The 72,089-nt window shown below is 46.0% G+C and overlaps 2 pseudogenes; both read left to right on the forward strand.

The window, feature by feature from the left end:
* The first annotated feature begins 3,968 nt into the window (after positions 1-3,968).
* On the forward strand, positions 3,969-13,895 carry LOC144482129 (SWI/SNF-related matrix-associated actin-dependent regulator of chromatin subfamily A member 5-like; annotated as a pseudogene).
* A 28,798-nt stretch (positions 13,896-42,693) lies between these two features.
* LOC144482128 (SWI/SNF-related matrix-associated actin-dependent regulator of chromatin subfamily A member 5-like) lies at positions 42,694-52,620 on the forward strand (annotated as a pseudogene).
* The last annotated feature ends 19,469 nt before the right edge of the window (positions 52,621-72,089 follow it).

The raw sequence follows: 72,089 nt of genomic DNA on the forward strand, positions 1-72,089 counted from the left end.
TCCAAGTCATTTATAAAAATGACAAACAGCAGTGGCCCCAAAACAGATCCTTGCGGTACACCACTAGTAACTGAACTCCAGGATGAATATTTCCCATCAATCACCACCCTCTGTCTTCTGACAGCTAGCCAATTCCTGATCCAAACCGGTAAATCACCCTCAATCCCATGCCTCCGTATCTTCTGCAATGGCTTACCGTGGGGAACCTTATCAAATGCTTTACTGAAATCCATTATCATCACATCAACTGCTTTACCCTCATCCACCTCTTTGGTCACCTTCTCAAAGAACTCAATAAAGTTTGTGTAATCTAACAATTAACCCAGTTCCCCTGGATTACTGCTCTGTAACATGTCACTTCGTACTCCGACAATTAATCCAGTTCCCCTGGATTACTGCTCTGTAACATATCACTGTGTAATCTAACAATTAATCCAGTTCCCCTGGATTCCTGCTCTGTCACATTTCACTGTGTAATCTAACAATTAATCCAGTTCCCCTGGATTACTGCTCTGTAACATATCACTGTGTAATCCGACAATTAATCCAGTTCCCCTGGATTACTGCTCTGTAACATATCACTGTGTAATCTAACAATTAATCCAGTTCCCCTGGATTCCTGCTCTGTAACATATCACTGTGTAATCCAACAATTAATCCAGTTCCCCTGGATTACTGCTCTGTAACGTATCACTGTGTAATCTAACAATTAATCCAGTTCCCCTGGATTCCTGCTCTGTAACATATCACTGTGTAATCCAACAATTAATCCAGTTCCCCTGGATTCCTGCTCTGTAACATGTCACTGTGTAATCTAACAATTAATCCAGTTCCCCTGGATTACTGCTCTGTAACATATCACTGTGTAATCCAACAATTAATCCAGTTCCCCTGGATTCCTGCTCTGTAACATATCACTGTGTAATCTAACAACTAATCCAGTTCCCCTGGATTCCTGCTCTGTAACATATCACTGTGTAATCTAACAATTAATCCTGTTCCCCTGGATTTCTGTCTCCTCTCACATCCTGCTGCTATCCTCACTGTTTACCAAGTTTCAACTCCCAGCCTGTGATCCTCCACATCCTTATTGTTCATCTCATTACAACAATCTGTCCATGTCCTCTCAGTTACCCCCCTCACTGTCTCCATCTCCTGGTGTCTCTGTCTAACTGCACCCAGTTACCCCCTCACTGTCTCCATCTCCTGGTGTCTCTGTCTAACTGCACCCAGTTACTCCCCTCACTTTCTCCATCTCCTGGTGTCCCTGTCTAACTGCACCCAGTTACCCCCTCACTGTCTCCATCTCCTGGTGTCCCTGTCTAACTGCACCCAGTTACCCCCTCACTGTCTCCATCTCCTGGTGTCTCTGTCAAACTGCACTCAGTTAGAATACTCACTGTCTCCATCTCCTGGTGTCCCTGTCTAACTGCACCCAGTTACCCCCTCACTGTCTCCATCTCCTGGTGTCCCTGTCTAACTGCACCCAGTTACTCCCCTCACTGTCTCCATCTCCTGGTGTCTCTGTCTAACTGCACTCAGTTACCCCCCTCACTGTCTCCATCTCCTGGTGTCTCTGTCTAACTGCACTCAGTTAGAATACTCACTGTCTCCATCTCCTGGTGTCTCTGTCTAACTGCACTCAGTTAGAATACTCACTGTCTCCATCTCCTGGTGTCTCTGTCTAACTGCACTCAGTTACCCCCTCACTGTCTCCATCTCCTGGTGTCCCTGTCTGACTGCACTCAGTTAGAATACTCACTGTCTCCATCTCCTGGTGTCTCTGTCTAACTGCACTCAGTTACCCCCTCACTGTCTCCATCTCCTGGTGTCCCTGTCTGACTGCACTCAGTTAGAATACTCACTGTCTCCATCTCCTGGTGTCTCTGTCTAACTGCACCCAGTTACCCCCCTCACTGTCTCCATCTCCTGGTGTCTCTGTCTAACTGCACCCAGTTACTCCCCTCACGTTCTCCATCTCCTGGTGTCCCTGTCTAACTGCACCCAGTTACCCCCTCACTGTCTCCATCTCCTGGTGTCCCTGTCTAACTGCACCCAGTTACCCCCTCACTGTCTCCATCTCCTGGTGTCTCTGTCAAACTGCACTCAGTTAGAATACTCACTGTCTCCATCTCCTGGTGTCCCTGTCTAACTGCACCCAGTTACCCCCTCACTGTCTCCATCTCCTGGTGTCCCTGTCTAACTGCACCCAGTTACTCCCCTCACTGTCTCCATCTCCTGGTGTCTCTGTCTAACTGCACTCAGTTACCCCCCTCACTGTCTCCATCTCCTGGTGTCTCTGTCTAACTGCACTCAGTTAGAATACTCACTGTCTCCATCTCCTGGTGTCTCTGTCTAACTGCACTCAGTTACCCCCTCACTGTCTCCATCTCCTGGTGTCCCTGTCTGACTGCACTCAGTTAGAATACTCACTGTCTCCATCTCCTGGTGTCTCTGTCTAACTGCACTCAGTTACCCCCCTCACTGTCTCCATCTCCTGGTGTCTCTGTCTAACTGCACTCAGTTACCCCCCTCACTGTCTCCATCTCCTGGTGTCTCTGTCTAACTGCACCCAGTTACCCCCTCACTGTCTCCATCTCCTGGTGTCCCTGTCTAACTGCACCCAGTTACCTCCTCACTGTCTCCATCTCCTGGTGTCTCTGTCTAACTGCACCCAGCTACCCCCTCACTGTCTCCATCTCCTGGTGTCCCTGTCTAACTGCACTCAGTTACCCCCCTCACTGTCTCCATCTCCTGGTGTCTCTGTCTGACTGCACTCAGTTTGAATACTCACTGTCTCCATTGGAGAAATGACAGACACGAATAAACACCTAAAAGATCAGCGAACTTTTAAATGCAGTCTGAATCTACAGTTGTGCCAGTCGTATGATTCGAAGTTGTACCCAGTTTGTACAGTCATGTTTTTAAATCTGCTAAATTTGCAGCTCTCTGAAATAGTGAGAGAATTTAAAACAACAAATGGATTATTGCTCACGGGTTCACCACTTCAGAACAACCTGCACGAACTCTGGGCTCTGCTCAACTTCCTCCTCCTGGATGTCTTCAATTCGTCTGCAGTAAGTAAGGAGAAAAGCAGCTTGACAGTGACTGTACCGTTTGTCTAAGGTTCAATTACAGTGTTTCAACCTATTTCTTTTTGGAAGGCATGAGAGAATGCTGCAAAGTTGTGTCTTTTTCATTTTTGAAGCGAGTATCAGGGGAAGCTGTCCAACTTGCTGGAGGGTGTTGTGTGACACCATTGTTCCTTGCATTGGGAGCAGCCAGGGAGCTAAATGGCCGCAGTCTGTGTATTAATTTGTCCACCTGCCCACATTTTCTGAGCACTATATTCACCATATGTGTGCCGATGCAGTGTCCAATTGGTGATGTCTGCTCCTCGAACCCTTCAAACTGCTATTGACCATTCCTGATGTTCAGTGTCACATCTGCCTTACACTGCGAAGCGGATTTAACATGCTTGATGTTTCCTTCAGCAAAACTGTCACCTTGTGTCACAATTCTAAACTTACATTAAAAGCATGCTGGGGTGAGAGCTTACTTTATCCAGATCTATCTCAATCCACAAATTAGCTGTCAGAAGTATTTTAGTATTTATTTATTTTTGTTAAAGTAAGAAAAGCTATGTTTCTAACTGAATGCCTAACTGCCCATTCTTCCTGTGTGGGTGTCCTGTAGCTTGTTACAGAGATGGGAGTAGGTGGTCCAAGGGAAAAAATGATTTTTTTCCATGTTGAATTCCTCACCTGCCGACCAGCTGAAACTGATTTGCAATTGTTATGAGCAGCTGTGCATCTGTTTTATGAAATCATTTGTGAGCGATCTAATTTGGATGCTACCTTTTTAAATTGCCATTCCTGTTCTTCTCGTGATAAACAATGTAATCATTGAAACCATTGGATGAGGCGTTGATGGAAGTAACACAATATGCTAAAACGTTTGGGGTTGGCATGACGAGAGCCACTTGTTGTTCTTTGCAGGACTTTGATTCTTGGTTTGACACAAACAACTGCTTCGGGGACCAGAAGCTGGTTGAGCGATTGGACATGGGAAGCTTCTTATCTTATCTGTATTCTGATACCGGGATGTCATTAAAATGCAAAGTTATTTCGGGCCCATCGCCTTCAGAAATATTATTCACAAAGTTGTATATTTGTGTGATGAAGTGATGTGCCTTGAGAGTGTTTGGGGCTAATTTGAAGAAACAGCAAGGTTTCTTTTCTTCATTTACTGGGTGTGGATGTCGTTGACTAGACCAGCATTTATTGGCCATCCCAAGTTGCCCTACAGAAGGTGCTGGTGAGCTGCCTTCTTGAACCACTGCAGTCCCTGAAGTTCCAGGTACATCCACAGTGCTGTTAGGGAAGGAGTTCCAGGTTTTTGGATCCAATGACGGTGAACAAGCAGCGATATGTTTCCAAAGTCAGGATGAGGAGTGACTTGGAGGGAAACGTCCAGGTGGTGGTGTCCCCAGGTACCTGCTGCTCTTGTCCTTCTAGCTGACAGTGGCTGAGAGTTTGGAAGGTGCAGCCGAAGGAACCCTGGTGAATTCCTGCAGTGCATCTTGTAGATGGTACACACGGCTGTCACTGTTCATCGGTGGTGGAGGGAGTTTGTGGAAGGGGCAGCAATCAAGTGGGCTGCTTTGTCCTGGATGGTGTTGAACTTCATGACTGTTGTTGGAGCTGCACTCATCCAGGCAAATGGAGAGTATCCATCACACCCCTGACTTATGCTTTGTATCTGGTGGAGAAGCTTCGGGGAGTAAGGAGGCGAGTTACTCACCGCAGGATTCCTGGCCTTTGACTTGCCCTGGTAGATTTAGAACTGTTAATTCATTGATTAAAAATGTGATGGCAAAAACTGAGGGTCTATATTCTACTAACTGTTTATCCCGCGCAGTGTTAAATTTTGAGTTACTGCGTGTGAATTACAAATTAATTTGACTTTTATGAAGTGATTAAGAACATAAGAAATAGGAGCAGGAGTAGGCCATCGAGCCCCTCGAGCCTGCCCCACCATTCAATAAGATCATGGCTGATCTGAAGTGGATCAGTTCCACTTACCCACCTGATCCCCATAACCCCTAATTCCCTTACCGATCAGGAATCCATCTATCCGTGATTTAAACATATTCAACGAGGTAGGCTCCACCACTTCAGTGGGCAGAGAATTCCAGAGATTCACCACCCTCTGAGAGAAGAAGTTCCTCCTCAACTCTGTCCGAAACTGACCCCCCTTTATTTTGAGGCTGTGCCCTCTCGTTCGAGTTTCCTTTCGAAGTGGAAAGAATCTCTCCACCTCTACCCTATCCAGCCCCTTCATTATCTTATAGGTCTCTGTAACATCCCCCCTCAGCCTTCTAAATTCCAACGAGTACAAACCCAATCTGCTCAGTCTCACCTCATAATCAACACCCCTCATCTTTGGTATCAACCTGCTGAACCTTCTCTGCACTCCCTCCAAGGCCAATATATCCTTCCGCAAATAAGGGGACCAATACTGCACACAGTATTCCAGCTGCGGCCTCACCAATGCCCTGTACAGATGCAGCAAGAGATCTCTGCGTTTATATTCTATCCCCCTGCGGTATAGGCCAACATCCCAATTGCCTTCTTGATCACCTGTTGCACCTGCAGACTGGGCTTTTGCGTCTCATGCACAAGGACCCCCAGGTCCCTTTGCACAGTAGCAAGTTGTAATTTTTTTCCATTTAGATAATAATCCAATTTGCTATTATTTCCTCCAAAGTGAATAACCTCGCATTTGTCAACGTTATACTCCATCTGCCAGATCCTCGCCCACTAACTCAGCCTGTCCAAATCTCTCTGCAGACCTTCCATGCCCTCCACACGATACGCTTTTGCATTTATCTTTGTGTCGTCAGCAAACTTTGTTACCCTACACTCAGTCCCCTCCTCCAGATCGTCTATATAAATGGTAAATAGTTGAGGCCCCAGTACCGATCCCTGCGGCACGCCACTAGTTACCATCCGCCAACCAGAAAAGTACCCATTTATTCTGACGCTCTGCTTCCTGTCGGATATCCAATCCCCAATCCACGTGAACACCCTACCCACAACTCCGTGTGACCCAATCTTCTTCAGCAACCTTTTGTGAGGCACCTTATCAAACGCCTTTTGGAAATCCAAAAACACCGCATCCACCGGTTCCCCTCCATCAACCGCACCAGTCACATCTTCATAAAAATCCAACAAGTTCGTCAAGCACGACTTTCCCCTCATGAATCCATGCTGCGTCTGCTGAATCGAACCATTCTTACCCAGATGGCCTGCTATTTCTTCTTTAATGATGGATTCCGGCATTTTCTCGTTCCACCACATCTTGCAGACATGACTTACCTGCGATCCACTGGAATTAAGTGGTGGCTCTATTCGTGTAACGAGAATGGTTTCTGCCCAGTCCAGCTGCATCCCACTTAGAATGGATTAGAAATGTTAAAGGGCACAAAGCTAAATGAACATTTACCAGGTGTTCTTGCATTCAGTAAATAGTGCCTGAAGTAAACATGGCATTTAAGGTGCTGGAATAGGCAACTTAGAAATTGATGAGACGAATAGATAATTATTGCCTTTCACTCGATGTAGGCAACTACCACAGGTGTTTTTAATTAGGGTGGACATTTTACCCAGATCTGAATAATTTGAATCACTTCAGATATTACATAATATGGTGAAGGGGGAGAGATTTCTTCCGCTTCATTTACTCTCAATTATTTATTCTGTGGCCATATATTGAACTCCTCAGTTGACCTTGGTAACAAGGCCCATTCAGCATCCCCACGGGCTGTTCCAATTGCTGATCCCGATCTTGATAAGAACATTTCAATTGATGCTGGATCTCTAGTAGAACTGCTTCCTGATCAGGAAGACTTGCTCAATTAAAGTGTTTTTATCACATTTTGGGAGGTGCAGGGTAAGGGAAATAGAATAATTTTTATTTGCTGAAATGTCTATCCACTATTTGAGAAGCTGAAACGGGTTGGGGGAGAGGAGGAATGGTAGGTTACAATTACTCTGATTTATCTCCTCTTCTGTTCACACTACAAGCTCCATTTCCTAACCATTCACTCTAAACCTCTGTCTGGTTCCTGTCTGTCTGAGGCTGAACTAAACTATTTGCAATTGTGATATCCTAATTGAGCCTGAACTACATTTCCAACCCCATATTCTTAATATTACCAATACCACCACCATAATATCGCCCGCCCTTGTTCAAACCCTTAATTAGCACGAGGTTTTCCTAAACAGCCTCCCACCTTGCACCACGTGGAAGATTCAATTCATCAGAACTGCTGCTGACATGAACCAAGTTCTGTCCACTGCTCCATTTGTGCATCGCTGATGGTCAACCTTCAGCTGTTTAGCCCAAAGCACTGGAATTATTTCCCTAAATCTCTCTGCCTCTCCAGCTCATCCTTATTTAAGACACTGCTTTAAAAACTCCTTGGTCACCTCTCAATGGGTTTTTTGGTAGCTCGGTGTCAAATTTGTGTGATAATTGCCCCTGTGATGATCCTGTAGACATCTTATTATCATAGAATCCCGACAGTGCAGAAGGAGGCCATTTGGCCCATCAAGTTTGCACCAACCCCACATATTTACCCCGCCAATCGCACTGACACCAACGGTTTATTTAGCCTAGCCAATCAACCGAACCCGCACATCTTTGGAATGTGGGAGGAAACCGGAGCAGACACGGGGAGAATGCGCAAACTCCACACAGAGAGTGACCCGAGGCCAGAATCGAACCTGGGTCCCTGGCGCTGTGAGACAGGAGTGCCAAACACTGTGCCACCATGCCACCTATGTTAAAGGCGTTGTAGAAATGTACATTGTTGAGGAATGAGGAAAGTGAATTTAAGGTTACTATCCGCTTAATCCCACTTAGTTACCCCACCAACCTACACATCTTGGGACACTTAAGGGGAAATGTAGCATGGCCAATCCACCTAACCTGCACATCAGACTGAGAGGGTAAACTGGAGCACCCAAAGGAAACCCACGCAGACACGGAGAGAACATGTAAACTCCCCAAAAACAGTCACCCAAGGCCAGAATTGAAGCCGGGTCCCTGGTCTGTGAAGCAGTAGTGCTAACCACAGCCACCATACCGCCCTGATCTAGTATTGTGCAATGAGGTAGGGTTAATTGGTAATCTCATAGTAAAAGATCCACAGGCAAATATTCATATCACAATTGAATTCCATATGATGGTCTGCAAGTGACATATTTCCACAATCATCAACAAGAATCTTGTCCCTATCTAATTGGTTTTAGGTTTGAGAGGAGAGCCTGCTGAGGTTGATCGTGAACATTGAAAATTTTGATTTCTTTCTTTAAATGTTCATCAATGAAATTGGGAAATAAACGCTCTGCAAGAAACATCCATCTGTGGCTTATTGAGAGCATTAACGATTGTGTTAGATTAAGAGAAGAGGCTTATCATATGACAAGGAATAGTAACAAGCTTGAGCATTGGGAGTGTTTTTGAAACCAGTAAAATGCCACAGAAGATTGATTAAAAATGGAATATGAGGGTAAACTATAAGAGCTTTTACAAGTATATACAAAAGAAGATCACCAAGTTACAGGAAGGATTTAAATAAGGTTCAAAGAGTGCAGAGAAGGTTCACAAGGATGTTACCGGGACTTGAGAACCTGAGTTACAGAGCGAGATTGAATAGGTTGGGACTTTATTCCCTGGAGCGTAGAAGATTGAGGGGAGATTTGAGAGAGGTGTATAAGATTTTGATGGGTATAGATAGAGTGAATGCAAGCAGGCTTTTTCCACTGAGGCTCGGGGAGAAAAAAACCAGAGGGCATGGGTTAAGGGTGAAAGGAGAAAAGATTAAAGGGAATATTAGGGGGGGCTTCTTCACGCAGAGAGTGGTGGGAGTGTGGATTGAGCAGCCGGATGAAGTGGGAAACATTTACCATTTAAGAAAAACTTGGACGGGCTGATGGATGAGAGGGGTGTGGAGGGATATGGTCCAAGTGCAGGTCAGTGGGACTAGGCAAAAAATGGTTCGGCACAGACAAGAAGGGCCAAAAGGCCTGTTTCTGAGCTGTAATTTTCTATGGTTCTATGGTTACTGTATTTTCTCATGAAGGGTTGGATTCCAAGGTCTGATCTGTTCTGTTGCAGAATAAAGCTGTTGACAATCTAATCTGAAGTTGCAGGTGTTTTCATCAAGTGAACATTCAGCCCACACCTGTAGATGTGCTTCAACCCATGGCTTGTTCAGCTGTTTTTGTTGAACCTGTGCTTCAGTCCACAGAACTGTTCAGGGCAGCTTTTGTAACATTGCATTATTTTGCTTGACCTTCTTGGGCATCATCAGTGTGTAAAAAGCATGTATTCTCACCTGAATTAGGTATTGAGACCCTTCCTCCTCCCACATATTAAAGCTGAGGTAGAAAAGAGCCTGCCGCCAAAAAAGGAAGTCAAAATGTATGTGGGCCTGAGCAAAATGCAACGGGAATGGTGAGTGCACAACTTGTGAATCTTAATGTGTTGCATTGTGAAGTACGGCATCATCTTGCAACAACTCATTGAAATTGTCCTGCACTTCAATCAACAATTAGAGCATTTGTAGAACGAAGGGAATAGATTCACCAGTGTAAGCGAGTGTGATTTTACCCAATGCATCAATAATAGGCTGACTCCCTACTATTGACCATCTTGCTTCCGTCTGATCTGTAAGATTTTTGTGTTTGGAATTCTAACTTCCCTCAATCATTTCCATTATTTTTTCCCGAAACAGAAGATCATCATTGAATTCAGATTGGACGATTGCCATTCAAGTGTGATTATTACAGTGCTTTCAAACTACTTTGCTCTCAGCTTTGGGCTTTCTTCTTTCAAACCCCAATGCAGCCCATTATTGATACCCACCTGATCAGGTACTAGTGAGGTGTCCCCTCCAAACTTATTAACCATGTCTATCATGGTTGGTCAAGGAGAACGCTGCAAAGCCCTTCAAAATAAGACTGCACCCGATGTAACACAATGTCATTGCCTCACGATGATGCCAGGATCGCTGCCACAAATATAAAACAGTCACTAATCAAACAGGAATTTAGGAGAAGATTCAAAAAAGAAAGTGGCAGAGTGGTTAGTGTGGAACTCACTACCACATGGAGAGGCATGACATTGATGCATTTTAGGGAAGTTTGTTAAACATAGAATGGAAAAAGAAATCGAAGGTGTGAGGAGACTCTTATCATGAACACTGATCTGGAATTGTTGATCGAAGTGGCCTGTTTCTGCGTTACAAATACTTAATCCCAGAGTACTTCATATTGCTCGCATCCAAGTTAGATGAAAAGGAATATTCCCATCCCTTCAAACCCTGGCCACCTGGAATGAATTGTACTTTATATCAATGAACAAAATGTCGAGTGTGTATTAGTCGTAAGATATGGGTTTCTATATCTGTGAGGCTTAGATGGAGCACCCTGTTCCCTGGTAGGTGAGAGGGGTTGGAATGTGGATCCTAGACTTTGTCCGAGGCACCTATAGAACAAAGCATTCATTTTAGGTTGTAATTGCTTTCTGTTGAGCTCCATTAAAAAAATGAATTTATCTCCAAGTTGGTGTGATGAGTTTTAATTCTGGCCTTGCTGACAGGTACACCAGGATATTAATGAAGGATATTGACATCCTGAACTCCTCAGGAAAATGGACAAATTGCGTCTATTGAATAGACTGATGGAACTGCGCAAGTGCTGCAACCACCCCTATCTGTTTGACGGAGCTGAACCTGGCCCACCTTACACCACTGACACTCACCTGGTAGTTAACAGTGGCAAAATGGTGGTACTGGACAAACTGCTGCCGAAAGTGAAGGAGCAAGGTCAGCCGCAGGCCTGGTCAAGGCTTTTGTTTCCCTTTCTGTCTTTCAATCTTTCTATAGGAAGGAGACATGGAGTGATTTGATAGTTTCGTGGATACTTGAGTAGCTCGGACGGGGTGGGGGTGGCCAACATAAGGCATAAGGCCCAAATTAACGATTGTCAGACCGTAAAGGGAAATTAATTGAAAATATTCCAAAATGTGTTATAAATTAATATGTAATAAACTCTGGAATCAGCAATGGTTTTAGTTATAGTAGGACAGGCAAAGAAGCTTACTGAGATCTCCTTGAGGAGATAACCAAACTAAAACACAATGCAAATTAGGTTTTAGAATATGTTCAACAAATCTGTGATTAGAGAGTAAATATAGTAATAAAGTTCACGCTTTGTGAAATAGATGACATTGTCTCAATGGATTAAGAATTAGCTTAATGTTAATGTTCCTACTTTGGGAGGATGTAGGTTTGGATTCAGATTCGATTGGAAATTCAAAGAGCATGCCAGTCACTCGAACTCGAATCCATGACCAAATTAGTTGAGACTCTGGAGACCAGGAGGAATTGAACAAAAACTACTGTGTAGTCCAATCCATATAGAAGGAAATCGGGTGGAGTGGAAAATCAAACATCCTGGTATATAGATTGGCTGTAAACAACCGCCTGCATGGTTATTTGTGCATTTCCGAGTGCGATGTCAGACTTTGTCATGCTCTGGAGCACTCCTGTACCTGTGCTGTAGAGTGATCAAAAATAGAACAGGATTTTTAGTAAATGAAAGGGGTTTGTGATGTTTAGCCTTCGTAAGCATGCAAGGATTTCCACGACAATGTCTGCAAAAGAATTTGAAAATGATCACTGATGACACCATGGCAGCATTTGACCTGTGCAGCAAGGTACAGCAGATTGCATGCTGTGATGTTATAGGTTACAAATCAGCACAGGTTTTAATGAGTTAAAAACTGCTGAAAATACGCAACTAATCTGGTAGCATCAGCGAAGGGTCAACTATGACTCTTCAGAACTCCCCTCTCCACAGATGCTGCCTGACCTGCTGAGTATTTCCAGAACTTTGCTTCCATCTATTTAGCTTTTATTTCACAAGTTTTAGTGACTGTTTAAAACAATGGTGTGTCTTGATCTGAAATCGCATTCTGTTTTAGTCATTCTGGCCTGCCACACGCCATCCACTGGGGCTGGGGGCTCCCAAAAACTGGCCGATTTACCATCAAATATTCTTCATGAGGAGAGTTGGATCACAGGCCTCTGCAATGCTTGATGGGCCCCATCCTCCTTCCGGGGGAATAGTTACAGGAGCCAAATATTCTGAAAATTGGGGGCTAACGTGTTGGGAGAAGGTGAAAGGGATAATTACATGGTTTGGGATTGCAGCTATTTTTTGATTAGGGTTTAAGTTTTGCTGCCCAAACTGCAGCACCGTCTGGAATCCACCTGGAATATAAACCCTTCGAAATCATTCCCATCAATCATGGCAGCTGGGTCACATGGACAGTTCACATTGTATGAATTATAAAATTGGAGTTGGTTATGTGTTCATTTATGCCTCCTGTACTATAACGAGTTTACGAGATTACTCTGCATCCTGCATGTTACCACTGAAATTTGTTTTCCATTATCCACATCAGTAGATGTAGGTTTTTGAAGCATCTGTGTATCTGCGCTGTGTTCTTGGCTACCGATCAACCGATTACCCTGATGAATGTTCTTCTTTTCCACAGGTTCTCGGTGTTGATCTTCAGCCAAATGACCAGGGTACTGGATATAGAACATAGAACATAGAACAGTACAGCACATAACAGTCCCTTCGGCCCACGATGTTGTGCCGAGCTTTATCTGAAACCAAGATCAAGCTATCCCACTCCCTATCATCCTGGTGTGCTCCATGTGCCTATCCAATAACCGCTTAAATGTTTCTAAAGTGTCTGACTCCACTATCACTGCAGGCAGTCCATTCCACACCCCAACCACTCTCTGCGTAAAGAACCTACCTCTGATATCCGTCCTGTATCTCCCACCACGAACCCTATAGTTATGCCCCCTTGTAATAGCTCCATCCACCCGAGGAAATAGTCTTTGAACGTTCACTCTATCTATCCCCTTCATCATTTTATACACCTCTATTAAGTCTCCCCTCAGCCTCCTCCGCTCCAGAGAGAACAGCCCTAGCTCCCTCAACCTTTCCTCATATGACCTACCCTCCAAACCAGGCAGCATCCTGGTAAATCTCTTCTGCACTCTTTCCAGCGCTTCCACATCCTTCTTATAGTGAGGTGACCAGAACTGCATACAATATTCCAAATGTGGTCTCACCAAGGTCCTGTACAGTTGCAGCATAACCCCACGGCTCTTAAACTCCAACCCCCTGTTAATAAAAGCTAACACACTATAGGCCTTCTTCACAGCTCTATCCACTTGACTGGCAACCTTTAGAGATCTGTGGATATGGACCCCAAGATCTCTCTGTTCCTACACGGTCTTCAGAACCCTACCTTTGACCCTGTAATCCACATTTAAATTTGTCCTACCAAAATGAATCACCTCACATTTATCAGGGATATCTTGGAAGATTATTGTATGTGGAGAAACTACGAGGATTGTAGACTGGATGGACAGACGCCGCATGAGGAGAGACAAGTATGTTTTTTGCCCTGTGCTTTCAAAACTGAGTTTGTTTGAGGAAAGTTCTCACCTCTTAAATTGATCTGAGGCTCTATTATCTAAGTAAGAATTCTAGACTTAAGGTTACAAAACTGACTCAAGGTTTTCAAACAAAAAATATGAATATTCAATTTGAATCCAGCATCTATTTGTATTTTTAAAAATGAAACTTTCCAACAATTAGTAAAAAGATTGGTCCCAATCGTTTGTTCAATTCTGGCTTTTCTTTTCTCTCTCATCCCTCCAGGATTCTATTTCTGCTTTCAATAGTCCTGGGAGTGTCGTGGTTCCCCAGGACGACAATTCGTTCACATCGGTTTAAAACAGAGAGTCTGAGCAGCGATCTTCCAAGCAATAGACTTTATTTCTCAGCACAAGCGAAAAAGTCGGGATCTCCGGATCAATCCAAAGAGCCCTTGGGCTTACAATCTTTTATGTACATTTCAGCCTCATATCTCAAGATCCTCATCTCCCTTTTACAGCCTGTCCTTGGTTGTTATCTTACCCTACAGCCCGACCTTTCTTTGGCCACCATTAGTTTTAGTTGACCCTTTATCTGTTTTCTTTGCAATTGGTCATTCCCTGTTATATCTCTTTGTCTCTTAAACCATGGTGGTTATAACTCTTGCTCTTATCTGAACTTTTCTGTTTGTCCAATAATCGTGGTTTTGCAGGCTAAGGCCGAATGTGTTTAGAAGAAAAGACATCCTCTCTGCTGATTTATGGTCCACTAATGTGTTTAGAAGAAAAGACATTCTCTCTGCTGATTTATGGTCCACTATTAAGTTGAACCACCGAGCAGTCTTCCTTGTTTTCTTAAGTGACTATTGTTTGCTTTCCTTAATTAGTGATTGCTATATTACTTCTCTAGTTCCTCTAGTTCCTCCACTTTGATCATATCGACTCCACTTGATTATATTAGTTCGGGTCACACGAGGTTACTTTAGGTTATATACCCATCTCACTACTCACCTAAATCTGCTATATCATTTTACTAAAACCTGTGAATCTGAATTTCATACCTAGCTCATACAATATCTAATACAATTTCCCTTACAATCCCCCCTTTGAGGCTTCCCTAGCCTCATCCCAATTATCAAGCTCAAATAATCCCCTTGCTCAATCCCATTTGTATTTTATTTTAATCACTTTTCCCAGGCGATGTGGAGGAGCCGACTATTTTGGTCAGGGATCAGTTTCCCTATTCTAACTTTATCATAATTTGTCTATCCCGGTTCTGATTTTTGGGTTGCTCCTCCAGCTTGCCTGCCCCTGACAGTAATCAGCCAAAAACCTTCCCACTCTTGTCTAGGGAAGGGAAAAAGACTGATTCCTGTGTACAGACTAAATTCTCCTGGTTTCCCGCGGACTTCAGCAAGGTGCTATTGTTGTCACAAGGCGATCTTCCACTATTGTAGTTATTTTACAGAGTGACGAGTTTCAACTTCGACCAAGGTCATTGTGAATCCACTCAGCGGGGGCGGCTCAAGATTTTCCCATTCCTCTGTTTTTTCTCTCGAGCGTGAGCTGCTTCGCACCCGCGTCACCATCTGCCGCGCTGCCATTCTGGTAAGGAAGGATCTCAGGGCGGGTAAAAAACAACAAAATATCAATCCCAGAATGATTATTGTTGCGATTGCTACAGCTCCAGCTTTGGCAAACCACGCCCCCCATCTTCCTAATATTCTGTCCAGCCAACTCCATACCTCATGCCCAAACCCAGCATTTTCTTTCACTTCTTTCTTAAGATTTTTTAACTTATTCATGGCTTGTGTAAATGACCCCTCTGGATTAGTGTTATTAGGGATAAATGTGCAGCACTGATCCCCAAACATAACACACACCCCTCCTTTCTCTGCCAGGAGCCAATCTAACGATTTTGCCACGCCATTTTGCTGGTCGCATCCAACTGCTCTCCTAAGGCCTCCAGGGCATCATTCGTATAATTAATAAACCTCTGCTGATTATAATAGATGTAATTGATCCACTCAGTATTCTTGCTGGGTGTGATCCAAACAAAGAGGGATTCAAACCCTGCAGCTATTTCGTTCCTAGCTTTGAACTCATTCGGGATGCCGCGGGGCTGTCCGATTGCGTCCAATTTTATCGTAGGGTCAGGGGTATATGCCCTCTTAACTTTTTGTGATTTAATTTCTCTTTCCACCGGTAGTATCACAATGCTCTGGGCAAGCATAACTCGGGCACATAGTCCCTTCCAATTCTGTGGTAATTTTGCCAATAGCCCTTTCTCCGGGCCACAAAGCCACCAGAGATCGGCCAGTTGATTTTCTTGATAGTCTAACGCATAAGGAGGGGGTGCCCATCCCCCTCCTGAGATGATCAGATTAAGAGCATCTGTTATATTCCAAATCCTTTCACACTCTCCTGTGTAATTTCCCACACTACTTCCTGTGCTACTTTCCCTCCAATAGCAATCTTGGATTTGTAAGTTGGGCTCTACACTCCATTCCTTTGGGACCGCGTCCACTGCCGTTTTTAGCCACTTTGGACATCTGTGGGTCAAGTTGTAGATGCCCTTTTTTACCCCAGCAAACAGGATGCAGTGGTATTGACACAACGGCGGCTCACCTTTACAAAGGTTATCACATGCGGATCCGGAACAGTTTATCTTCTCATACGAGTAGTTCCGATTCCCTATCATATGATACCGCATATATGTGGTATATGGACGGCAATTTTCCTTTCTCCAGCTTTGTTTCCTGGTTCCACAGTCTCCTGATCCCCATGGTATATCAGTTACTTGGGTGTTAGGTTTCTCTGATGCACATACTACACACTCTTTCCCATCACTGTTTCTCTGACCTGTATACTCAGCCCATTTCCACCATTTGTTTTTCTGCGCTTTCTCCCAAATAGTATTTGTGCTCACTAATCGTTCACGTTTTGTTCGTCTTAATACTCTATCTTCCTGATTCTGCACCCTTATGTCTTCTGTATCCCATTCTCCTTTTCTATGGGTCACGGAAGTCCCTAAGGGAAATAGTTTCCAAGTCCCAGGTGGGGAATGGGGCCCCTTCCCTGTCCTCACCTCCCTCGGCACCTTAACTAATAGGCTCAGGCTGGGCATTTGTATCATCAGCCAGCTCATGTACAGAACCACTTTCATCATCCTCTGTTCTTTTTGTTCTTCCTTGGCTCTGTGCCTCCTCCCCACGATTCTCCCCTTGTATTTCTATCTCTTCCTCCCTATCACTTCTATCCACTCTGTGTACTTCTTCAATTTCCCTTCTCTCCCCCACCCCTGGTACCGTTCTGGTACAATGGTTCAAGTGATACCACAGTGTGCTGCCTTCTACTTGCAACGCCGTGGGAGACACTTTGGTGACTTCAAACGGTCCTTCTCGTCTCGGTTCGTTCCGACGTCTCCGGAACTTTCTGATGTATACTCGATCTCCAGGCTTGATCTGATGTTCTGTTACCGGATTCTCCTCCTCCTTGGCTTTCTCCTGTTCAAATATAGTTCTATGTATAACAGTTAATTGTTGGATATATTCTTTTGTGCTTTGATCTAAACATTCTAGCGTAGGACCTCCTGATCCCCTGATCATAGGTACCGGCATTACTCTTCCTGTCATCATTTCATGTGGGCTCAAATGTGTGATTCTGTTTTCCTGACTCCTGTATTGCATTAGAGCCAATGGCAGAGCATCTATCCAGTTTTTCCCTGTTTCATTGCAAATTTTGCTTATTTTAGCCTTAAGGGTCCCGTTTGCTCTCTCCACCATTCCTTGGGATTGAGGGTGATATACGCATCCAAACTTCTGCTTTATTCGGAGTGCCGAGAGTGTCTCTCTCAGTGCCCTTCCTATAAAAGCAGATCCATTGTCTGAACTTAATTGCGTGGGTATGCCAAATCTTGGGATAATTTCTTTTGACAGGAAGTTAATCACCGTTCCAGATCCTTGATCTTTGGATGGCGTTGCTTCTATCCATCTGCTGAATCTATCAATAATCACTAGCATGTATCTTTTCCCTCTTACCACCTTTCCCATATCCACATAGTCCATGCATAGATGTTTAAATGGTCCTTCAGGAATGGGTATATGCCCTATTGGGGCAGTAATGCCCTTCCTGATGTTATTCTGAGCACACACCTCACACTGACTTAGTATGTAGTCAATCGAGTTTTGCAGCTATGGTGACCAGAATCCTTCCTTCTTGATCTTTCTAGCCACTTCTCCTCTTGCACAGTGGTCCACTCCATGCGCTTCGCTAATTAGTACGGTTAGTAATGATGTGGGTGCTATGACTAATCCCTCCCCATTTCTCCATATCCTGTCCTGCTGTCCCTGTAGTGCTCCTCTATCTTTCCACATTGCCTTTTCAGCTACAGAGGTTTCCTCCTGTAACTGTGCTACATCTTCTAATGTGATCTGAGGTTCGATATCCCCCGTACCTGGCCCTGGGTGCGGCCTTGCTATTTCTACTGGGGCTATCGTAGCCTCAATGCATCCTGACGCTTCTTTAGCTGCCTTGTCGGCTTTGGTGTTTCCCTGTGTGATGCTGTCTGCTCCCTTTTTATGCGCCTGACACTTAATTATGGCTAATTCCCTTGGACCCATCATGGCCCTTATTAAAGCCCTGATTTGACCTTCCTGTTGTATTGGTCCTCCTCCGCTTTTCATAAATCCCCTTTGCTTCCATATTGGCCCGAACAGATGGCAGACCCCGTGGGCATAGGCCGAATCAGTATAAATTTCCAATGCTTCCCCGTTTGCTAGCTCACATGCTCTGGTCAATGCTTTAAGTTCTGCCAGTTGGGCTGAACAGGGCTGTTCACATTTCTCTGCTTCTATGACTGCAAGTGTTTCCCCTTTCTGTTCAACTATGGCATAGCCTGCGTGGTTTCCTAAGTGATCCCTGTAACATGAGCCATCTACATACAGTATCCTTTTCCCTTCTGTCACTAGTCCCTCTGCTCTTAAGTCTTTTCTCAGTTTCATAAATGTTTTTGCTTCTCTTAAGCATTCATGTTCTTCTCCTTCATGAGGTAATGGCATGTCATCAGCTGGATTTACTCTGTTGCACTTTATTATCGTGATATCTGGAAATGTGGTTAGCATTCGATAATGATGGATCCTAGCAGGTGTCAGCACAAATTTTCCTTGCTCAATCAATTCAGCTACCTTATGGTATACATGTATGTTTATCGGATATCCCATTGTGACCGTAGCTGCCTTTTCGTACGCCCACCAAGCTGCTGCCAGGCCTTGATAGCACGGAGGGTATCCCATCGCTACGTCGTCTAGTTTGGTACTGTAATATGCTACAGCCTGCCTTCGTCTACCCTTGCAATTTTCCTGCATTAACATTGCTGTAGCAAATCCGGCTTCTCTGTTACTCACAAATAAGTCAAAGGGCTTGTCATAGGTCGGTAAGGCCAATGCTGGTGCCTGTGCCATTTCTCTTTTCACGTTTTCAAATGCGTCTGAAGCATCTTTATCCCATTTTAGTTTGGCTTTTAATTCGTCACACCCTGCCTCCTTCATTATCTTTCGTAGTGCCTGCGTTTTTTCGGCATAGCTTTCCACCCATTCTGAACTGAATCCTGTCATTCCCAAAAATGTCATCATTTGTCCCACCGTCCGTGGTTTCGGAACTTTTAGTACTGCTTCTATTTGCTGTGAAGCTATCTCCTTCTGTCCTGCTGATATTTCTCTCTCCAAGTATTCTACCTTTTTCTGGCACAGCTGCAGCTTTTTCCTGGAAACTTTATGGCCCCCTTCTGCTAGTCTTTCCAATAGTTTTAAACTATCCTTCCTGCACTGTTCTTGTGTTCCTGTGCATAATAATAAATCATCCACATATTGTATCAGTGTTCCTTCCAACTGTATTCCTTCTAAATCTGCTCTCAACACCTGATTGAATACATGTGGGGAATGTTTAAATCCTTGGGGCATCCTATTGTATGTGTATTGTTTCCCCTCGTACGTAAATGCAAAGAGATACTGACTTTCTTGAGCTAGTGGCACACTAAAAAATGCCGAACATAGGTCTACTACAGTAAACCATCTACTTTCAGGTGGTATATTTGTCATCAAGGTATAAGGGTTTGGAACCTCTGCTGGCATATCTTCCACTACTTCATTAATTGCCCTTAGGTCATGCACCAATCTCCATTTTTCTCCGTCCGCCTTTTTCACTGGTAGTAGCGGTGTATTACACCTGCTCCGGGTTTCTTTTAATACCCCTGCTTCTATCAATCCCTTAATTGTCCCTCTAATTCCTTCAATTGCTTCTGTCTTGATTGGGTATTGCGGCCTATACGGCCCCTGACGTCCTATCTTTAATCTGACTTCAACTGGATTAGCGTTTTTGACCCTCCCTACATCCGTGTCCTGTCTGGACCACAACTCCTGCGGGAGGGAGTTCAAATCCTGCTCTAACCTCTCTCTCCACTCCAGTTCCTGTTTCTCGATTTGCACTCCTATTGTTATCTGCTTCGGTTTCCCAAGCATTTTAACATCCAAAATTATTTTCGTCATTTGTCCATTGCTGGACGTCCAAATATCTACATTGTCTGTCTGGACAAATTCTAAATCTTGTGCTCTCAACACCATTGGTCCTAGGTCTTTTGATCTGTATCCCGGATTCACTTTCAATGTGACATGTGGCTCCGCCCCAGATACAGAGAACCATTTGTTAACCCATTCATTCCTAACAATGGTGAGGGCTACTCCCTCTAGTCCGATTAAAATACTTCCTGACTTTATTTCCTGTTCTCGTCCTGCCTCCCTTTCCCATTTCTCCTGTATCTCAGGTTCCTGCCCTTCATCAAATATCATTGTACTGTGTAATTCTGTTCTTGGCCATTTGGCTTGTGGAACCCAAGTGTTTATAAGCTTTCCCCAAACTTCCCATATCTGTTTTTTAACTTGTTCCTCTATATCTCCCAACCAATATACATTAACCCCTTCCTTTCCTGGTATTTCAAGTGGATACATTCCCATCAAATCAATTCCTTGTTCAGTGCATTCTAATTTCAGTCGTAAACCTAGGATTGCATCCCTTCCCAATAGATTTAAAGGAGTTTTATCACATACTAAAATAAGTACATGGGTTGTCTTATTTCCAATGGTAACAGGCACCGGCGTCGTCATTCGAGCTAATGTTACTTTCCCCGAGAACCCCACAGTTTTTACAAACTGGTTTGACAATGGTAAGTGATCCGCATATTTCGTTTGCATGCACGTACATGTGGCGCCGGTGTCTATCATCATGGGGACCTCGATCCCTCCTACTCTAACGTTAACTATAGGTTCCTGCTCTGCAGTTTCTGTTATCTGTACGTACTGTCCTACCATTTCGGGGTTCTCTGGGCCTCCCTATGGGGAATTCTGATGGTTTACCGGCCCTTGAAACATCGGGATGCTGTTTGGCGATCCTTGGATCAGTTGTTGGCCTGTCTGCTGCTGGTTTTCTCCCTGTCTGGGGAAATTCCGCGGGCAATTCCTTTTTATGTGCCCTGCCTCCCCGCACCCCCAACACACACCTGAAGGGCCAGGCAGTGGTCCCTGTCTCGGAGTCTGATGATTAACCTGTCCCTGTCCTCTCTGATTCTGATAGGGTGGCCTACCACCTCCCTGTCCTTTCCCATTTCTATTCCAGTCAGTCTGACTTTGCAGGGCGTATGGGTTTTGATAATTTAGGCCATAGGCTCCTGGGTTCATGGACAGTGGGAAGGCAGAAATGTTATAGGTTATGACGGGCTGGCCTCCATCTCCGCTCACCCCTTTGATTAGTGCAGGTATTTCCTCTGGCTTTTGCTCCACCATCATTGGTGCTATTTTTCTGGGTGCGAGATCCTCTTTTGCCTTCAGTTTATCCTTGCTTTTGATCTCCTCCAACTGTGCCTGAAGGAGTTTACGTTGTACCTCCTTCAGCTGTTTGGCTGCATTCTTTTCATCTTTGCGATGTCTCTCTACTGCATGGGCAACATAATCCACAAACTCTCGGTAATTTTTTGAGTCCAAGCCCACCACTTCCTCCAGCCTTGTCTTAGCTGGGGCTGGCAAGCCCTCTAGGATTGCAGCCCGGAACATGGAGTTGGTCAGTGGGTCTATTAGAATGTCCCTCTCCGTGTCTCTTCTCCACCTTTTTAATTGATTCTCCACATACACCGCTGCATTCTCCTCCTCACCCAGTGGCTCTCCCTTTAGGGTTTTTACATCCATTCGATTGGGGTACATATCCCGCAGTGCCTGCCAGATGACTTGGCGGTACTGGTCCATTAGTATCCCATCCACCGCTGGGTCATAAGCTGCGGTCGGGATGCCAGCACGTCTCATTACTTCCGCCATTTGGTCCATTCCTAGCACCTTTGTCAGGAGAGCTTTGATGTCGCCCAGTGCCATCCTTTTTCCCACCATTTTTGCCTCCAACTGTCCAATCCACCTTCCAGCTCCATCCAAAATATTGGGTAATTCATTAATTAAATTAGGCAAATCCTGACCTGACCAAGGGATATACTGCGGTCTGCCACCCTTCAGAATCACCGGGAATACCCTTTTCCCTCTCCTATCCACATCTGGAAACTTTACAGGTGGGTGCCTTTCCCGCCTTGATTTTCTTTGCACCCCTAACATTGATTGGCTCTCTTCGTCTTCACTACTTTCTTCTGTTTCTCCTTCCGTCTCTCTCGCCATTCTACTTTCCTCTGGGTGCTTCCACCTCCATCCTTCGTCATCTGTTCTATGTCATATTCTCCCTCAAAATTCATTGTGCCTGATATAACTGGGTACAGTCCCGTGGAGCTCTGTTTCTCTAAGTATGGGGGTGGGGCTACGTTTGGATCTTCCAATTTTGCTTTTTCCTCAAGTTGTACTGGCATCTGCATTCTACCTCCCCTCCATACCCCTCTTCTCTCTTTCCCTTCTTGTTGGAATAGGGCTAATATCTCTAACTCCTTTTCTCGCTTTTCCCTTCTTTTGCTCGATTTATCCTTAATCTTATAGTTCTTTATCATTCCCTTCTGGTCCTCACACCTCTCTATGGACCATGTGCCTTCCTCCGGCCACTGTGTATTGGTCTTATTTGTTCTTTTGGCCCATTTTTTAGAGACGTGTTCTATATCTCCCCTAAGGGCTGGGAACTTATCCCCTAATATCTCCACTGGTGTTTTAACTTGGTGCGCCATTACTCGTCTTTTTGGATCACTGTCGCAATTTTTGTCACTTAGTCCGTCAGAGTTAGGTATTACAGTGATTATTACTTGCTGTATTGTTTTTCCGTGCTCAGTCCCCTTTTTACCTTTCCTTTGGATTTCTTTTGCCACTATCTGTAATTCTAACCGGGGTCCTGATATCCACTTCCCCGTAGTCCCCTGTCCCGGCACTATCTTCCTCTCCCGGGCCAGAGGGTAGTAGGTTTTCACTTGCTCGTCTATGTGTATAAGAATCCTGTATCGGTCAGATCCCTTTATTAATTTCTCTAGGGTTTCCAATTTTATTTCGTCTATCCAATTCCTATCGACTACTCTTTCCCAATTTACATACGGCCACTCATTCTTTATCTCCTCTAAGTTAATTATGTGTGTAATCTTTTTCCAATCCAGTGTTGCTTCCGTTTTTGTTATTATTCAAAGATTAGTTATTTTCAATCTTGTCACCAGGCAGTTTTGTCAGGGTAATTTTTCAAGTTGTTAGTTATTACCCTACCTATATTCTTATTTCTGTCCTTCACGCTGTTTTCTCAGACCAGTTTGTTCAAATTGGTCTTTTACTTCCTCTATTCTAGCTGCTACTCCCCTTTCCTGTGGTTAAAATCCACTCCTGTGCTTTTGGCTACTGTATTAGGTCCTGGAGCGATCTCTCACTGATCTCTCTCCCTCTCGGTTGACGTCCCTTACCCGAGGTCCTGGGTAGGTTTGGACTGGCAGATTTTCCCACACTTACTCTCTTCTGGGCAAGTCGTGGCCTGAAAAACCCGCTCCAAACCGCTTGACTTATCCTAATTGCATTACTTTAGCGTTCGGCCTTTTTCCCGTCTCACTTTTTACCCATTCACAGACAATACAGTATTCGCAGCGCGCTTTTGCATGCAAAAATTCTGCTCTTCGGATCAGACTCAGTCTCTCAAAATTTTTACACAATTTGGTTTTACCTGTGCAGGATATCTTTTTGGGTTGGGGAGATCCAGGACCAGCAGAGAGCCGGGCGCACCGGGCCTCGAGAAAACCCCTTTCTGACAACAAGGATTTACATGCATGCAAGTCTGCTTACCTTGTTGACAGAAGGCCGGCTGCGGACTTCTCGGTTCCGGTCGGACCACCGTCTCCGCCACTCCTTCCAGATGCTTTTCTGGGCGATCTCTCACCAACCCTGCTAAGCAGCGCCAATTTTGTCGTGGTTCCCCAGGACGACAATTCGTTCACATTGGTTTAAAACAGAGAGTCTGAGCAGCGATCTTCCAAGCAATAGACTTTATTTCTCAGCACAAGCGATAAAGCCGGGAACGTCCGGAACACTCCAAAGAGCCCTTGGGCTTACAATCTTTTATGTACATTTCAGCCTCCGATCTCAAGATCCTTATCTCCCTTTTACTGCCTGTCCTTGGTTGTTATCTTACCCTATAGCCCGATCTTTCTTTGGCCACCATTATTTTTAGTTGACCCTTTATCTGTTTTCTTTGCAATCGGTTGTTCCCTGTTATATCTCTTCGTTTCTTAAACCATGGTGGTTATAACTCTTGCTCTTATCTGAACTTTTCTGTTTGTACAATAATCGTGGTTTTGCAGGCTAAGGCCGAAAGTGTTTAGAAGAAAAGACATCCCCTCTGCTAATTTATGGTCCACTAATGTGTTTAGAAGAAAAGACATTCTCTCTGCTGACTTATGGTCCACTAATGTGTTTAGAAGAAAAGACATTCTCTCTGCTGGTTTATGGTCCACTATTAAGTTGAACCACCGAGCAGTCTTCCTTGTTTTCTTAAGTGACTATTGTCTGCTTTTGCTAATCAGTGGCTGCCATTTACTTCCCTGTTTCCTCTGCCTTGAGCATGTCATCTATACTTGATCACATTAGGTCACACGAAGTTACTTTAGGTTACATTGGTTACATACCCATCTCACTACTCACCTAAATCTGCTTTATCATTTCACTAAGACCTAAATCTACTTTATCATTTTACTAAAACCTGTGAATCTGAATTCCATACTAAACTCATACAATATCCAGTACAATTTCCCTTACAAAAGGAATAGGAGGAGGCCATTCAGCCCCTTCTCCAGCCTGTTACACAGGAACAGGAGGAGGCCCCATTCAGCCCCTTCTCCAGCCTGTTACACAGGAACAGGAGGAGGCCCCATTCAGCCCCTTCTCCAGCCTGTTACACAGGAACAGGAGGAGGCCATTCAGCCCCTTCTCCAGCGTGTTACACAGGAACAGGAGGAGGCCCCATTCAGCGCCTTCTCCAGCCGGTTACACAGGAACAGGAGGAGGCCATTCAGCCCCTTCTCCAGCCTGTTACACAGGAAAAGGAGGAGGCCATTCAGCCCCTTCTCCAGCCTGTTACACAGGAAAAGGAGGCCCCATTCAATTTAGCATGGACAATCCACCCTAACCCGCAAATCTTTGGACACTAAGGGACAATTTAGCATGGCCAATCCACCCTAACCTGCACATCTTTGGACACTAAGGGACAATTTAGCATGGCCAATCCACCCTAACCTGCACATCTTTGGCCACTAAGGGACAACATAGCATGGCCAATCCACCCTAACCTGCACATCTTTGGACACTGAGGGACAATTTAGCATGGCCAATCCACCCTAACCTGCACATCTTTGGACACTAAGGGACAATTTAGCACGGCCAATCCACCCTAACCTGCACATCTTTGGACACTAAGGGACAATTTAGCATGGCTAATCCACCTAACCGACACATCTTTGGACACTAAGGGACAATTTTGCACGGCCAATCCACCCTAACCCGCACATCTTTGGACACTAAGGGACAATTTAACATGGCCAATCCACCCTAACCTGCACATCTTTGGACACTAAGGGGCATTGTAGCATGGCCAATCCACCCTAACCTGCACATCTTTGGACAGTAAGGGACAATTTAGCATGGCCAATCCACCCTAACCCGCACATCTTTGGACACTAAGGGACAATTTAGCACGGCCAATCCAGCCTAACCTGCACATCTTTGGACAGTAAGGGACAATTTAGCATGGCCAATCCACCCTAACCCGCACATCTTTGGACACTAAGGGACAATTTAGCACGGCCAATCCACCCTAACCCGCACATCTTTGGACACTAAGGGACAATTTAGCATGGCCAATCCACCCTAACCCGCACATCTTTGGACACTAAGGGTCAATTTAGCATGGCCAATCCAACCTAACCCGCACATCTTTGGACACTAAGGGACAATTTAGCATGGCCAATCCACCCTTACCCGCACATCTTTTTTTTAAATATACTTTTCCAATTCAATCAAATCAAATCCAATTCAGAGTCTCAACAAGTTGAGACATTTCAGATCCAGGCTGACAAGACAGGGCGGGAGACCAAAACCACCCTGTCCTGGGCCTGATCTACATGAGCCAAGCTGATTGGAGAAGGGGGACGATTCTCCTCCAAGACCTGAGCTCATTTGCATCTTAGCCAAAAGGCCGAGATGCCGCTTTTAAAAATTGCTTCATATGAAACATATGAAGCTTCAGTGGAAGCTAATGACCTCAACCAAGTGCAGGCGATCCATACGACACTTGATCTTAGCCAAAAGACCGAGAAGCGCAAATCTTTGGACACTAAGGGACAATTTAGCACGGCCAATCCACCCTAACCGACACATCTTTGGACACTAAGGGACAATCTAGCACGGCCAATCCACCCTAACCTACGCATCTTTGGACACTAAGGGACAATCTAGCACGGCCAATCCACCCTAACCTACACATCTTTGGACACTAAGGGACAATTTAGCATGGCCAATCCAACAAATCTGCACATCTTTGGACACTAAGGGACAATCTAGCACGGCCAATCCACCCTAACCTACACATCTTTGGACACTAAGGGACAATTTAGCATGGCCAATCCTGGATTAACATCAGAACAGATACAGTCAGGAACACAGATTGCTGGGGGAGAGGGGTTACTGAGTGACAGTGTGAGGGATCTGGATTAACATCAGTACAGATACAGTCAGTAACACAGGGTGCTGGGGGAGAGGGGTTCCTGAGTGACAGTGTGAGGGAGCTGGATTAACATCAGTACAGATACAGTCAGTAACACAGTGTGCTGGGGGAGAGGGTGACTGAGTGACAGTGATGGGGAGCTGGATTAACATCAGTACAGATACAGTCAGTAACACAGGGTGCTGGGGGAGAGGGGTTACTGAGTGACAGTGTGAGGGAGCTGGATTAACATCAGTACAGATACAGTCAGTAACACAGGGTGCTGGGGGAGAGGGGTTACTGAGTGACAGTGTGAGGGAGCTGGATTAACATCAGTACAGATACAGTCAGTAACACAGGGTGCTGGGGGAGAGGGGTTACTGAGTGACAGCGTGAGGGGGCTGGATTAACATCATGAGATACACAGTCTGTAACACAGGTGCTGGGGGGAGAGGGGTTACTGAGTTACAGTGCGTGGGAGATGGATTAACATCAGTAGAGATATAGTCAGTAACACAGGGTGCTGGGGGAGAGGGTTTACTGAGTGACAGTGTGAGCGAGCTGGATTAACATCAGTAGAGCAACTTTCAGTAACACAGGGTGTTGGGGGAGAGGGGTTACTGAGTGACAGTGTGAGGGGGCTGGATTAACATCATGAGATACACAGTCTGTAACACAGGTGCTGGGGGGAGAGGGGTTACTGAGTTACAGTGCGTGGGAGATGGATTAACATCAGTAGAGATATAGTCAGTAACACAGGGTGCTGGGGGAGAGGGTTTACTGAGTGACAGTGTGAGGGAGCTGGATTAACATCAGGAGAGATACAGTCAGTAACACAGAGTGCTGGAGGGAGAGGGGTTACTGAGTGACAGTGTGAGGGAGCAGGATTAACATCAGTACAGATAGTCAGTAACACAGGGTGCTGGGGGACAGGGGTTACTGAGTGACAGTCTCAGGGAGCTGGATTAACATCAGTACAGGTACAGTCAGTAACACAGGGTGCTGGGGAAGAGGGGTCACTTGGTGACAGTGTGAGGGAGCTGGATTAACATCATTAGAGACACAGTCAGTAACACAGATGCTGGGGGGAGAGGGGTGACTGAGTGACAGTGTGAGGGAGCTGGATTAACATCAGTACAGATACAGTCAGTAACACAGGGTGCTGGGGGGAGAGGGGTTCCTGAGTGACAGTGTGAGGGAGCTGGATTAACATCAGTGGAGATACATTCAGTAACACAGGGTGCTGGGGGAGAGGGGTTACTGAGTGACAGTGTGAGGTAGCTGGATTAACATCAGTGCAGATACAGTCAGTAACACAGGGTGCTGGGGGGAGAGTAGTTTCTGTGTGACAGTGTGAGGGAGCTGGATTAACAGCTGTGGAGATACAGTCAGGGACACAGGGTGCTGGGGGAGAGGGGTTACTGAGTGACAGTGCGTGGGAGCTGGAGTAACATTCGTAGCGACACAGTCAGTCACACAGGGTGCTGGGGGGAGCGGGGATACTGAGTGATAATTTGAGGGAGCTGGATTAACATCAGGACAGATACAGTCAGTAACACTGGGTGCTGGGGGAGAGGGGTTACTGAGTCACAGTGTGAGGGATTTGGATTAACATCAGTACAGATACATTCAGGAACACAGGGGTTGGAGTCGGGGGGCGACTGAGTGACAGTGTGAGGGAGCTGTATTAACATCCGTACAGATACAGTCAGTGACACAGGGTGCTGGGGAAGAGGGGTTACTGAGTGACAGTGTGAGGGAGCTGGATTAACATCAGTACAGATAGTCAGGAACACAGGGTGCTGAGGGGAGAGGGGTTACTGAGTGACAATTTGAGGGAGCTGGACTAACATTAGTAGAGCTCCTGTCAGTGACATAGGGTGCTGAGGGAGAGGGGTTACTGAGTGACAGTGTGAGGGAGCTGGATTAACAACTGTGGAGATACAGTCAGTAACGCAGGGTGCTGGGGGAGAGGGGTTACTGAGTGACAGTGTGAGGGAGCTGGATTAACATCAGTACAGAAACAGTCAGTAACACAGGGTGCTGGGGGAGAGGGGTTCCTGAGCGACAGTGTGAGGGAGCTGGATTAACATCAGTACAGATAAAGTCAGTAACACAGGGTGGCTGGGGAAGAGGGGTTACTGAGTGACAGTGTGAGAGAGCTGTATTAACATCAGTACAGACACAGTCAGTAACACGGGGCTGGAGTAGGGGGGCGACTGAGTGACAGTGTGAGAGAGCTGGATTAACATCAGTTGAACAAAGAACAAAAAAGCACAGGAACAGGCCCTTCGGCCCTCCAAGCCCGTGCCGCTCCCTGGTCCAAACTAGACCATTCTTTTGTATCCCTCCATTCCCACTCCGTTCATGTGGCTATCTAGATAAGTCCGAAACGTTCCCAGTGTGTCCGCCTCCACCACCTTGCCCGGCAGAGCATTCCAGGTCCCCAGCACCCTCTGTGTAAAATATGTCCTTCTGATATCTGTGTTAAACCTCCCCCCCTTCACCTTGAACCTATGACCCCTCGTGAACAACACCTCCAACCTGGGGAAAAGCTTTCCACCGTTCACCCTATCTGTGCCTTTCATAATTTTATACACCTCTATTAATTCTCCCCTCATCCTCTGTCTTTCCAGGGAGAACAACCCCAGTTTACCCAATCTCTCCTCATAACTAAGCCCCTCCATACCAGGCAACATCGTGGTAAACCTCCTCTGAACTCTCTCCAAAGCCTCCACGTCCTTCTGGTAGTGTGGCGACCAGAACTGGACGCAATATTCCAAATGCGGCCGCACCAACGTTCTATACATCTGCAACATCAGACCCCAACTTTTATACTCGATGCCCCGTCCTATAAAGGGAAGCATTCCATATGCCTTCTTCACCACCTTCTCCCCCTGTGACGTCACCTTGAAGGATCTGTGGACTTGCACACCCAGAGATACAGTCAGTAACACAGGGTGCTGGGGGAGAGGGTTACTGAGTGACAGTGTGAGGGAGCTGGATTAACATCAGTGCAGATACAGTCAGTAACACAGGGTGCTGGGGGAGAGGGGTCACTAAGTGACAGTGTGAGGGAAATGGATTAACATCAGTCGAGATGCAATCAGTGACACAGGGTGCTGGGGGAGAGGGGTTTCTGAGTGACAGTGTGAGGGAGCTGGATTAACATCAGGACAGAGACAGTCAGTAACACAGGGTGCTGGGGGGAGAGAGGGGTTACTCAAAGACAGTGCGAGGGAGCTGGATTAACATCAGTCGAGATACAGTCAGTAACACAGGGTGCTGGGGGAGAGGGGTTACTGAGTGACAGTGTGAGGGAGCTGGATTCACATCAGTAGAGATACAGTCAGGAACACAGGGTGCTGGGGGGAGAGGGGTGACTGAGTGACAGTGTGAGGGAGCTGTACTAACATCAGGAGAGATACAGTCAGTAACACAGGGTGCTGGGGGAGAGTGGTTACTGAGTGACAGTGTGAGGGAGCTGTACTACCATCAGTAGAGATACATTCAGTAACACAGGATGCTGGGGGAGAGGGGTTACTGAGTGACAGTGTGAGGGAGCTGGATGAACATCAGTACAGACACAGTCAGGAACACAGGGTGCTGGGGGGAGAGGGGATACAGAGTGCCAGTGTGAGGGAACTGGATTAACATCAGTAGAGCAACTTTCAGTAACACAGGGTGTTGGGGGAGAGGGGTTACTGAGTGACAGTGTGAGGGAGCTGGATTAACATCAGTAGAGCAACTTTCAGTAACACAGGGTGTTGGGGGAGAGGGGTTACTGAGTGACAGCGTGAGGGGGCTGGATTAACATCATGAGATACGCAGTCTGTAACACAGGTGCTGGGGGGAGAGGGGTTACTGAGTTACAGTGCGTGGGAGATGGATTAACATCAGTAGAGATATAGTCAGTAACACAGGGTGCTGGGGGAGAGGGTTTACTGAGTGACAGTGTGAGCGAGCTGGATTAACATCAGTAGAGCAACTTTCAGTAACACAGGGTGTTGGGGGAGAGGGGTTACTGAGTGACAGTGTGAGGGGGCTGGATTAACATCATGAGATACACAGTCTGTAACACAGGTGCTGGGGGGAGAGGGGTTACTGAGTTACAGTGCGTGGGAGATGGATTAACATCAGTAGAGATATAGTCAGTAACACAGGGTGCTGGGGGAGAGGGTTTACTGAGTGACAGTGTGAGGGAGCTGGATTAACATCAGGAGAGATACAGTCAGTAACACAGAGTGCTGGAGGGAGAGGGGTTACTGAGTGACAGTGTGAGGGAGCAGGATTAACATCAGTACAGATAGTCAGTAACACAGGGTGCTGGGGGACAGGGGTTACTGAGTGACAGTCTCAGGGAGCTGGATTAACATCAGTACAGGTACAGTCAGTAACACAGGGTGCTGGGGAAGAGGGGTCACTTGGTGACAGTGTGAGGGAGCTGGATTAACATCATTAGAGACACAGTCAGTAACACAGATGCTGGGGGGAGAGGGGTGACTGAGTGACAGTGTGAGGGAGCTGGATTAACATCAGTACAGATACAGTCAGTAACACAGGGTGCTGGGGGGAGAGGGGTTCCTGAGTGACAGTGTGAGGGAGCTGGATTAACATCAGTGGAGATACATTCAGTAACACAGGGTGCTGGGGGGAGAGTGGTTTCTGTGTGACAGTGTGAGGGAGCTGGATTAACAGCTGTGGAGATACAGTCAGGGACACAGGGTGCTGGGGGAGACGGGTTACTGAGTGACAGTGCGTGGGAGCTGGACTAACATTCGTAGCGACACAGTCAGTCACACAGGGTGCTGGGGGGAGCGGGGATACTGAGTGATAATTTGAGGGAGCTGGATTAACATCAGGACAGATACAGTCAGTAACACTGGGTGCTGGGGGAGAGGGGTTACTGAGTCACAGTGTGAGTGTTTTGGATTAACATCAGTACAGATACAGTCAGGAGCACAGGGGTTGGAGTCGGGGGGCGACTGAGTGACAGTGTGAGGGAGCTGGATTAACATCAGTTGAACAAAGAACAAAAAAGCACAGGAACAGGCCCTTCGGCCCTCCAAGCCCGTGCTGCTCCCTGGTCCAAACTAGACCATTCTTTTGTATCCCTCCATTCCCACTCCGTTCATGTGGCTATCTAGATAAGTCCTAAACGTTCCCAGTGTGTGTCCGCCTCCACCACCTTGCCTGGCAGCGCATTCCAGGCCCCCAGCACCCTCTGTGTAAAATATGTCCTTCTGATATCTGTGTTAAACCTCCCTCCTTCACCTTGAACCTATGACCCCTCGTGAACATCACCGCCGACCTGGGGAAAAGCTACCCACCGTTCACCCTATCTGTGCCTTTCATAATTTCAGACACCTCTATTAAGTCTCGCCTCATCCTCTGTCTTTCCAGGGAGAACAACCCCAGTTTACCCAATCTCTCCTCATAACTCAGACCCCCCATACCAGGCAACGTCCTGGTAAACCTCCTCTGTACTCTCTCCAAAGCCTCCACGTCCTTCTGGTAGTGTGGCGACCAGAACTGGACGCAATATTCCAAATGCGGCCGAACCAACGTTCTATACATCTGCAACATCAGACCCCAACTTTTATACTCCATGCCGCGTCCTATAAAGGGAAGCATGCCATATGCCTTCTTCACCAGCTTCTCCCCCTGTGGACGTCACCTTGAAGGATCTGTGGACTTGCACACCCAGAGATTCAGTCAGTAACACAGGGTGCTGGGGGAGAGGGGGTACTGAGTGACAGTGTGAGGGAGCTGGATTAACATCAGTGCAGATACAGTCAGTAACAGAGGGTGCTGGGGGAGAGTGGTCAATGAGTGACAGTGTGAGGGAGTTGGATTAACATCAGTCGAGATGCAATCAGTGACACAGGGTGCTGGGGGAGAGGGGTTACTCAGTGACAGTGTGAGGGAGCTGGATTAACATCAGTACAGATACAGTCAGTAACACAGAGTGCTGGGGGGAGAGAGGGGCGACTCAGTGACAGTGCGAGGGAGCTGGATTAACATCAGTCGAGATACAGTCAGTAACACAGGGTGCTGGGGGAGAGGGGTTACTGAGTGACAGTGTGAGGGAGCTGGATTCACATCAGTAGAGATACAGTCAGGAACACAGGGTGCTGGGGGGAGAGGGGTTACTGAGTGACAGTGTGAGGGAGCAGTATTAACATCAGTACAGATACAGTCAGTGACACAGGGTGCTGGGGAAGTGGGGTTACTGAGTGACAGTGTGAGGGAGCTGGATTAACATCAGTACAGATAGTCAGGAACACAGGGTGCTGGGGGGAGAGGGGTTATTGAGTGACAATTTGAGGGAGCTGGACTAACATTAGTAGAGCTCCTGTCAGTGACATAAGGTGCTGGGGAAGAGGGGTTACTGAGTGACAGTGTGAGGGAGCTGGATTAACATCAGTACAGATACAGTCAGTAACACAGTGTGCTGGGGGAGAGGGGTTACTGAGTGACAGTGTGAGGGAGCTGGATTAACAACTGTGGAGATACAGTCAGTAACGCAGGGTGCTGGGGGAGAGGGGTTACTGAATGACAGTGTGAGGGAGCTGGATTAACATCAGTACAGAAACAGTCAGTAACACAGGGTGCTGGGGGAGAGGGGTTACTGAGTGACAGTGTGAGGGAGCTGGATTAACATCAGTACAGAAACAGTCAGTAACACAGGGTGCTGGGGGAGAGGGGTTACTGAGTGACAGTGTGAGAGAGCTGGATTAACATCAGTTCAGATACAGTCAGTAACACAGGGTGCTGGGGGAGAGGGGTTACTGAGTGACAGTGTGAGAGAGCTGGACTAACATTAGTAGAGCTCCTGTCAGTGACATAGGGTGCTGAGGGAGAGGGGTTACTGAGTGACAGTGTGAGGGAGCTTGATTAACAACTGTGGAGATACAGTCAGGTAAACAGGGTGCTGGGGGAGATTGGTTACTGAGTGACAGTGTGAGGGAGCTGGATTAACATCAGTCCACATAAAGTCAGTAACGCAGGTTGCTGGGGGAGAGGGGTTACTGAGTGACATTGTGAGGGAGCTGGATTAACATCAGTACAGAAACAGTCAGTAACACAGGGTGCTGGGGGAGAGGGGTTACTGAGTGACAGTGTGAGGGAGCTGGATTAACATCAGTGCAGATACAGTAAGTAACAGAGGGTGCTGGGGGAGAGGGGTCACTGAGTGACAGTGTGAGGGAGTTGGATTAACATCAGTTCAGATACAGTCAGTAACACAGGGTGCTGGGGGAGAGGGGTTACTGAGTGACAGTGTGAGGGAGCTGGATTCACATCAGTAGAGATACAGTCAGGAACACAGGGTGCTGGGGGGAGAGGGGTTACTGAGTGACAGTGTGAGGGAGCAGTATTAACATCCGTACAGATACAGTCAGTGACACAGGGTGCTGGGGAAGAGGGGTTACTGAGTGACAGTGTGTGGGAGCTGGATTAACATCAGTACAGATTGTCAGGAACACAGGGTGCTGAGGGGAGAGGGGTTACTGAGTGACAATTTGAGGGAGCTGGACTCACATTAGTAGAGCTCCTGTCAGTGACATAGGGTGCTGAGGGAGAGGGGTTACTGAGTGACAGTGTGAGAGAGCTGGATTAACATCAGTTCAGATACAGTCAGTAACACAGGGTGCTGGGGGAGAGCGGTTACTGAGTGACAGTGTGAGGGAGCTGGATTAACATCAGTACAGATACAGTCAGTAACACAGGGTGCTGGGGGAGAGGGGTTACTGAGTGACAGTGTGAGAGAGCTGGGTTAACATCAGTACAGATACATAGAACATAGAACAGTACAGCACAGAACCGGCCCTTCGGCCCACGATGTTGTGCCGAGCTTTATCTGAAACCAAGATCAAGCTATCCCACTCCCTATCATCCTGGTGTGCTCCATGTGCCTATCCAATAACCGCTTAAATGTTCCTAAAGTGTCTGACCCCACTATCACTGCAGGCAGTCCATTCCACAACCCAACCACTCTCTGCGTAAAGAACCTACCTCTGATATCCGTCCTGTCTCTCCCACCACGAACACTATAGTTATGCCCCCTTGTAATAGCTCCATCCACCCGAGGAAATAATATTTGAACGTTCACTCTATCTATCCCCTTCATCATTTGATAAACCTCTATTAAGTCTCCCCTCAGCCTCCTCTGCTCCAGAGAGAACAGCCCTAGCTCCCTCAACCTTTCCTCATAAGACCACCCCTCCAAACCAGGCAGCATCCTGGTAAATCTCCTTTGCACTCTTTCCAGCGCTTCCACATCCTTCTTATAGTGAGGTGACCAGAACTGCACACAATATTCCAAATGTGGTCTCACCAAGGTCCTGTACAGTTGCAGCATAACCCCACGGGTCTTAAACTCCAACCCCTGTTAATAAAAGCTAACACAGTATAGGCCGTCTTCACAGCTCTATCCACTTGAGTGGCAACCTTTAGAGATCTGTGGATATAGACCCCAAGATCTCTCTGTTCCTCCACAGTCTTCAGAACCCTGCCTTTGAACATGGAATCCACATTTAAACTCGTCCTACCAAAATGAATCACCTCACATTTATCAGGGTTAAACTCCATTTGCCATTATTCAGCCCAGCTTTGCATCCTATCTATGTCTCTTTGCAGCCTACAACAGCCCTCCACCTCATCCACTACTCCACCAATCTTGGTGTCATCAGCAAATTTACTGATCCACCCTTCAGCCCCCTCCTCCAAGTCATTAATAAAAATCACAAAGAGCAGAGGACCAAGCACTGATCCCTGCGGCACTCCGCTAGCAACCTGCCTCCAATCCGAAAATGTTCCATCCACCACCACCCTCTGTCTTCGATCAGACAGCCAGTTACCTATCCAATCGCCCAACTTTCCCTCTATCCCACACCTCCTCACTTTCATCATAAGCCGACCATGGGGGACCTTATCAAATGCCTTACTAAAATCCATGTATTTGACATCAACTGCCCTACCTTCATCAACACACTTAGTTACCTCCTCAAAAAATTCTATCAAATTTGTGAGGCACGACTTGCCCTTCACGAATCCGTGCTGACCATCCCGGATTAATCCACATATTTCTAAATGGTCGTAAATCCCATCTCCAAGGACCTTTTCCAGCAATTTACCAACCACCGAAGTCAGACTAACCGGTCTATAATTACCAGGGTCATTTCTATTCCCTTTCTTAAACAGAGGAACAACATTCGCCATTCTCCAGTCCTCTGGCACCATCCCCGTGGACAGCGAGGTCCCAAAGATCAAAGCCAAAGGCTCTGCAATCTCATCCCTTGCCTCCCAAAGAATCCTAGGATACATTTCATCAGGCCCAGGGGACTTATCGACCTTCAGTTTATTCAAAACTGCCAGGACATCCTCCCTCCGAACATCTATTTCCTCCAGCCTATTAGCCTGTAACACCTTATCTTCCTCAAAAACATGGCCCCTCTCCTTGGTGAACACTGAAGAAAAGTATTCATTCATCACCTCGCCTATCTCGACTGACTCCATACACAAGTTCCCACGACTGTCCTTGACCGGCCCTAACCTCACCCTGGTCATTATTTTATTCCTCACATAAGAGTAAAAAGCCTTGGGGTTTTCCTTGATCCGACCCACCAAGGACTTCTCATGTCCCCTCCTAGCTCTCCTCAGCCCCTTTTTCAGCTCATTCCTCGCTAACGTGTAACCCTCAATCGAGCCATCTGAACCTTGTTTCCTCATCCCGACATAAGCTTCCCTCTTCCTTTTCACAAGACATTCCACCTCTTGCGTGAACCATGGTTCCCTCACTCGACTATTTCCTCCCTGCCTGACAGAGACATACCTATCAAGGACAGCCAGTATTTGTTCCTTGAAAAAGTTCCACTTTTCATTAGTTCCTTTCTCTGACAGTTTCTGTTCCCAACAGGGTGCTGGGGAGAGGGGGGTTACTGAGTGACAGTCTCAGGGAGCTGGATTAACATCAGTACAGATGCAGTCAGTAACACAGGGTGCTGGGGGAGGGAGGGGTTACTGAGTGACAGTGAGAGGGAGCTGGATTAACATCAGTCGAGATACAGTCCACAGCACGGGGTGCTGGGGGAGAGGTGTTACAGCGTGACAGTGGGAGAGAGTTGAATTGACATCAGTAGAGATGCAGTCAGTAACACAGTGTGCTGGGGAAGATGCATTATTGAGTGACTGTGTGAGAGAGCAGGATTAACATCAGTGCAGATACAGTCAGTAACACAGGGTGCTGGGGAAGATGCATTATTGAGTGACTGTGTGAGAGAGCTGAGTTTAATCCCTCACCCCGTCGCCCCAATTCTCACTCCGTCGCTGAGTTTCTCCATTCCTCACAACTCTTCATACTCAGTCATCACCAAACTTCCTCCTTCACCCCGTCTCCCCATCCTTCACTCCACACCTCACTATCACTCCCTCTCTCACCCCGTCTGTCCCTCCCTCACCCCGTCTCCCCATCCTTCATTGCACATCTCGCTACCTCTCCCTCCCTCACCCCGTCCCTCCATCCTTCACTCCACATCTCACTATCTCTCCCTCCCTCACCCCGTCTGTCCCTCCCTCACCCCGTCCCACCATCCTTCACCCCACATCTCACTATCTCTCCCTCCCTCACCCCGTCTGTCCCTCCTTCACCCCGTCCCTCCATCCTTCACTCCACATCTCACTATCTCTCCCTCCCTTACCCCGTCTGTCCCTCCTTCACCCCGTCCCTCCATCCTTCACTCCACATCTCACTATCTCTCCCTCCCTCACCCCGTCTGTTCCTCCTTCACCCCGTCCCTCCATCCTTCACTCCACATCTCACTATCTCTCCCTCCCTCACCCCGTATCTCCCTCCCTCACCCCGTCTCCCCATCCTTCACTCCACATCCCACTATCTCTCCCTCTCTCACCCCGTCTGTCCCTCCCTCACCCCGTCCCTCTATCCTTCACCCGACATCTCACTATCTCTCCCTCCCACACCCCATCTTTCCCTCCTTCGCCCTGTCATTCCCTCCCACATCCTGTCTCTCGTCCCTCACCCGGTCCCTCTCTCCCTCATCCTTTCATTCTCCACCTAGAACATGGAACATTACAGCGCAGTACAGGCCCTTCGGCCCTCGATGTTGCGCCGACCAGTGAAACAAATCTAAAGCCCATCTAAATTGCACTGTTCCATGATCACCCATATGTTTATCCAATGACCATTTAAATGCCCTTAATGTTGACGAGTCCACTACTGCTGCAGGCAGGGCATTCCACGCCCTTACTACTCTCTGAGTGAAGAACCTACCTCTAACATCTGTCCTATATCTATCATCCCTCAATTTAAAGCTATGTCCCCTCGTGTTAGCCATCACCATCCGAGGAAAAAGGCTCTCACTATCCACACTATCTAATCCTCTGATCATCTTGTATGCCTCTATTAAGTCACCTCTTAACCTTCTTCTCTCTAACGAAAACAACCTCAAGTCCCTCAGCCTTTCCTCATAAGACCATCCCACCATACCAGGCAACATCCTAGTAAATCTTCTCTGCACTTTTTCCAATGCTTCCAAATCCTTCCTATAATGCGGTGACCAGAACTGTTTGCAATACTCCAAATGCGGCCTCACCAGAGATTTGTACAGCTGCATCATGATCTCCTGGCTCAGAAACTCAATCCCTCCACCAATAAAAGCTCACACTCCGTACGCCGTCTTAACAACCCTATCAACCTGGGTGCCAACTTTCAGGGATCTATGCACATGGACACCGAGATCCCTCTGTTCATCCACACTACCAAGTATCTTCCCATTAGCCCAGTACTCTGTAATCCTGTTACTCCTTGCAAAGTGAATCACCTCACACTTTTCCGCATTAAACTCCATTTGCCACCTCTCAGCCCAGCTCTGCAGCTTATCTATGTCCCTCTGTAACCTGCCACTTCCCTCCGCACTGTCTACAACTCCACCGACTTTAGTGTCATCCGCAAATTTACTAACCCATCCTTCTACGCCCTCATCCAAGTCATTTATAAAAATGACAAACAGCAGTGGCCCCAAAACAGATCCTTGCGGTACACCACTAGTAACTGAACTCCAGGATGAATATTTCCCATCAATCACCACCCTCTGTCTTCTGACAGCTAGCCAATTCCTGATCCAAACCGGTAAATCACCCTCAATCCCATGCCTCCGTATCTTCTGCAATGGCTTACCGTGGGGAACCTTATCAAATGCTTTACTGAAATCCATTATCATCACATCAACTGCTTTACCCTCATCCACCTCTTTGGTCACCTTCTCAAAGAACTCAATAAAGTTTGTGTAATCTAACAATTAATCCAGTTCCCCTGGATTACTGCTCTGTAACATGTCACTTCGTACTCCGACAATTAATCCAGTTCCCCTGGATTACTGCTCTGTAACATATCACTGTGTAATCTAACAATTAATCCAGTTCCCCTGGATTCCTGCTCTGTCACATTTCACTGTGTAATCTAACAATTAATCCAGTTCCCCTGGATTACTGCTCTGTAACATATCACTGTGTAATCCGACAATTAATCCAGTTCCCCTGGATTACTGCTCTGTAACATATCACTGTGTAATCTAACAATTAATCCAGTTCCCCTGGATTCCTGCTCTGTAACATATCACTGTGTAATCCAACAATTAATCCAGTTCCCCTGGATTACTGCTCTGTAACGTATCACTGTGTAATCTAACAATTAATCCAGTTCCCCTGGATTCCTGCTCTGTAACATATCACTGTGTAATCCAACAATTAATCCAGTTCCCCTGGATTCCTGCTCTGTAACATGTCACTGTGTAATCTAACAATTAATCCAGTTCCCCTGGATTACTGCTCTGTAACATATCACTGTGTAATCCAACAATTAATCCAGTTCCCCTGGATTCCTGCTCTGTAACATATCACTGTGTAATCTAACAACTAATCCAGTTCCCCTGGATTCCTGCTCTGTAACATATCACTGTGTAATCTAACAATTAATCCTGTTCCCCTGGATTTCTGTCTCCTCTCACATCCTGCTGCTATCCTCACTGTTTACCAAGTTTCAACTCCCAGCCTGTGATCCTCCACATCCTTATTGTTCATCTCATTACAACAATCTGTCCATGTCCTCTCAGTTACCCCCCTCACTGTCTCCATCTCCTGGTGTCTCTGTCTAACTGCACCCAGTTACCCCCTCACTGTCTCCATCTCCTGGTGTCTCTGTCTAACTGCACCCAGTTACTCCCCTCACTTTCTCCATCTCCTGGTGTCCCTGTCTAACTGCACCCAGTTACCCCCTCACTGTCTCCATCTCCTGGTGTCCCTGTCTAACTGCACCCAGTTACCCCCTCACTGTCTCCATCTCCTGGTGTCTCTGTCAAACTGCACTCAGTTAGAATACTCACTGTCTCCATCTCCTGGTGTCCCTGTCTAACTGCACCCAGTTACCCCCTCACTGTCTCCATCTCCTGGTGTCCCTGTCTAACTGCACCCAGTTACTCCCCTCACTGTCTCCATCTCCTGGTGTCTCTGTCTAACTGCACTCAGTTACCCCCCTCACTGTCTCCATCTCCTGGTGTCTCTGTCTAACTGCACTCAGTTAGAATACTCACTGTCTCCATCTCCTGGTGTCTCTGTCTAACTGCACTCAGTTAGAATACTCACTGTCTCCATCTCCTGGTGTCTCTGTCTAACTGCACTCAGTTACCCCCTCACTGTCTCCATCTCCTGGTGTCCCTGTCTGACTGCACTCAGTTAGAATACTCACTGTCTCCATCTCCTGGTGTCTCTGTCTAACTGCACTCAGTTACCCCCTCACTGTCTCCATCTCCTGGTGTCCCTGTCTGACTGCACTCAGTTAGAATACTCACTGTCTCCATCTCCTGGTGTCTCTGTCTAACTGCACCCAGTTACCCCCCTCACTGTCTCCATCTCCTGGTGTCTCTGTCTAACTGCACCCAGTTACTCCCCTCACGTTCTCCATCTCCTGGTGTCCCTGTCTAACTGCACCCAGTTACCCCCTCACTGTCTCCATCTCCTGGTGTCCCTGTCTAACTGCACCCAGTTACCCCCTCACTGTCTCCATCTCCTGGTGTCTCTGTCAAACTGCACTCAGTTAGAATACTCACTGTCTCCATCTCCTGGTGTCCCTGTCTAACTGCACCCAGTTACCCCCTCACTGTCTCCATCTCCTGGTGTCCCTGTCTAACTGCACCCAGTTACTCCCCTCACTGTCTCCATCTCCTGGTGTCTCTGTCTAACTGCACTCAGTTACCCCCCTCACTGTCTCCATCTCCTGGTGTCTCTGTCTAACTGCACTCAGTTAGAATACTCACTGTCTCCATCTCCTGGTGTCTCTGTCTAACTGCACTCAGTTACCCCCTCACTGTCTCCATCTCCTGGTGTCCCTGTCTGACTGCACTCAGTTAGAATACTCACTGTCTCCATCTCCTGGTGTCTCTGTCTAACTGCACTCAGTTACCCCCCTCACTGTCTCCATCTCCTGGTGTCTCTGTCTAACTGCACTCAGTTACCCCCCTCACTGTCTCCATCTCCTGGTGTCTCTGTCTAACTGCACCCAGTTACCCCCTCACTGTCTCCATCTCCTGGTGTCCCTGTCTAACTGCACCCAGTTACCCCCTCACTGTCTCCATCTCCTGGTGTCTCTGTCTAACTGCACCCAGCTACCCCCTCACTGTCTCCATCTCCTGGTGTCCCTGTCTAACTGCACTCAGTTACCCCCCTCACTGTCTCCATCTCCTGGTGTCTCTGTCTGACTGCACTCAGTTTGAATACTCACTGTCTCCATTGGAGAAATGACAGACACGAATAAACACCTAAAAGATCAGCGAACTTTTAAATGCAGTCTGAATCTACAGTTGTGCCAGTCGTATGATTCGAAGTTGTACCCAGTTTGTACAGTCATGTTTTTAAATCTGCTAAATTTGCAGCTCTCTGAAATAGTGAGAGAATTTAAAACAACAAATGGATTATTGCTCACGGGTTCACCACTTCAGAACAACCTGCACGAACTCTGGGCTCTGCTCAACTTCCTCCTCCTGGATGTCTTCAATTCGTCTGCAGTAAGTAAGGAGAAAAGCAGCTTGACAGTGACTGTACCGTTTGTCTAAGGTTCAATTACAGTGTTTCAACCTATTTCTTTTTGGAAGGCATGAGAGAATGCTGCAAAGTTGTGTCTTTTTCATTTTTGAAGCGAGTGTCAGGGGAAGCTGTCCAACTTGCTGGAGGGTGTTGTGTGACACCATTGTTCCTTGCATTGGGAGCAGCCAGGGAGCTAAATGGCCGCAGTCTGTGTATTAATTTGTCCACCTGCCCACATTTTCTGAGCACTATATTCACCATATGTGTGCCGATGCAGTGTCCAATTGGTGATGTCTGCTCCTCGAACCCTTCAAACTGCTATTGACCATTCCTGATGCTCAGTGTCACATCTGCCTTACACTGCGAAGCGGATTTAACATGCTTGATGTTTCCTTCAGCAAAACTGTCACCTTGTGTCACAATTCTAAACTTACATTAAAAGCATGCTGGGGTGAGAGCTTACTTTATCCAGATCTATCTCAATCCACAAATTAGCTGTCAGAAGTATTTTAGTATTTATTTATTTTTGTTAAAGTAAGAAAAGCTATGTTTCTAACTGAATGCCTAACTGCCCATTCTTCCTGTGTGGGTGTCCTGTAGCTTGTTACAGAGATGGGAGTAGGTGGTCCAAGGGAAAAAATGATTTTTTTCCATGTTGAATTCCTCACCTGCCGACCAGCTGAAACTGATTTGCAATTGTTATGAGCAGCTGTGCATCTGTTTTATGAAATCATTTGTGAGCGATCTAATTTGGATGCTACCTTTTTAAATTGCCATTCTTGTTCTTCTCGTGATAAACAATGTAATCATTGAAACCATTGGATGAGGCGTTGATGGAAGTAACACAATATGCTAAAACGTTTGGGGTTGGCATGACGAGAGCCACTTGTTGTTCTTTGCAGGACTTTGATTCTTGGTTTGACACAAACAACTGCTTCGGGGACCAGAAGCTGGTTGAGCGATTGGACATGGGAAGCTTCTTATCTTATCTGTATTCTGATACCGGGATGTCATTAAAATGCAAAGTTATTTCTGGCCCATCGCCTTCAGAAATATTATTCACAAAGTTGTATATTTGTGTGATGAAGTGATGTGCCTTGAGAGTGTTTGGGGCTAATTTGAAGAAACAGCAAGGTTTCTTTTCTTCATTTACTGGGTGTGGATGTCGTTGACTAGACCAGCATTTATTGGCCATCCCAAGTTGCCCTACAGAAGGTGCTGGTGAGCTGCCTTCTTGAACCACTGCAGTCCCTGAAGTTCCAGGTACATCCACAGTGCTGTTAGGGAAGGAGTTCCAGGTTTTTGGATCCAATGACGGTGAACAAGCAGCGATATGTTTCCAAAGTCAGGATGAGGAGTGACTTGGAGGGAAACGTCCAGGTGGTGGTGTCCCCAGGTACCTGCTGCTCTTGTCCTTCTAGCTGACAGTGGCTGAGAGTTTGGAAGGTGCAGCCGAAGGAACCCTGGTGAATTCCTGCAGTGCATCTTGTAGATGGTACACACGGCTGTCACTGTTCATCGGTGGTGGAGGGAGTTTGTGGAAGGGGCAGCAATCAAGTGGGCTGCTTTGTCCTGGATGGTGTTGAACTTCATGACTGTTGTTGGAGCTGCACTCATCCAGGCAAATGGAGAGTATCCATCACACCCCTGACTTATGCTTTGTATCTGGTGGAGAAGCTTCGGGGAGTAAGGAGGCGAGTTACTCACCGCAGGATTCCTGGCCTTTGACTTGCCCTGGTAGATTTAGAACTGTTGATTCATTGATTAAAAATGTGATGGCAAAAACTGAGGGTCTATATTCTACTAACTGTTTATCCCGCGCAGTGTTAAATTTTGAGTTACTGCGTGTGAATTACAAATTAATTTGACTTTTATGAAGTGATTAAGAACATAAGAAATAGGAGCAGGAGTAGGCCATCGAGCCCCTCGAGCCTGCCCCACCATTCAATAAGATCATGGCTGATCTGAAGTGGATCAGTTCCACTTACCCACCTGATCCCCATAACCCCTAATTCCCTTACCGATCAGGAATCCATCTATCCGTGATTTAAACATATTCAACGAGGTAGGCTCCACCACTTCAGTGGGCAGAGAATTCCAGAGATTCACCACCCTCTGAGAGAAGAAGTTCCTCCTCAACTCTGTCCGAAACTGACCCCCCTTTATTTTGAGGCTGTGCCCTCTCGTTCGAGTTTCCTTTCGAAGTGGAAAGAATCTCTCCACCTCTACCCTATCCAGCCCCTTCATTATCTTATAGGTCTCTGTAACATCCCCCCTCAGCCTTCTAAATTCCAACGAGTACAAACCCAATCTGCTCAGTCTCACCTCATAATCAACACCCCTCATCTTTGGTATCAACCTGCTGAACCTTCTCTGCACTCCCTCCAAGGCCAATATATCCTTCCGCAAATAAGGGGACCAATACTGCACACAGTATTCCAGCTGCGGCCTCACCAATGCCCTGTACAGATGCAGCAAGAGATCTCTGCGTTTATATTCTATCCCCCTGCGGTATAGGCCAACATCCCAATTGCCTTCTTGATCACCTGTTGCACCTGCAGACTGGGCTTTTGCGTCTCATGCACAAGGACCCCCAGGTCCCTTTGCACAGTAGCAAGTTGTAATTTTTTTCCATTTAGATAATAATCCAATTTGCTATTATTTCCTCCAAAGTGAATAACCTCGCATTTGTCAACGTTATACTCCATCTGCCAGATCCTCGCCCACTAACTCAGCCTGTCCAAATCTCTCTGCAGACCTTCCATGCCCTCCACACGATACGCTTTTGCATTTATCTTTGTGTCGTCAGCAAACTTTGTTACCCTACACTCAGTCCCCTCCTCCAGATCGTCTATATAAATGGTAAATAGTTGAGGCCCCAGTACCGATCCCTGCGGCACGCCACTAGTTACCATCCGCCAACCAGAAAAGTACCCATTTATTCTGACGCTCTGCTTCCTGTCGGATATCCAATCCCCAATCCACGTGAACACCCTACCCACAACTCCGTGTGACCCAATCTTCTTCAGCAACCTTTTGTGAGGCACCTTATCAAACGCCTTTTGGAAATCCAAAAACACCGCATCCACCGGTTCCCCTCCATCAACCGCACCAGTCACATCTTCATAAAAATCCAACAAGTTCGTCAAGCACGACTTTCCCCTCATGAATCCATGCTGCGTCTGCTGAATCGAACCATTCTTACCCAGATGGCCTGCTATTTCTTCTTTAATGATGGATTCCGGCATTTTCTCGTTCCACCACATCTTGCAGACATGACTTACCTGCGATCCACTGGAATTAAGTGGTGGCTCTATTCGTGTAACGAGAATGGTTTCTGCCCAGTCCAGCTGCATCCCACTTAGAATGGATTAGAAATGTTAAAGGGCACAAAGCTAAATGAACATTTACCAGGTGTTCTTGCATTCAGTAAATAGTGCCTGAAGTAAACATGGCATTTAAGGTGCTGGAATAGGCAACTTAGAAATTGATGAGACGAATAGATAATTATTGCCTTTCACTCGATGTAGGCAACTACCACAGGTGTTTTTAATTAGGGTGGACATTTTACCCAGATCTGAATAATTTGAATCACTTCAGATATTACATAATATGGTGAAGGGGGAGAGATTTCTTCCGCTTCATTTACTCTCAATTATTTATTCTGTGGCCATATATTGAACTCCTCAGTTGACCTTGGTAACAAGGCCCATTCAGCATCCCCACGGGCTGTTCCAATTGCTGATCCCGACCTTGATAAGAACATTTCAATTGATGCTGGATCTCTAGTAGAACTGCTTCCTGATCAGGAAGACTTGCTCAATTAAAGTGTTTTTATCACATTTTGGGAGGTGCAGGGTAAGGGAAATAGAATAATTTTTATTTGCTGAAATGTCTATCCACTATTTGAGAAGCTGAAACGGGTTGGGGGAGAGGAGGAATGGTAGGTTACAATTACTCTGATTTATCTCCTCTTCTGTTCACACTACAAGCTCCATTTCCTAACCATTCACTCTAAACCTCTGTCTGGTTCCTGTCTGTCTGAGGCTGAACTAAACTATTTGCAATTGTGATATCCTAATTGAGCCTGAACTACATTTCCAACCCCATATTCTTAATATTACCAATACCACCACCATAATATCGCCCGCCCTTGTTCAAACCCTTAATTAGCACGAGGTTTTCCTAAACAGCCTCCCACCTTGCACCACGTGGAAGATTCAATTCATCAGAACTGCTGCTGACATGAACCAAGTTCTGTCCACTGCTCCATTTGTGCATCGCTGATGGTCAACCTTCAGCTGTTTAGCCCAAAGCACTGGAATTATTTCCCTAAATCTCTCTGCCTCTCCAGCTCATCCTTATTTAAGACACTGCTTTAAAAACTCCTTGGTCACCTCTCAATGGGTTTTTTGGTAGCTCGGTGTCAAATTTGTGTGATAATTGCCCCTGTGATGATCCTGTAGACATCTTATTATCATAGAATCCCGACAGTGCAGAAGGAGGCCATTTGGCCCATCAAGTTTGCACCAACCCCACATATTTACCCCGCCAATCGCACTGACACCAACGGTTTATTTAGCCTAGCCAATCAACCGAACCCGGACATCTTTGGAATGTGGGAGGAAACCGGAGCAGACACGGGGAGAATGCGCAAACTCCACACAGAGAGTGACCCGAGGCCAGAATCGAACCTGGGTCCCTGGCGCTGTGAGACAGGAGTGCCAAACACTGTGCCACCATGCCACCTATGTTAAAGGCGTTGTAGAAATGTACATTGTTGAGGAATGAGGAAAGTGAATTTAAGGTTACTATCCGCTTAATCCCACTTAGTTACCCCACCAACCTACACATCTTGGGACACTTAAGGGGAAATGTAGCATGGCCAATCCACCTAACCTGCACATCAGACTGAGAGGGTAAACTGGAGCACCCAAAGGAAACCCACGCAGACACGGAGAGAACATGTAAACTCCCCAAAAACAGTCACCCAAGGCCAGAATTGAAGCCGGGTCCCTGGTCTGTGAAGCAGTAGTGCTAACCACAGCCACCATACCGCCCTGATCTAGTATTGTGCAATGAGGTAGGGTTAATTGGTAATCTCATAGTAAAAGATCCACAGGCAAATATTCATATCACAATTGAATTCCATATGATGGTCTGCAAGTGACATATTTCCACAATCATCAACAAGAATCTTGTCCCTATCTAATTGGTTTTAGGTTTGAGAGGAGAGCCTGCTGAGGTTGATCGTGAACATTGAAAATTTTGATTTCTTTCTTTAAATGTTCATCAATGAAATTGGGAAATAAACGCTCTGCAAGAAACATCCATCTGTGGCTTATTGAGAGCATTAACGATTGTGTTAGATTAAGAGAAGAGGCTTATCATATGACAAGGAATAGTAACAAGCTTGAGCATTGGGAGTGTTTTTGAAACCAGTAAAATGCCACAGAAGATTGATTAAAAATGGAATATGAGGGTAAACTATAAGAGCTTTTACAAGTATATACAAAAGAAGATCACCAAGTTACAGGAAGGATTTAAATAAGGTTCAAAGAGTGCAGAGAAGGTTCACAAGGATGTTACCGGGACTTGAGAACCTGAGTTACAGAGCGAGATTGAATAGGTTGGGACTTTATTCCCTGGAGCGTAGAAGATTGAGGGGAGATTTGAGAGAGGTGTATAAGATTTTGATGGGTATAGATAGAGTGAATGCAAGCAGGCTTTTTCCACTGAGGCTCGGGGAGAAAAAAACCAGAGGGCATGGGTTAAGGGTGAAAGGAGAAAAGATTAAAGGGAATATTAGGGGGGGCTTCTTCACGCAGAGAGTGGTGGGAGTGTGGATTGAGCAGCCGGATGAAGTGGGAAACATTTACCATTTAAGAAAAACTTGGACGGGCTGATGGATGAGAGGGGTGTGGAGGGATATGGTCCAAGTGCAGGTCAGTGGGACTAGGCAAAAAATGGTTCGGCACAGACAAGAAGGGCCAAAAGGCCTGTTTCTGAGCTGTAATTTTCTATGGTTCTATGGTTACTGTATTTTCTCATGAAGGGTTGGATTCCAAGGTCTGATCTGTTCTGTTGCAGAATAAAGCTGTTGACAATCTAATCTGAAGTTGCAGGTGTTTTCATCAAGTGAACATTCAGCCCACACCTGTAGATGTGCTTCAACCCATGGCTTGTTCAGCTGTTTTTGTTGAACCTGTGCTTCAGTCCACAGAACTGTTCAGGGCAGCTTTTGTAACATTGCATTATTTTGCTTGACCTTCTTGGGCATCATCAGTGTGTAAAAAGCATGTATTCTCACCTGAATTAGGTATTGAGACCCTTCCTCCTCCCACATATTAAAGCTGAGGTAGAAAAGAGCCTGCCGCCAAAAAAGGAAGTCAAAATGTATGTGGGCCTGAGCAAAATGCAACGGGAATGGTGAGTGCACAACTTGTGAATCTTAATGTGTTGCATTGTGAAGTACGGCATCATCTTGCAACAACTCATTGAAATTGTCCTGCACTTCAATCAACAATTAGAGCATTTGTAGAACGAAGGGAATAGATTCACCAGTGTAAGCGAGTGTGATTTTACCCAATGCATCAATAATAGGCTGACTCCCTACTATTGACCATCTTGCTTCCGTCTGATCTGTAAGATTTTTGTGTTTGGAATTCTAACTTCCCTCAATCATTTCCATTATTTTTTCCCGAAACAGAAGATCATCATTGAATTCAGATTGGACGATTGCCATTCAAGTGTGATTATTACAGTGCTTTCAAACTACTTTGCTCTCAGCTTTGGGCTTTCTTCTTTCAAACCCCAATGCAGCCCATTATTGATACCCACCTGATCAGGTACTAGTGAGGTGTCCCCTCCAAACTTATTAACCATGTCTATCATGGTTGGTCAAGGAGAACGCTGCAAAGCCCTTCAAAATAAGACTGCACCCGATGTAACACAATGTCATTGCCTCACGATGATGCCAGGATCGCTGCCACAAATATAAAACAGTCACTAATCAAACAGGAATTTAGGAGAAGATTCAAAAAAGAAAGTGGCAGAGTGGTTAGTGTGGAACTCACTACCACATGGAGAGGCATGACATTGATGCATTTTAGGGAAGTTTGTTAAACATAGAATGGAAAAAGAAATCGAAGGTGTGAGGAGACTCTTATCATGAACACTGATCTGGAATTGTTGATCGAAGTGGCCTGTTTCTGCGTTACAAATACTTAATCCCAGAGTACTTCATATTGCTCGCATCCAAGTTAGATGAAAAGGAATATTCCCATCCCTTCAAACCCTGGCCACCTGGAATGAATTGTACTTTATATCAATGAACAAAATGTCGAGTGTGTATTAGTCGTAAGATATGGGTTTCTATATCTGTGAGGCTTAGATGGAGCACCCTGTTCCCTGGTAGGTGAGAGGGGTTGGAATGTGGATCCTAGACTTTGTCCGAGGCACCTATAGAACAAAGCATTCATTTTAGGTTGTAATTGCTTTCTGTTGAGCTCCATTAAAAAAATGAATTTATCTCCAAGTTGGTGTGATGAGTTTTAATTCTGGCCTTGCTGACAGGTACACCAGGATATTAATGAAGGATATTGACATCCTGAACTCCTCAGGAAAATGGACAAATTGCGTCTATTGAATAGACTGATGGAACTGCGCAAGTGCTGCAACCACCCCTATCTGTTTGACGGAGCTGAACCTGGCCCACCTTACACCACTGACACTCACCTGGTAGTTAACAGTGGCAAAATGGTGGTACTGGACAAACTGCTGCCGAAAGTGAAGGAGCAAGGTCAGCCGCAGGCCTGGTCAAGGCTTTTGTTTCCCTTTCTGTCTTTCAATCTTTCTATAGGAAGGAGACATGGAGTGATTTGATAGTTTCGTGGATACTTGAGTAGCTCGGACGGGGTGGGGGTGGCCAACATAAGGCATAAGGCCCAAATTAACGATTGTCAGACCGTAAAGGGAAATTAATTGAAAATATTCCAAAATGTGTTATAAATTAATATGTAATAAACTCTGGAATCAGCAATGGTTTTAGTTATAGTAGGACAGGCAAAGAAGCTTACTGAGATCTCCTTGAGGAGATAACCAAACTAAAACACAATGCAAATTAGGTTTTAGAATATGTTCAACAAATCTGTGATTAGAGAGTAAATATAGTAATAAAGTTCACGCTTTGTGAAATAGATGACATTGTCTCAATGGATTAAGAATTAGCTTAATGTTAATGTTCCTACTTTGGGAGGATGTAGGTTTGGATTCAGATTCGATTGGAAATTCAAAGAGCATGCCAGTCACTCGAACTCGAATCCATGACCAAATTAGTTGAGACTCTGGAGACCAGGAGGAATTGAACAAAAACTACTGTGTAGTCCAATCCATATAGAAGGAAATCGGGTGGAGTGGAAAATCAAACATCCTGGTATATAGATTGGCTGTAAACAACCGCCTGCATGGTTATTTGTGCATTTCCGAGTGCGATGTCAGACTTTGTCATGCTCTGGAGCACTCCTGTACCTGTGCTGTAGAGTGATCAAAAATAGAACAGGATTTTTAGTAAATGAAAGGGGTTTGTGATGTTTAGCCTTCGTAAGCATGCAAGGATTTCCACGACAATGTCTGCAAAAGAATTTGAAAATGATCACTGATGACACCATGGCAGCATTTGACCTGTGCAGCAAGGTACAGCAGATTGCATGCTGTGATGTTATAGGTTACAAATCAGCACAGGTTTTAATGAGTTAAAAACTGCTGAAAATACGCAACTAATCTGGTAGCATCAGCGAAGGGTCAACTATGACTCTTCAGAACTCCCCTCTCCACAGATGCTGCCTGACCTGCTGAGTATTTCCAGAACTTTGCTTCCATCTATTTAGCTTTTATTTCACAAGTTTTAGTGACTGTTTAAAACAATGGTGTGTCTTGATCTGAAATCGCATTCTGTTTTAGTCATTCTGGCCTGCCACACGCCATCCACTGGGGCTGGGGGCTCCCAAAAACTGGCCGATTTACCATCAAATATTCTTCATGAGGAGAGTTGGATCACAGGCCTCTGCAATGCTTGATGGGCCCCATCCTCCTTCCGGGGGAATAGTTACAGGAGCCAAATATTCTGAAAATTGGGGGCTAACGTGTTGGGAGAAGGTGAAAGGGATAATTACATGGTTTGGGATTGCAGCTATTTTTTGATTAGGGTTTAAGTTTTGCTGCCCAAACTGCAGCACCGTCTGGAATCCACCTGGAATATAAACCCTTCGAAATCATTCCCATCAATCATGGCAGCTGGGTCACATGGACAGTTCACATTGTATGAATTATAAAATTGGAGTTGGTTATGTGTTCATTTATGCCTCCTGTACTATAACGAGTTTACGAGATTACTCTGCATCCTGCATGTTACCACTGAAATTTGTTTTCCATTATCCACATCAGTAGATGTAGGTTTTTGAAGCATCTGTGTATCTGCGCTGTGTTCTTGGCTACCGATCAACCGATTACCCTGATGAATGTTCTTCTTTTCCACAGGTTCTCGGTGTTGATCTTCAGCCAAATGACCAGGGTACTGGATATAGAACATAGAACATAGAACAGTACAGCACATAACAGTCCCTTCGGCCCACGATGTTGTGCCGAGCTTTATCTGAAACCAAGATCAAGCTATCCCACTCCCTATCATCCTGGTGTGCTCCATGTGCCTATCCAATAACCGCTTAAATGTTTCTAAAGTGTCTGACTCCACTATCACTGCAGGCAGTCCATTCCACACCCCAACCACTCTCTGCGTAAAGAACCTACCTCTGATATCCGTCCTGTATCTCCCACCACGAACCCTATAGTTATGCCCCCTTGTAATAGCTCCATCCACCCGAGGAAATAGTCTTTGAACGTTCACTCTATCTATCCCCTTCATCATTTTATACACCTCTATTAAGTCTCCCCTCAGCCTCCTCCGCTCCAGAGAGAACAGCCCTAGCTCCCTCAACCTTTCCTCATATGACCTACCCTCCAAACCAGGCAGCATCCTGGTAAATCTCTTCTGCACTCTTTCCAGCGCTTCCACATCCTTCTTATAGTGAGGTGACCAGAACTGCATACAATATTCCAAATGTGGTCTCACCAAGGTCCTGTACAGTTGCAGCATAACCCCACGGCTCTTAAACTCCAACCCCCTGTTAATAAAAGCTAACACACTATAGGCCTTCTTCACAGCTCTATCCACTTGACTGGCAACCTTTAGAGATCTGTGGATATGGACCCCAAGATCTCTCTGTTCCTCCACGGTCTTCAGAACCCTACCTTTGACCCTGTAATCCACATTTAAATTTGTCCTACCAAAATGAATCACCTCACATTTATCAGGGATATCTTGGAAGATTATTGTATGTGGAGAAACTACGAGGATTGTAGACTGGATGGACAGACGCCGCATGAGGAGAGACAAGTATGTTTTTTGCCCTGTGCTTTCAAAACTGAGTTTGTTTGAGGAAAGTTCTCACCTCTTAAATTGATCTGAGGCTCTATTATCTAAGTAAGAATTCTAGACTTAAGGTTACAAAACTGACTCAAGGTTTTCAAACAAAAAATATGAATATTCAATTTGAATCCAGCATCTATTTGTATTTTTAAAAATGAAACTTTCCAACAATTAGTAAAAAGATTGGTCCCAATCGTTTGTTCAATTCTGGCTTTTCTTTTCTCTCTCATCCCTCCAGGATTCTATTTCTGCTTTCAATAGTCCTGGGAGTGTCGTGGTTCCCCAGGACGACAATTCGTTCACATCGGTTTAAAACAGAGAGTCTGAGCAGCGATCTTCCAAGCAATAGACTTTATTTCTCAGCACAAGCGAAAAAGTCGGGATCTCCGGATCAATCCAAAGAGCCCTTGGGCTTACAATCTTTTATGTACATTTCAGCCTCATATCTCAAGATCCTCATCTCCCTTTTACAGCCTGTCCTTGGTTGTTATCTTACCCTACAGCCCGACCTTTCTTTGGCCACCATTAGTTTTAGTTGACCCTTTATCTGTTTTCTTTGCAATTGGTCATTCCCTGTTATATCTCTTTGTCTCTTAAACCATGGTGGTTATAACTCTTGCTCTTATCTGAACTTTTCTGTTTGTCCAATAATCGTGGTTTTGCAGGCTAAGGCCGAATGTGTTTAGAAGAAAAGACATCCTCTCTGCTGATTTATGGTCCACTAATGTGTTTAGAAGAAAAGACATTCTCTCTGCTGATTTATGGTCCACTATTAAGTTGAACCACCGAGCAGTCTTCCTTGTTTTCTTAAGTGACTATTGTTTGCTTTCCTTAATTAGTGATTGCTATATTACTTCTCTAGTTCCTCTAGTTCTTCACTTTGATCATATCGACTCCACTTGATTATATTAGTTCGGGTCACACGAGGTTACTTTAGGTTATATACCCATCTCACTACTCACCTAAATCTGCTATATCATTTTACTAAAACCTGTGAATTTGAATTTCATACCTAGCTCATACAATATCTAATACAATTTCCCTTACAATCCCCCCTTTGAGGCTTCCCTAGCCTCATCCCAATTATCAAGCTCAAATAATCCCCTTGCTCAATCCCATTTGTATTTTATTTTAATCACTTTTCCCAGGCGATGTGGAGGAGCCGACTATTTTGGTCAGGGATCAGTTTCCCTATTCTAACTTTATCATAATTTGTCTATCCCGGTTCTGATTTTTGGGTTGCTCCTCCAGATTGCCTGCCCCTGACAGTAATCAGCCAAAAACCTTCCCACTCTTGTCTAGGGAAGGGAAAAAGACTGATTCCTGTGTACAGACTAAATTCTCCTGGTTTCCCGCGGACTTCAGCAAGGTGCTATTGTTGTCACAAGGCGATCTTCCACTATTGTAGTTATTTTACAGAGTGACGAGTTTCAACTTCGACCAAGGTCATTGTGAATCCACTCAGCGGGGGCGGCTCAAGATTTTCCCATTCCTCTGTTTTTTCTCTCGAGCGTGAGCTGCTTCGCACCCGCGTCACCATCTGCCGCGCTGCCATTCTGGTAAGGAAGGATCTCAGGGCGGGTAAAAAACAACAAAATATCAATCCCAGAATGATTATTGTTGCGATTGCTACAGCTCCAGCTTTGGCAAACCACGCCCCCCATCTTCCTAATATTCTGTCCAGCCAACTCCATACCTCATGCCCAAACCCAGCATTTTCTTTCACTTCTTTCTTAAGATTTTTTAACTTATTCATGGCTTGTGTAAATGACCCCTCTGGATTAGTGTTATTAGGGATAAATGTGCAGCACTGATCCCCAAACATAACACACACCCCTCCTTTCTCTGCCAGGAGCCAATCTAACGATTTTGCCACGCCATTTTGCTGGTCGCATCCAACTGCTCTCCTAAGGCCTCCAGGGCATCATTCGTATAATTAATAAACCTCTGCTGATTATAATAGATGTAATTGATCCACTCAGTATTCTTGCTGGGTGTGATCCAAACAAAGAGGGATTCAAACCCTGCAGCTATTTCGTTCCTAGCTTTGAACTCATTCGGGATGCCGCGGGGCTGTCCGATTGCGTCCAATTTTATCGTAGGGTCAGGGGTATATGCCCTCTTAACTTTTTGTGATTTAATTTCTCTTTCCACCGGTAGTATCACAATGCTCTGGGCAAGCATAACTCGGGCACATAGTCCCTTCCAATTCTGTGGTAATTTTGCCAATAGCCCTTTCTCCGGGCCACAAAGCCACCAGAGATCGGCCAGTTGATTTTCTTGATAGTCTAACGCATAAGGAGGGGGTGCCCATCCCCCTCCTGAGATGATCAGATTAAGAGCATCGGTTATATTCCAAATCCTTTCACACTCTCCTGTGTAATTTCCCACACTACTTCCTGTGCTACTTTCCCTCCAATAGCAATCTTGGATTTGTAAGTTGGGCTCTACACTCCATTCCTTTGGGACCGCGTCCACTGCCGTTTTTAGCCACTTTGGACATCTGTGGGTCAAGTTGTAGATGCCCTTTTTTACCCCAGCAAACAGGATGCAGTGGTATTGACACAACGGCGGCTCACCTTTACAAAGGTTATCACATGCGGATCCGGAACAGTTTATCTTCTCATACGAGTAGTTCCGATTCCCTATCATATGATACCGCATATATGTGGTATATGGACGGCAATTTTCCTTTCTCCAGCTTTGTTTCCTGGTTCCACAGTCTCCTGATCCCCATGGTATATCAGTTACTTGGGTGTTAGGTTTCTCTGATGCACATACTACACACTCTTTCCCATCACTGTTTCTCTGACCTGTATACTCAGCCCATTTCCACCATTTGTTTTTCTGCGCTTTCTCCCAAATAGTATTTGTGCTCACTAATCGTTCACGTTTTGTTCGTCTTAATACTCTATCTTCCTGATTCTGCACCCTTATGTCTTCTGTATCCCATTCTCCTTTTCTATGGGTCACGGAAGTCCCTAAGGGAAATAGTTTCCAAGTCCCAGGTGGGGAATGGGGCCCCTTCCCTGTCCTCACCTCCCTCGGCACCTTAACTAATAGGCTCAGGCTGGGCATTTGTATCATCAGCCAGCTCATGTACAGAACCACTTTCATCATCCTCTGTTCTTTTTGTTCTTCCTTGGCTCTGTGCCTCCTCCCCACGATTCTCCCCTTGTATTTCTATCTCTTCCTCCCTATCACTTCTATCCACTCTGTGTACTTCTTCAATTTCCCTTCTCTCCCCCACCCCTGGTACCGTTCTGGTACAATGGTTCAAGTGATACCACAGTGTGCTGCCTTCTACTTGCAACGCCGTGGGAGACACTTTGGTGACTTCAAACGGTCCTTCTCGTCTCGGTTCGTTCCGACGTCTCCGGAACTTTCTGATGTATACTCGATCTCCAGGCTTGATCTGATGTTCTGTTACCGGATTCTCCTCCTCCTTGGCTTTCTCCTGTTCAAATATAGTTCTATGTATAACAGTTAATTGTTGGATATATTATTTTGTGCTTTGATCTAAACATTCTAGCGTAGGACCTCCTGATCCCCTGATCATAGGTACCGGCATTACTCTTCCTGTCATCATTTCATGTGGGCTCAAATGTGTGATTCTGTTTTCCTGACTCCTGTATTGCATTAGAGCCAATGGCAGAGCATCTATCCAGTTTTTCCCTGTTTCATTGCAAATTTTGCTTATTTTAGCCTTAAGGGTCCCGTTTGCTCTCTCCACCATTCCTTGGGATTGAGGGTGATATACGCATCCAAACTTCTGCTTTATTCGGAGTGCCGAGAGTGTCTCTCTCAGTGCCCTTCCTATAAAAGCAGATCCATTGTCTGAACTTAATTGCGTGGGTATGCCAAATCTTGGGATAATTTCTTTTGACAGGAAGTTAATCACCGTTCCAGATCCTTGATCTTTGGATGGCGTTGCTTCTATCCATCTGCTGAATCTATCAATAATCACTAGCATGTATCTTTTCCCTCTTACCACCTTTCCCATATCCACATAGTCCATGCATAGATGTTTAAATGGTCCTTCAGGAATGGGTATATGCCCTATTGGGGCAGTAATGCCCTTCCTGATGTTATTCTGAGCACACACCTCACACTGACTTAGTATGTAGTCAATCGAGTTTTGCAGCTATGGTGACCAGAATCCTTCCTTCTTGATCTTTCTAGCCACTTCTCCTCTTGCACAGTGGTCCACTCCATGCGCTTCGCTAATTAGTACGGTTAGTAATGATGTGGGTGCTATGACTAATCCCTCCCCATTTCTCCATATCCTGTCCTGCTGTCCCTGTAGTGCTCCTCTATCTTTCCACATTGCCTTTTCAGCTACAGAGGTTTCCTCCTGTAACTGTGCTACATCTTCTAATGTGATCTGAGGTTCGATATCCCCCGTACCTGGCCCTGGGTGCGGCCTTGCTATTTCTACTGGGGCTATCGTAGCCTCAATGCATCCTGACGCTTCTTTAGCTGCCTTGTCGGCTTTGGTGTTTCCCTGTGTGATGCTGTCTGCTCCCTTTTTATGCGCCTGACACTTAATTATGGCTAATTCCCTTGGACCCATCATGGCCCTTATTAAAGCCCTGATTTGACCTTCGTGTTGTATTGGTCCTCCTCCGCTTTTCATAAATCCCCTTTGCTTCCATATTGGCCCGAACAGATGGCAGACCCCGTGGGCATAGGCCGAATCAGTATAAATTTCCAATGCTTCCCCGTTTGCTAGCTCACATGCTCTGGTCAATGCTTTAAGTTCTGCCAGTTGGGCTGAACAGGGCTGTTCACATTTCTCTGCTTCTATGACTTCAAGTGTTTCCCCTTTCTGTTCAACTATGGCATAGCCTGCGTGGTTTCCTAAGTGATCCCTGTAACATGAGCCATCTACATACAGTATCCTTTTCCCTTCTGTCACTAGTCCCTCTGCTCTTAAGTCTTTTCTCAGTTTCATAAATGTTTTTGCTTCTCTTAAGCATTCATGTTCTTCTCCTTCATGAGGTAATGGCATGTCATCAGCTGGATTTACTCTGTTGCACTTTATTATCGTGATATCTGGAAATGTGGTTAGCATTCGATAATGATGGATCCTAGCAGGTGTCAGCACAAATTTTCCTTGCTCAATCAATTCAGCTACCTTATGGTATACATGTATGTTTATCGGATATCCCATTGTGACCGTAGCTGCCTTTTCGTACGCCCACCAAGCTGCTGCCAGGCCTTGATAGCACGGAGGGTATCCCATCGCTACGTCGTCTAGTTTGGTACTGTAATATGCTACAGCCTGCCTTCGTCTACCCTTGCAATTTTCCTGCATTAACATTGCTGTAGCAAATCCGGCTTCTCTGTTACTCACAAATAAGTCAAAGGGCTTGTCATAGGTCGGTAAGGCCAATGCTGGTGCCTGTGCCATTTCTCTTTTCACGTTTTCAAATGCGTCTGAAGCATCTTTATCCCATTTTAGTTTGGCTTTTAATTCGTCACACCCTGCCTCCTTCATTATCTTTCGTAGTGCCTGCGTTTTTTCGGCATAGCTTTCCACCCATTCTGAACTGAATCCTGTCATTCCCAAAAATGTCATCATTTGTCCCACCGTCCGTGGTTTCGGAACTTTTAGTACTGCTTCTATTTGCTGTGAAGCTATCTCCTTCTGTCCTGCTGATATTTCTCTCTCCAAGTATTCTACCTTTTTCTGGCACAGCTGCAGCTTTTTCCTGGAAACTTTATGGCCCCCTTCTGCTAGTCTTTCCAATAGTTTTAAACTATCCTTCCTGCACTGTTCTTGTGTTCCTGTGCATAATAATAAATCATCCACATATTGTATCAGTGTTCCTTCCAACTGTATTCCTTCTAAATCTGCTCTCAACACCTGATTGAATACATGTGGGGAATGTTTAAATCCTTGGGGCATCCTATTGTATGTGTATTGTTTCCCCTCGTACGTAAATGCAAAGAGATACTGACTTTCTTGAGCTAGTGGCACACTAAAAAATGCCGAACATAGGTCTACTACAGTAAACCATCTACTTTCAGGTGGTATATTTGTCATCAAGGTATAAGGGTTTGGAACCTCTGCTGGCATATCTTCCACTACTTCATTAATTGCCCTTAGGTCATGCACCAATCTCCATTTTTCTCCGTCCGCCTTTTTCACTGGTAGTAGCGGTGTATTACACCTGCTCCGGGTTTCTTTTAATACCCCTGCTTCTATCAATCCCTTAATTGTCCCTCTAATTCCTTCAATTGCTTCTGTCTTGATTGGGTATTGCGGCCTATACGGCCCCTGACGTCCTATCTTTAATCTGACTTCAACTGGATTAGCGTTTTTGACCCTCCCTACATCCGTGTCCTGTCTGGACCACAACTCCTGCGGGAGGGAGTTCAAATCCTGCTCTAACCTCTCTCTCCACTCCAGTTCCTGTTTCTCGATTTGCACTCCTATTGTTATCTGCTTCGGTTTCCCAAGCATTTTAACATCCAAAATTATTTTCGTCATTTGTCCATTGCTGGACGTCCAAATATCTACATTGTCTGTCTGGACAAATTCTAAATCTTGTGCTCTCAACACCATTGGTCCTAGGTCTTTTGATCTGTATCCCGGATTCACTTTCAATGTGACATGTGGCTCCGCCCCAGATACAGAGAACCATTTGTTAACCCATTCATTCCTAACAATGGTGAGGGCTACTCCCTCTAGTCCGATTAAAATACTTCCTGACTTTATTTCCTGTTCTCGTCCTGCCTCCCTTTCCCATTTCTCCTGTATCTCAGGTTCCTGCCCTTCATCAAATATCATTGTACTGTGTAATTCTGTTCTTGGCCATTTGGCTTGTGGAACCCAAGTGTTTATAAGCTTTCCCCAAACTTCCCATATCTGTTTTTTAACTTGTTCCTCTATATCTCCCAACCAATATACATTAACCCCTTCCTTTCCTGGTATTTCAAGTGGATACATTCCCATCAAATCAATTCCTTGTTCAGTGCATTCTAATTTCAGTCGTAAACCTAGGATTGCATCCCTTCCCAATAGATTTAAAGGAGTTTTATCACATACTAAAATAAGTACATGGGTTGTCTTATTTCCAATGGTAACAGGCACCGGCGTCGTCATTCGAGCTAATGTTACTTTCCCCGAGAACCCCACAGTTTTTACAAACTGGTTTGACAATGGTAAGTGATCCGCATATTTCGTTTGCATGCACGTACATGTGGCGCCGGTGTCTATCATCATGGGGACCTCGATCCCTCCTACTCTAACGTTAACTATAGGTTCCTGCTCTGCAGTTTCTGTTATCTGTACGTACTGTCCTACCATTTCGGGGTTCTCTGGGCCTCCCTATGGGGAATTCTGATGGTTTACCGGCCCTTGAAACATCGGGATGCTGTTTGGCGATCCTTGGATCAGTTGTTGGCCTGTCTGCTGCTGGTTTTCTCCCTGTCTGGGGAAATTCCGCGGGCAATTCCTTTTTATGTGCCCTGCCTCCCCGCACCCCCAACACACACCTGAAGGGCCAGGCAGTGGTCCCTGTCTCGGAGTCTGATGATTAACCTGTCCCTGTCCTCTCTGATTCTGATAGGGTGGCCTACCACCTCCCTGTCCTTTCCCATTTCTATTCCAGTCAGTCTGACTTTGCAGGGCGTATGGGTTTTGATAATTTAGGCCATAGGCTCCTGGGTTCATGGACAGTGGGAAGGCAGAAATGTTATAGGTTATGACGGGCTGGCCTCCATCTCCGCTCACCCCTTTGATTAGTGCAGGTATTTCCTCTGGCTTTTGCTCCACCATCATTGGTGCTATTTTTCTGGGTGCGAGATCCTCTTTTGCCTTCAGTTTATCCTTGCTTTTGATCTCCTCCAACTGTGCCTGAAGGAGTTTACGTTGTACCTCCTTCAGCTGTTTGGCTGCATTCTTTTCATCTTTGCGATGTCTCTCTACTGCATGGGCAACATAATCCACAAACTCTCGGTAATTTTTTGAGTCCAAGCCCACCACTTCCTCCAGCCTTGTCTTAGCTGGGGCTGGCAAGCCCTCTAGGATTGCAGCCCGGAACATGGAGTTGGTCAGTGGGTCTATTAGAATGTCCCTCTCCGTGTCTCTTCTCCACCTTTTTAATTGATTCTCCACATACACCGCTGCATTCTCCTCCTCACCCAGTGGCTCTCCCTTTAGGGTTTTTACATCCATTCGATTGGGGTACATATCCCGCAGTGCCTGCCAGATGACTTGGCGGTACTGGTCCATTAGTATCCCATCCACCGCTGGGTCATAAGCTGCGGTCGGGATGCCAGCACGTCTCATTACTTCCGCCATTTGGTCCATTCCTAGTACCTTTGTCAGGAGAGCTTTGATGTCGCCCAGTGCCATCCTTTTTCCCACCATTTTTGCCTCCAACTGTCCAATCCACCTTCCAGCTCCATCCAAAATATTGGGTAATTCATTAATTAAATTAGGCAAATCCTGACCTGACCAAGGGATATACTGCGGTCTGCCACCCTTCAGAATCACCGGGAATACCCTTTTCCCTCTCCTATCCACATCTGGAAACTTTACAGGTGGGTGCCTTTCCCGCCTTGATTTTCTTTGCACCCCTAACATTGATTGGCTCTCTTCGTCTTCACTACTTTCTTCTGTTTCTCCTTCCGTCTCTCTCGCCATTCTACTTTCCTCTGGGTGCTTCCACCTCCATCCTTCGTCATCTGTTCTATGTCATATTCTCCCTCAAAATTCATTGTGCCTGATATAACTGGGTACAGTCCCGTGGAGCTCTGTTTCTCTAAGTATGGGGGTGGGGCTACGTTTGGATCTTCCAATTTTGCTTTTTCCTCAAGTTGTACTGGCATCTGCATTCTACCTCCCCTCCATACCCCTCTTCTCTCTTTCCCTTCTTGTTGGAATAGGGCTAATATCTCTAACTCCTTTTCTCGCTTTTCCCTTCTTTTGCTCGATTTATCCTTAATCTTATAGTTCTTTATCATTCCCTTCTGGTCCTCACACCTCTCTATGGACCATGTGCCTTCCTCCGGCCACTGTGTATTGGTCTTATTTGTTCTTTTGGCCCATTTTTTAGAGACGTGTTCTATATCTCCCCTAAGGGCTGGGAACTTATCCCCTAATATCTCCACTGGTGTTTTAACTTGGTGCGCCATTACTCGTCTTTTTGGATCACTGTCGCAATTTTTGTCACTTAGTCCGTCAGAGTTAGGTATTACAGTGATTATTACTTGCTGTATTGTTTTTCCGTGCTCAGTCCCCTTTTTACCTTTCCTTTGGATTTCTTTTGCCACTATCTGTAATTCTAACCGGGGTCCTGATATCCACTTCCCCGTAGTCCCCTGTCCCGGCACTATCTTCCTCTCCCGGGCCAGAGGGTAGTAGGTTTTCACTTGCTCGTCTATGTGTATAAGAATCCTGTATCGGTCAGATCCCTTTATTAATTTCTCTAGGGTTTCCAATTTTATTTCGTCTATCCAATTCCTATCGACTACTCTTTCCCAATTTACATACGGCCACTCATTCTTTATCTCCTCTAAGTTAATTATGTGTGTAATCTTTTTCCAATCCAGTGTTGCTTCCGTTTTTGTTATTATTCAAAGATTAGTTATTTTCAATCTTGTCACCAGGCAGTTTTGTCAGGGTAATTTTTCAAGTTGTTAGTTATTACCCTACCTATATTCCGACTCTCTCTCTTATTTCTGTCCTTCACGCTGTTTTCTCAGACCAGTTTGTTCAAATTGGTCTTTTACTTCCTCTATTCTAGCTGCTACTCCCCTTTCCTGTGGTTAAAATCCACTCCTGTGCTTTTGGCTACTGTATTAGGTCCTGGAGCGATCTCTCACTGATCTCTCTCCCTCTCGGTTGACGTCCCTTACCCGAGGTCCTGGGTAGGTTTGGACTGGCAGATTTTCCCACACTTACTCTCTTCTGGGCAAGTCGTGGCCTGAAAAACCCGCTCCAAACCGCTTGACTTATCCTAATTGCATTACTTTAGCGTTCGGCCTTTTTCCCGTCTCACTTTTTACCCATTCACAGACAATACAGTATTCGCAGCGCGCTTTTGCATGCAAAAATTCTGCTCTTCGGATCAGACTCAGTCTCTCAAAATTTTTACACAATTTGGTTTTACCTGTGCAGGATATCTTTTTGGGTTGGGGAGATCCAGGACCAGCAGAGAGCCGGGCGCACCGGGCCTCGAGAAAACCCCTTTCTGACAACAAGGATTTACATGCATGCAAGTCTGCTTACCTTGTTGACAGAAGGCCGGCTGCGGACTTCTCGGTTCCGGTCGGACCACCGTCTCCGCCACTCCTTCCAGATGCTTTTCTGGGCGATCTCTCACCAACCCTGCTAAGCAGCGCCAATTTTGTCGTGGTTCCCCAGGACGACAATTCGTTCACATTGGTTTAAAACAGAGAGTCTGAGCAGCGATCTTCCAAGCAATAGACTTTATTTCTCAGCACAAGCGATAAAGCCGGGAACGTCCGGAACACTCCAAAGAGCCCTTGGGCTTACAATCTTTTATGTACATTTCAGCCTCCGATCTCAAGATCCTTATCTCCCTTTTACTGCCTGTCCTTGGTTGTTATCTTACCCTATAGCCCGATCTTTCTTTGGCCACCATTATTTTTAGTTGACCCTTTATCTGTTTTCTTTGCAATCGGTTGTTCCCTGTTATATCTCTTCGTTTCTTAAACCATGGTGGTTATAACTCTTGCTCTTATCTGAACTTTTCTGTTTGTACAATAATCGTGGTTTTGCAGGCTAAGGCCGAAAGTGTTTAGAAGAAAAGACATCCCCTCTGCTAATTTATGGTCCACTAATGTGTTTAGAAGAAAAGACATTCTCTCTGCTGACTTATGGTCCACTAATGTGTTGAGAAGAAAAGACATTCTCTCTGCTGGTTTATGGTCCACTATTAAGTTGAACCACCGAGCAGTCTTCCTTGTTTTCTTAAGTGACTATTGTCTGCTTTTGCTAATCAGTGGCTGCCATTTACTTCCCTGTTTCCTCTGCCTTGAGCATGTCATCTATACTTGATCACATTAGGTCACACGAAGTTACTTTAGGTTACATTGGTTACATACCCATCTCACTACTCACCTAAATCTGCTTTATCATTTCACTAAGACCTAAATCTACTTTATCATTTTACTAAAACCTGTGAATCTGAATTCCATACTAAACTCATACAATATCCAGTACAATTTCCCTTACAAAAGGAATAGGAGGAGGCCATTCAGCCCCTTCTCCAGCCTGTTACACAGGAACAGGAGGAGGCCCCATTCAGCCCCTTCTCCAGCCTGTTACACAGGAACAGGAGGAGGCCCCATTCAGCCCCTTCTCCAGCCTGTTACACAGGAACAGGAGGAGGCCATTCAGCCCCTTCTCCAGCGTGTTACACAGGAACAGGAGGAGGCCCCATTCAGCGCCTTCTCCAGCCGGTTACACAGGAACAGGAGGAGGCCATTCAGCCCCTTCTCCAGCCTGTTACACAGGAAAAGGAGGAGGCCATTCAGCCCCTTCTCCAGCCTGTTACACAGGAAAAGGAGGCCCCATTCAATTTAGCATGGACAATCCACCCTAACCCGCAAATCTTTGGACACTAAGGGACAATTTAGCATGGCCAATCCACCCTAACCTGCACATCTTTGGACACTAAGGGACAATTTAGCATGGCCAATCCACCCTAACCTGCACATCTTTGGCCACTAAGGGACAACATAGCATGGCCAATCCACCCTAACCTGCACATCTTTGGACACTGAGGGACAATTTAGCATGGCCAATCCACCCTAACCTGCACATCTTTGGACACTAAGGGACAATTTAGCACGGCCAATCCACCCTAACCTGCACATCTTTGGACACTAATGGACAATTTAGCATGGCTAATCCACCTAACCGACACATCTTTGGACACTAAGGGACAATTTTGCACGGCCAATCCACCCTAACCCGCACATCTTTGGACACTAAGGGACAATTTAACATGGCCAATCCACCCTAACCTGCACATCTTTGGACACTAAGGGGCATTGTAGCATGGCCAATCCACCCTAACCTGCACATCTTTGGACAGTAAGGGACAATTTAGCATGGCCAATCCACCCTAACCCGCACATCTTTGGACACTAAGGGACAATTTAGCACGGCCAATCCAGCCTAACCTGCACATCTTTGGACAGTAAGGGACAATTTAGCATGGCCAATCCACCCTAACCCGCACATCTTTGGACACTAAGGGACAATTTAGCACGGCCAATCCACCCTAACCCGCACATCTTTGGACACTAAGGGACAATTTAGCATGGCCAATCCACCCTAACCCGCACATCTTTGGACACTAAGGGTCAATTTAGCATGGCCAATCCAACCTAACCCGCACATCTTTGGACACTAAGGGACAATTTAGCATGGCCAATCCACCCTTACCCGCACATCTTTTTTTTAAATATACTTTTCCAATTCAATCAAATCAAATCCAATTCAGAGTCTCAACAAGTTGAGACATTTCAGATCCAGGCTGACAAGACAGGGCGGGAGACCAAAACCACCCTGTCCTGGGCCTGATCTACATGAGCCAAGCTGATTGGAGAAGGGGGACGATTCTCCTCCAAGACCTGAGCTCATTTGCATCTTAGCCAAAAGGCCGAGATGCCGCTTTTAAAAATTGCTTCATATGAAACATATGAAGCTTCAGTGGAAGCTAATGACCTCAACCAAGTGCAGGCGATCCATACGACACTTGATCTTAGCCAAAAGACCGAGAAGCGCAAATCTTTGGACACTAAGGGACAATTTAGCACGGCCAATCCACCCTAACCGACACATCTTTGGACACTAAGGGACAATCTAGCACGGCCAATCCACCCTAACCTACGCATCTTTGGACACTAAGGGACAATCTAGCACGGCCAATCCACCCTAACCTACACATCTTTGGACACTAAGGGACAATTTAGCATGGCCAATCCAACAAATCTGCACATCTTTGGACACTAAGGGACAATCTAGCACGGCCAATCCACCCTAACCTACACATCTTTGGACACTAAGGGACAATTTAGCATGGCCAATCCACCCTAACCTGCACATCTTTGGACACTAAGGGACAATTCAGCATGGCCAATCCCCACAAACCTGCACATCTTTGGACACTAAGGTACAATTTAGCATGGCCAATCGACCTAACCTGCACATCTTTGGACATTAAGGGACAATTTAGCATGGCCAATCTACCCTAACCTGCACATCTTTGGACACTAAGGGACAATTTAGCATGGCCAATCCACCCTAACCCGCACATCTTTGGACACTAAGGGGCAATTTAGCATGGCCAATCCACCCTAACCTGCACATCTTTGGACGCTAAGGGACAATTTAGCATGGCCAATCCACCCTAACCCGCACATCTTTGGACACTAAGGGACAATTTAGCACGGCCAATCCACCCTAACCTGCACATCTTTGGACACTAAGGGATTATTTAGCATGGCCAATCCTTCTAACCCGCAAATCTTTGGACACTAAGGGGCAATTTAGCATGGCCAATCCAACCTAACCTGCACATGTTTGGACACTAAGGGACAATTTAGCACGGCCAATCCACCCTAACCTACACATCTTTGGACACTAAGGGACAATTTAGCATGGCGAATCCACCCTAACCTGCACATCTTTGGACAGTAAGGGACAATTTTGCACGGCCAATCCACCCTAACCCGCACATCTTTGGACACTCAGGGACAATTTTGCACGGCCAATCCACCCTAACCTACACATCTTTGGACACTAAGGAACAATTTAGCACGGCCAATCCACCCTAACCTACACATCTTTGGACACTAAGGGACAATTTAGCACGGCCAATCCACCCTAACCTACACATCTTTGGACACTAAGGGATTATTTAGCATGGCCAATCCTTCTAACCCGCACATCTTTGGACACTAAGGGGCAATTTAGCATGGCCAATCCAACCTAACCTGCACATCTTTGGAGACTAAGGGACAATTTAGCATGGCCAATCCACCCTAACCCGCACATCTTTGGACACTAAGGGGCAATTTAGCATGGCCAATCCACCCTAACCTGCACATCTTTGGACGCTAAGGGACAATTTAGCATGGCCAATCCACCCTAACCCGCACATCTTTGGACACTAAGGGACAATTTAGCACGGCCAATCCACTCTAACCTGCACATCTTTGGACACTAAGGGATTATTTAGCATGGCCAATCCTTCTAACCCGCACATCTTTGGACACCACGGGGCAATTTAGCATGGCCAATCCAACCTAACCTGCACATCTTTGGACACTAAGGGACAATTTAGCACGGCCAATCCACCCTTACCTACACATCTTTGGACACTAAGGGACAATTTAGCATGGCGAATCCACCCTAACCTGCACATCTTTGGACAGTAAGGGACAATTTAGCACGGCCAATCCACCCTAACCTACACTTCTTTGGACACTGAGGGATAATTTAGCATGGCCAGTCCACCCTAACCTGCACATCTTTGGACACTAAGGGACAATTTAGCATGGCCAATCCAACAAATCTGCACATCTTTGGACACTAAGGGACAATTTAGCACGGCCAACTCACCCTAACCCGCACATCTTTGGACACTAAGGGACAATTTAGCACGGCCTATCCACCTTAACCTGCACATCTTTGGACACTAAGGGGCAATTTAGCATGGCCAATCTCCCAACCTGCACATCTTTGGACACTAAGAGGCAATTCAACATGGCCAATCAACCTAACCTACACATCTTTGGACACTAAGGGACAATTTAGCATGGCCAATCCACCCTAACCCGCACATCTTTGGACACTAAGGCACAATTTAGCATGGCCAATCCACCCTAACCCGCACATTTTTGGACACTAAGGGACAATTTAGCACGGCCAATCCACCCTAACCTGCACATCTTTGGACACTAAGGGACAATTTAGCATGGCCAATCCAACCTAACCCGCACATCTTTGGACACTAAGGGACAATTTAGCATGGCCAATCCACCCTAACCCGCACATCTTTTTTTTTAAATATACTTTTCCAATTCAATCAAATCAAATCCAATTCAGAGTCTCAACAAGTTGAGACATTTCAGATCCAGGCAGACAAGACAGGACGGGAGACCAAACCCACTCTGTCCTGGGCCCGATCTACATGAGCCAAGCTGATTGGAGAAGGGGGAGGATCCTCGTCCAAGACCTGAGCTCATTTGCATCTTAGTCAAAAGGCCGAGATGCCGCTTTTAAAAATTGCTTCATATGAAACATATGAAGCTTCAGTGTAAGCTAATGACCTCAACCAAGTGCAGGCGATCCATACGACACTTGATCTTAGCCAAAAGACCGAGAAGCGCAAATCTTTGGACACTAAGGGACAATTTAGCACGGCCAATCCACCCTAACCGACACATCTTTGGACACTAAGGGACAATCTAGCACGGCCAATCCACTCTAACCTACACATCTTTGGACACTAAGCGACAATTTAGCATGGCCAATCCAACAAATCTGAACATCTTTGGACACTAAGGGACAATTTAGCATGGCCAATCCACCTAACCTGCACATCTTTGGACACTAAGGGACAATTTAGCACGGCCAATCCACCCTAACCTACACATCTTTGGACACTAAGGGACAATGTAGCATGGCCAATCCACCCTAACCTGCATATCTTTGGACACTAAGAGACAATTTAGCATGGCGAATCCACCCTAACCTGCACATCTTTGGACACGAAGGGACAACTTAGCATGGCCAATCCGGCCTAACCTGCACATTTTCGGACACTAAGGGACAATTTAGCACGGCCAATCCACCCTAACCTGCACATCCTTGGACACTAAGGGACAATTTAGCATGGCCAATCCACCCTAACCTGCACATCTTTGGACACTAAGGGACAATTTAGCATGGCCAATCCACCCTAACACGCACATCTTTGGACACTAAGGGACAATTTAGCACGGCCAATCCTCCCTAACCTGCACATCTTTGGACACTAAGGGACAATTTAGCATGGCCAATCTACCCTAACCCGCACATCTTTGGACACTAAGGGACAATTTAGCATGGCCAATCCACCCTAACCCGCACATCTTTGGACACTAAGGGACAATTTAGCATGGCCAATCCACCCTAACCAGCACCTCTTTGGACACTAAGGGACAATTTAGCATGACCAATCCACCCTAACCTGCACATCTTTGGACACTAATGGACAATTTAGCATGGCCAATCCACCCTAACCTACACATCTGTGCACACTAAGGGACAATTTTGCACGGCCAATCCACCCTAACCTACACATCTTTGGACACTAAGGGACAATTTAGCATGGCCAATCCAACAAATCTGCACATCTTTGGACACTAAGGGACAATTTAACATGGCCAATCCACCTAACCTACACATCTTTGGACACTAAGGGACAATTTAGCACGGCCAATCCACCCTAAGCTGCACATCTTTGGACACTAAGGGACAATTTAGCATGGCCAATCCACCCTAACCTGCACATCTTAGGACACTAACAGACAATTTAGCATGGCCAATCCACCCTAACCTGCACATCCTTGGACACTAAGGGACAATTTAGCACGGCCAATCCACCCTAACCTGCACATCTTTGGACACTAAGGGACAATTTAGCATGGCCAATCCACCCTAACCTGCACATCTTTGGACACTAAGGGACAATTTAGCGTGGCCAATCCACCTAACTTGCACATCTTTGGACATTAAGGGACAATTTAGCATGGCCAATCCACCCTAACCTGCACATCTTTGGACACTAAGGGACAATTTAGCATGGCCAATCCACCCGAACCTTCTCATCTTTGGACACTAAGGAACAATTTAGCACGGCTAATCCAACTACTCTGCAGATGTGCAAATAAAGAAGGTGATAAAGAAGGACTGTAAGAAAAGGGATTACCAGCCGTGGATAACGAAGGAAATTAAGGAGAGTATTAAATTAAAGACCGATGCGTACAGAGTGGCCAAAAATAGTGGAGAATCGGAAGATTGGGAAAACTTTAGGAAACAACAATGAACGACTAAGAAAGCGATAAAGAAAGGAAAGATAGGTTTTGAAGCTAGGCTAGCTCTAAATATAAAAAATGACAGTAAAAGCTTTTACAAATATATAAAAAGGAATAGAGTGGCAAGAGTGAATGTTGGACCCTTGGAGGACGAGAGGGGGGTTTCATAGTGGGAAATGAGGAAATGGCTGAAACTTTAAATAAGTTTTTTGTGTCGGTCTTCACGGTGGAAGACACAAATAGTTTACCGAATATTAACGATAGAGGGTTGGTAGGAGGAGTGGTACTCAATACAATTAATGTTCCCAGGGAGGCAGTGCTTGGTAGACTAATGGGACTGAAGGTGGACAAGTCCTCGGGCCCGGATGGAATGCATCCCAGGGTACTGAAAGAAATGTCAGAGGTAATAGCAGATGCTTCAGTGGTTATTTATCAAAATTCGTTGGATTCTGGGTAGTGCCGGCGGATTGGAAAACGGCTAATGTTACGCCGCTGTTTAAAAAAGGAAATAGACTAAAGGCGGGTAACTACAGGCCGGTTAGCTTACCGTCAGTAGTTGGGAAAATGCTGGAATCCATCATTAAAGAAGAAATAGCAGGCCATCTGGGTAAGAATGGGTCGATTAAGCAGACGCAGCATGGATTCATGAGGGGAAAGTCGTACTTGACGAACTTGTTGGATTTTTATGAAGATGTGACTAGTGCGGTTGACGGAGGGGAACCGGTGGATGCGGTGTTTTTGGATTTCCAAAAGGCGTTTGATAAGGTGCCTCACAAAAGGTTGCTGTAGAAGATTGGGTCGCACGGAGTTGGAGGTAGGGTGTTAGTGTGGATTGGGGATTGGCTATCCGACAGGAAGCAGAGAGTTGGAATAAATGGGTGCTTTTCTGTTTGGCGGATGGGAACTAGTGGCGTGCCGCAGGGATCGGTACTGGGGCCTCAACTATTTACCATTTATATAGACGATCTGGAGGAGGGGACTGAGTGTAGGGTAACAAAGTTTGCAGACGACACAAAGATAAGTCGAAAAGTGAATCGTGTGGAGGGCGTAGAAGGTCTGCGGAGAGATTTGGACAGGCTGAGTGAGTGGGCGAGGATCTGGCAGATGGAGTATAACGTTGACAAATGCGAGGTTATTCACTTTGGAGGAAATAATAGCAAATTGGATTATTATCTAAATGGAAAAAAATTGCAACATGCTACTGTGCAAAGGGACCTGGGGGTCCTTGTGCACGAGACGCAAAAACCCAGTCTGCAGGTGCAACAGGTGATCAAGAAGGCAAATGCGATGTTGGCCTATATCGCAAGGGGGATAGAATGTAAAAGCAGAGATGTCTTGCTGCATCTGTACAGGGCATTGGTGAGGCCGCAGCTGGAATACTGTGTGCAGTATTGGTCCCCTTATTTGCGGAAGGATATATTGGCCTTGGAGGGAGTGCAGAGAAGGTTCACCAGGTTGATACCAGAGATGAGGGGTGTTGATTATGAGGAGAGACTGAGCAGATTGGGTTTGTATTCGTTGGAGTTTAGAAGGCTGAGGGGGGATCTTATCGAGACCTATAAGATAATGAAGGGGCTGGATAGGGTAGAGGTGGAGAGATTCTTTCCACTTGGAAAGAAATCTAGAACTAGACAGCACAGCCTCAAAATAAAGGGGGGTCAGTTCAGGACAGAGTTGAGGAGGAACTTCTTCTCTCAGAGGGTGGTGAATCTCTGGAATTCTCTGCCCACTGAAGTGGTGGAAGCTACCTCGTTGAATATGTTTAAATCACGGAGAGATGGATTCCTGATCGGTAAGGGAATGAGGGGATATGGTGAGCAGGCGGGTAAGTGGAACTGATTCACTTCAGATCAGCCATGATCTTATTGAATAGCGGGGCAGGCTCGAGGGGCTAGATGGCCTACTCCTGCTCCTATTTCTTATGTTCTTATGTAAATCCCTCTCAGGCCCATAGCAGCAGCCCCCCCCCCCCCTCCCCGCCCAACCCTCTGCACTGCCCAAACCCTCTTCAATCCCCCTCCAAATCCCTCTCAGCCCCATACCCCACCCCCCACTGCCCAAACCCCCTTCAATCCCCCTCCAAATCCCTCTCAGCCCCATACCCCACCCCCACTGCCCAAACCCCCTTCAATCCCCCTCCAAATCCCTCTCAGCCCCATCCCCCACCCCCCACTGCCCAAACCCCCTTCAATCCCCCTCCAAATCCCTCGCAGCACCGTACCCCCCCCCCACTGCCCAAACCCTCTTCAATCCCCCTCCAAATCCCTCTCAGCCCCGTACCCCCCCCCCCCCCGCCCAAATCCTCTTTAATTCCCGTCAAACAAAAAAAAAGAACAAAGAACAAAGAACAGTACAGCACAGGAAACAGGCCCTTCGGCCCTCCAAGCCTGTGCCGCTCCTTGGTCCAACTGGACCAAACGTTTGTATCCCTCCATTCCCAAAATGCTCACGTGACTATCCAGGTAAGTCTTAAACGATGCCAGCGTGTCTGCCTCCACCACCCTACCTGGCAGCGCATTCCAGGCCCCCACCACCCTCTGTGTAAAAAACATCCCTCCAATATCTGAGTTATACCTCGCCGCTCTCACCTTGAGCCCGTGACCCCTCGTGATCGTCACCTCCGACCTGGGAAAAAGCTTCCCACTGTTCACCCTATCGATACCCATCATAATTTTGTACACCTGTATTAGGTCTCCCCTCATTCTCCGTCTT

The sequence above is a fragment of the Mustelus asterias genome (assembly GCF_964213995.1).
Source record: "Mustelus asterias chromosome 26 unlocalized genomic scaffold, sMusAst1.hap1.1 SUPER_26_unloc_22, whole genome shotgun sequence".
NCBI classification, from domain to species: Eukaryota; Metazoa; Chordata; class Chondrichthyes; order Carcharhiniformes; family Triakidae; genus Mustelus; species Mustelus asterias.